Source organism: Struthio camelus, chromosome 4, assembly GCF_040807025.1.
Source record: "Struthio camelus isolate bStrCam1 chromosome 4, bStrCam1.hap1, whole genome shotgun sequence".
Lineage (NCBI taxonomy): Eukaryota > Metazoa > Chordata > Aves > Struthioniformes > Struthionidae > Struthio > Struthio camelus.
The window spans coordinates 28,686,107-28,758,195 of NC_090945.1; the positions used below are offsets into that span (position 1 = coordinate 28,686,107).

Here is a 72,089-nt window from a genome sequence, read left to right on the forward strand (position 1 = left end):
GTGACTAAATAAGTAGGATCAAAAATGACAATTCCTCCCCCATCCCAAGATTTCCATGAGGACCTGTAGTATATTGAAACTCAAATTTTCAAATGCAGGTAAAATCTATGATTGTGCCAAAGAAGATTTTCTTTTTTTGGAAGAAAGAACCTTCTAAACTCCAGTGGAAACCACCTATTCCCAGGCATACTTCATCAAATGTAAAGTTATTTTTAAAAGCTAAGTTAATCAGTAGTGCATATTTATAATGTTTATAGTGCATGTGTTAAGGAAACCTGATATATTTTACTGTTATGAAGAGCTGAAAATCAGTGAGTGAAATGTGAAGTCTTATAATCCTGCAAGGCTATTTATGAATGAATGGGGTGCTGGTTCATGGACAGGTAATTCTGGGGAAATGTGCTCTTGCTTGCGCTCTCTCTCGCGCTCACTCACACACACACACACACACTATAAAGGGGATTAACTTCCTAAATTAGGCATATGGTATGCATAATATTTAAAAAGGTGCCAGATTTGTGTAATAGAATTGCTTTCAGAAAACTTGAGCAGCATAGGAGTTGAATGCAAAGATTCTTATGGTTCACGTCTGAAGTCCCAGAGAGAGCAGAAAAGTAGTTTAAGGAATTCACATGGCATTTTGAAGGGGCCTTACTTCCAATAAAAATGCCCATTAATCAGAATTTATTAGTTCTGTGAGATCTTGTTTCTGCAAGTTGAAGACTTTTTTGGGCTGTTGTCTAATTCCATAACTGCAATTTATTTGGATTGTACAGATGCTCAGCACCTTATTAGTTTTGGTCCTTGCAGGCAATGAAGAGCAGAGTTGTCATTGTGCATTTGCTAACTGTGACACTTTGGAAACAGTTCTTGTCACTATTTCCTTAAGCAGTTTGATGCTTGCTTTGTTAAACTGCGTACACTTTTCAGTCAGGCGTTCTCCTGGCTGCATCAAAGGTGCTGAGTAACTACATTAACCTTGGTGTGTTTTGGCAATAGAAGGGAAAATAAACATCAATAAATGTCTCCCACAGCACTGATAAACTCCAAGGGCATAAAGTGAGGCAGTTGTGAGTTCTGGGGGATAATTTGGTCAAGTATATCTTTCTCTTCAAACTACCTGTTGGCACTTCAATATTAGCTAAGTATATCTTAAATCAGTTCTCGTTGAACAGCTTGTACTGCTTGGGATGATATGGGGTTGTTAACAGATTCAGAAATGTGTGTGTGTTTACTGTTATCTCTGAATCTTATTAGAGGGCTCAAAATCGCTCTTTATTTTGCTGTATTTGACATAACTATTAACTGTCCAAACAGTGTTTGCTTTTAGAAAGCTGGGCTTTGTTGGAGCATTTGGACCATCCAATTTCCTGCAACGCCAGATTATTTTTTACCTTGTTGGTTGTCATAGGGTAAGTCTTGAAGGCTTCACAACATGAGTCGGGTAGAGGTAAGCTTTTAGATGTTTAAACGTTCACTTGAACTATATAATGGTGGTGTCTGATGCCCAGAACTTGATGCCTCCTTCACTCCTCCCTGTAAATTTTCTGTGCTCTTAAGCAGAGTGTGTTGAAGGGACTATCTCCAGGGAGGCTTCCCAGAGAGACCTGAGCTTGCTCTGTCGTGACCACTGTAAACACTAGTTGTTCGGTACTGAGGCAGAGCATCAGCCCTGCTCAAAATCATGCTGTAATTTGCTTGGAGATGGGCAAGTCATGGTCAGGTGACTTTGATCTGATAACCAACACTGCCTCCTGCCTGCAGAATAAATTAAGAATATACATGAAAGCCCCTGGACTGCGTAACAGAAGGATGACAGAGCAGTTGCATGGGCGCAGAAGTCAGTCAAAACAATGTTGTAATGATCTGATCCTGCTCCTTGTGGTGTTTTCCTTTTCTCTTCCCTCCTGCTATTACTGGCACACATGCAGCACTCCTTAGGGAGAGTGAGCAGATCCATCACCTACTTACATATAAACAATATTAGAATCTCTGATGAATGAGGTAAGTTGATTTTAAGACTTGAAGTTAAATATGTAATTCAACTGTTTCCTGCTGTGCAAATATCTTATTGATACCAAAACTAGCTAGTATTTTCCACAACGTTTGCAAGAATGTTAATTATCTTTCCTGTTTTCGATTAAGTGGTGAGAAGAAACCTCTAACTGGAAGGCCAAATATAGCAAAATTCCTTTTATCTTTACCGGAACCAAGTTCTCATCCATCCTTAAGAGCCTTTGATTTCCTAGTCTTTGATTTCCCCCGCCCTGTCCCCTCTCTCCCTCCCCAAGATGTTGGAGCTCTGAATGGGTCTATTAAGGGCCTGTACTTGATTTCAGTCTTTGACATCAGTGGTGAGTTTGCTTCCCAAAGACCATAAAGTATGTATCTAACAGGGAAGGAGAAAAGAAATTTAATCTATTTGAGGTTCAGTATATTGGTGTTATTAGCCATCAATCTTAATATCTTAACTCCATTTTTTTGCACAAATTTAATAATATGAATACTTTACAGTCTCTTGGAAGAGACTGTGAAAGACAAAACCAATTACAGAAATGTCAGAATTTCCATAGGAAGGTAACCTTCCTTTTAGCAGTGGCAGAGGAACAAAACAAACTGATAGTGATTAAAGTGTCAGGATATAATTGCGTTTTCTTCCAAATAAACCATCAACTCCCAATAAATAATTAAAGCAAGCCATGTTCCTCAGGATGCAACAGTTCAGTAGCTGTAATTAAAAGTGCTAAGAGCCATTATTGGATTTTTTATGATAAATTTTTTCTTATTGTCAGATTGTTATATTTTATTACCTCGCTTTTTTTTTTTTTAAGGCTTACTGGGAAAACATAACTTGTATGAGACTGTAATGATATATGCTCCATGATGATTTCACAAGTGACCTTTAAATGGTCTCTGTTCTAGAGAGAAACATGTGAATCTAGACTTAAGAATGACGACTAAATTTGTCAAGGCCTTAGCAATGTCCAAAGAGCCATAAGATGGCCACCTAGCACTTTGGCATATGTACAGAAGGGTCTGTTTCTCCATTTTTCTTCATACTATCTTTAGCTGATTGCTTAGTATTTAGTGATTTAATAAGACATTTAGTATTAATAAAGAATGTAAAAATCCAGAAAACCTCAGGAGCATAATATAGCCATGAGAGCAGACTGTGGCCTGCTCATTAGTGATGATGAAGCATAAACCAGATGGAATTCAAGGACATTTTGTAGGATTATCAGTTAGGTTGCACTATTCTTAAACTTCAAGCTGTGTTTATTTGTGGATCTTACAATGCCATTCTTGCATTCACTTTCAGGAGAGAATTGCAGCTTTAAAAAGGTAAACATTTATTTTTTAATAATTTTTTTCATTGTGATTTAAATTTTCTTTTCTCCTGTGTAGTGTTTCTTTTCTGATTTGTACTTTGGTTGTTCAGTCTCACCTCTAGATAATACAGGTTATTCCAGAAATGCTTATTTTTCTCTATAAATTGAAGTTTAAACATTAATCTTAAATTTTCATTTTGCATCATAAAGTCATTTGAGCTGATTAAATCACTTAAGGCACAAATTAAGTGAAAAGTGAACAAAATCTTCTGTAAAACAAATAGCAAGAATTGTGGTCTGTTGGTCTCTTAAATCCATTTTTAATATCGGATATATTTTGGCCAGTGAATAGAGCCTAATTTTGGTTAAGTCAGAAATTTACTGCCAACACTTTGTTGCATTTCAAGGCCTAAATCATTTATGAACAATGTCAAAATGTATGTTAGGTAGGGTGTATAGTACTATCCAGTCTTTGACAGTTCAGGGCTTGTGAAGAAATGGAGTTTTGGACACTTGGAGAATTTAAGATCCAAATGTGAGAAAAGTTCAAAAGACTGTTCAAAATCATAGTTTTGAATTTTAGCCTCAGAATTCCAGCTAATTCTATAAGTGCGCCTTTGAAAATGGAGGTGCTTAAACCCAAAAGAAGATATCACCAGAACAGAATGAGCTGCAGATTCATAGCAAGCATTAGAGTCAGAATGAAAATAAACTTTTAATACTTTGGGAACATTTAGGTCAAGTAGGAAAAAAATCCGTTAAGGTGCAAGTTGAATCTTTTTACTATTATCGTGAATCCAGAACAATTTTACCTGTTTCGTCAGGAAGATTTGGATTGGTTTGCTGAATGTAATTCTATAGATAATGCAAATATTAAAGAGCAGTTGCCCTGAGAAACTAATAATTATATGTCCATATTTATAAAGGTGTATAAGAACTTTTGTTCTTCTGGCCTCAAGCTATCTTTGTCAGGGTATAAATACGCAATCAATAGGTTCCTGTGCCTGTGGTGTAGTGGTCCTGTATAAATCAAGCACTCCTTTAATTCCAGGTCCACACTTAGCAGCATTTGTAATACTAGCAAATGAGGCTAGTGTAGTCAAAACTACTCTGTAAGTGAAGACGCTTACCTTCCATTACCAAGCCCAAACTGATAACATGTGCATACTCAAGATTGTGCTTTAACATCATATGCTTACCTCTTTTCACACTAGTGGGATAAATTGATTGCTTCTCTTGGAAACTCTTCTAATTTCATTTAGTTTTAGGGAAGCAAAGCAGGTGCAGATGATCATTACAGGCATGTGATACAGATGACCATTCTACTTTTATTTTCCATTTTGAATGTAACAGCATAGTAACATCTGCTGTTCTGAGCATTGCAGGTCTGTTCTTTTTAGGGTACAGGTTTGAGCATTGATGATTTGCTGAAATAGAAAATTTTTCATGCTGTTAGTTGATGAGCAGCTATTTAATATCTAACACTATCTTGAAAGGCCATACTGAAGACTTGTCTTACATAGCTGAGCTGTCGTTTTGCTCTCTGGGGTTGATCTTGTACATAAAAGAAATAAACCAGAATTTGATAGTTTGGAATTTATATTTTCATTTTTCATAAGTCCACAGCTCTGTATGCTTTTATAAGGCCTGGTCCGCAGTTTGTTCGTTCCAGTAATTTTTGGAATAGGCACAAAACATCCTGTTCAGGTCTACAAAGATGGATGAGTGTCTGTGATCATTACATAAAATGTTTTTGCACATCTTCAATACTGCTGGTAGAAATTACATGGATCAACATGATTTGATCATTCAGCAACATTAACCTGCTTTCCCTTATACTGATCTCACCTTGATCAAATCCCCACTGTGTAGCAGGCCATACAAGTGGAAACGCCTTGCAGCATGCCCTCCAGGTCTGCTCATGAAGTCCAATTCCCATGAAGAACAGAGAACAGCGTGCTTCAGAACTGAGATCTTCTCCAGAAGATTTAATTTATCCCATATTTGGGCTTTAGGGAAAAACTCAAGAAGCAGCTGAAATAAGCTGTTAAGTAATACAAGCGCATTGCTGATGTTTTTAATTCACTTATATTAAAAAATATTTAAAAAACGCAGCAACCTGTAGCTTGGGATGCTATTGCAGTTGTCCCATAATAGCATGTGTATTGTAGACCACTTACTAAGTGCTTATCCGTCTTCACTTGCTGCATAAATATGTATCTCCCCTCCTCCAATAATTCATCTTCCTGACAACCTTTCTCATTTTTCTCTTGCCTTTCTTCTGCCCACCCTTTCTTCATTTTTTCCTCCTATTGGATCTCACTTTTTTGTCTGCCTTTATTTCCCTCCCTGTCTTCCACAGCCTCTTGCTTTCATTTCTCCAGGAGGGCAGTCCTCATTGCACAGTTCACCACTGTCATTCTCCCATAATGATTAGGAAACTCGCCAGCACGACTGTAATGTTTTCTTTTTCCTCTATAAAAATCAATTTCCTTTTTGGATTTTTGATCTATATCTACATGTCAAGATAGTTGTATCACTAGACTAAATAAAATGTCTTTATCAAGAAGTAGGACATGTCATTTAATTGAGGGGTGGGGGGAAAGAAGTATGTGCATAGTGGCATTGGGGAAAATACGTTGCTATACCCTTTTTATTTTCTGACAGTCTTTTCAGATTTAGTAGATGTTGTTATAGGAAATGATTTGGCCTGTCCTGACATACAAGAGGCCAATAATTTATATTTTGTTCAGTTATGGTTGGAAGGTGTGAACTTCAAAAAAAAAAAAATTGATATTTAAAATCTGATTATTGAGAAAGACTGACCCAAAGATCAACTGAAAGATCAGAATTCTTACAGATAGGGTTGCAAATATTTAAAAAAAAATAGTTAACCTGCATAGAAGGTCAGAGATGCGTTGGAGTTGGAGTTTTTTGTTGCAACAAACTGCTAATATTCAGAAGAAGTAACTACATAAAATATACCCAAATGGTGAAATATAAATTCATGTCAAATAAGTCATCTGCTCTGCAATTGCTCTGTTTAGTTTTTAATATATCAACATTTTATAATCACCAAAAAAACAAATTCTAATTAACTGTATATGGACTTTAATTGTTATGGCTGGTCTTGGTTATTTGCAAGCTGTTTGGATTCCCCTAAGTTTTACTTGGAAACCATTTTAGATCAAGGCATTGAAAAAGACACTTGTTCATTCCAAGCCTTTTTTGTGTTTGAATTACTATAAATGCCTACTTGTACTTTTCATGGTGACACTTACTTATCCCCACAGTTAACATTATCAGATAAACAGGAACATTTACACTATGAATAAAGTCAGCAGACCTCAGACTGCTAATTGGTTATAGGTAACAAATGAGAAAATAGCAAAGCTGCTTTGTTTTAGAAATACGTTTTACACCCATTCTGTATGAGTGCAAATGATAATACAGTGTGAAACAGAGAGGAGAATTCAGGTCTGCATGGAATCAGAACGATAGACAAGTGTGTAACCACAATGAGAGGCAAAACTTAACGTAAGTCAGTTCAAAATCTAGTCAAAAGTGTTTTTTTTGTTTTGTTTTTGTCCTCGCTATTTCTTGACAGAAGCTCATCCTTCTATTCTGGAGTTTCAATCAAGATGCATATTTTTAGGAAACCAGGAATAGCACTTACAAAAATATATTTACATTTGTTAGCTCTGTCTACAAGATTTGATGTTAAGTATAATAAACAATCTTTTTTTGCCTCAGAATTGAAAAGGATTCAAGTTATGACATCCTGTGAATATTGAATATCCCAGCTTTAGAGTTAGTGTGATTATTCAAGGAGTCACTCCTGAAACGGTTATTTGTTAATGTTTGTTTACAGTATCCCCTAAGTCTTCAGATGATGACATGTACTTGAAGGTTCAGAACTGTACTGATTAAGCAGAAATTGATGAGAGAAATAAATATATTTCTAAGTCTGAAAGGTTCCTAGAATTTCGGATGTATTTAACAACCTGAAGGGAAAAGCCCTCAGGAGTAAGGAATGTTTAAAGGGAGCAGGTAATTGACTTTCCACAACTCTCCCCCCCCCCCCCCCCCCCAATATAGTAATAGCCAGGTGGTACTGTGTCAGATTTTAGGTTTGGTTAGGCTTTGAGAAAACTGAAATATGCTGTTGCTTAACCTGAAGGTAATGGAGATTTGAGTTAATCGGGATTTTGTGTTGATTGAACAAGTCCTCTTGGTGGCAAATCTGATGCAAGCTTGTGATTAAAGTGAAAGAGAGGATTGAACTTTGTCTATCGTCTATTCAGAAGGGGTAAAACCGTTGCCCATGGGAAGTTTTACATTTGATCTGGGAATAAGAGCCTGAGCTATTTTATGTTTTAGTAAAGCCATTTGCCCTTGAAACAGAAGGGCAAAAAGATTGACAATATCGGATCATAGAAACACTTAATGGGATAACTATGGTTCAATTCCTTGAGTTTTGGATAGGAGGAAGTCACCTACCGGTACTAAAATGTGAGTAAGAGGTCCAGAGATAAGCAGCAGAAACGTTTTTCAGCTTAATTGTCTCAACAAGCTGAAAAGATTAGGTGGCAAATTTGTGACGCCTCATATTGATGTTATCTTTTTTACTGGCAGACCTATAGTTTTGGGATATATTAGCGTTTCTATATTAGTAGGAATCTCTTGAGTCTGCTTTTTACGACTCTGTAAGATAGTATGCCATTACTTACACGAGCGGGCCAAATTCTTGAGAGTATCTTGGTTTTGATGCTGTCTCCAGGAGCAGAACACGTGTCCTCTTATTCACTACTTGAAAAGAAACAGGCACAAGGGTATAGTAATCCAAAGACTTTGTGCGCTGAATGGTGGGCTGCCTAAATGTGAGGTGAGTCTGGTCTTAAATTCTGTGCCCTTTGGGAGCTTGCTGGGCATTTGAATTAAGTTTGCAAGGGAAAGGACACTATCCACGCAGTCTGAAAGCTGAATTCTGTTTCCTGAGTAGGGTTTGCCTGATTAATATGTTTTTGAAAGAATGCAGTGCTACTTATGACTCTAACATCCACTCATACAGTAGCCAGAGGTTAGACTAGTCAGAAGAAGTCTTACTTTTCCAGCCTGAAAGGTTTCAAGCTGTTTACTTCATCCAGGGTTAGCCCAGAGTGTCTCCCTATACAGCAAAAAACGTAGGAGTCGGTTGATCTGAAAATAAACCAGCGGAAGGAGCAAGGCATTTGCCTCTACAATTAGAAATAAAAACAAGCTGGGCAGCTAACTTGTTCTCATTTTCACAGGTTAAGGATGTATGCACGTGAATTAGATTTTGAATGTGTGGTAACTGCGTCTGTCCTAACAGCCATGTGTGTAAACAGATTAACCAAAGTGATTAACGTAGGGAAAACAAGAAAGGCTACTCTTGGACTGCGAAATCACACGTTTCTTAGCTGTGTGAGCAAATATGGTCCATTATTTTCTGAACTGTCTTGAAATTCGTGAACGTAACAAACAGCAAAAATAAAGTGGATTATCGTTTTCATCTTCTATGTGTGCTTCTCACCTTAGTAATCCTCTTCTCTCACTTATAATCTTTATGTGATTTCAGACACATGCAAAGACTTCCTAATATGTAGCTTTCTGTTATACTGTAACATTCTGAGGTTTGTGAGACCATTTCTGAAGATATGGGTGCATAGGAACTTTGAAGGCTTGTGCAGAATAAAAGGAGTTGCAATCCCATTACCAATGCTGATTTTTGAGTGATGAATCTTCTGAGCCCAACTGGCTCTTCTGCAGTCTGTGAATCCGATGTGTGAAATCTGTAGTTTTAAATTCTTACCCCTTTCTAGACCTGTGTGACTGCATAAGAAGTCTTTAGAATAGATTTCTTTAAATTTTGTGATCTGTGTCTAAATATTTTGCATTATTTGGTGCCAATTGATGGACACCTTCTAAATGAATATAGACTGTAGCATTACATGTTTGACCTGTTCATCTGACTGTACGTATTTTAAAATTTTTTCACTGAGGCTTAATATTAGAGCACTTTATGTAAATGTGTAATATTCTTGTGAGTTACTAACCATGGCCACAATGTCACTTTACAATGAGATTAAAAAAAAAAAAATCATTGCTCAAAGACAATTTAGCCAATCTTGAAAATTAGCTGCCAAGTCTTCAAGTCATACAGAATTACATTCTTCATACATTTCTTTTCACCTAGGTCATCTTTGAATCTCATTTCTCTCTTCCTTCCCACATATTTTTATCATCCTACAGAAGGTAGAAGCTGAGATTTTTATCTGTGCTCTTTCCTTTTTTCTTTTCCTCCATCTGACAATTATCACTCCTACTGATATGTTCTTTTACTGGCTTAATGGTTGTGTTTAAATTCAGGCTTTCAGCTGACTCCCGCTGAAATCACCTTAATCTTGACATCTTAAACAGAGCTTCTGTGGCTGCTCATAGGACTGTTTCATGCCTTTTGGTGGTGGCAAGTGGCTACTGATACCTAGACATTCCTTTTAGGATAAAGTAGTCACTAGAGGAGTAGGTAAGATGCTGGGAATGCACGTTGCTGAGGTCATACAGTTGTTGTGGTCAGGCGTAATTTAAGGCAAACCTCAAGAGACTTCTTTTCCAGCTTTAAATTGTGATTGTGCTCTACTTCCAAGCGCGGGTTGGCACAGCTGCACTAGTTCAGGGTTCCCAGAGCAGCAGCTGCAGCGTAAGGGCCTCTGGCTGTACAGGTCTGTCATCCACGCTGGTCCGTACCAAAATCCATGCTGATGAGAGCTCAGTCTTTTGTTGCCTGATAACTATATTAAATATAGTACGTCAGCTGTGGCAGTCACACCTTTGGCGCTGCCAGCGTACTCTAAATTGCACAAAATCAGCCAAAGATAGTTTAAAAATATTCATACCTTATATTCTGCCTCAGCAATTCTGTCTAAGATCCTGTATCTCAAGAAAGCACTTTCTTCCTGATCTAACTGTTCTCATTTTGTAGCCATCTGTCACTTTTTTTAAAAAAGTTACGCTTATGTGAGTAGGCTCAGACAGAGGTGCATTCACCCTGCCACCCCTCCCTGTCCATCTTCCTCCCTGCCCCCAAAAAGTGAGCAAGTTTTGATCCGAAGGTTGTGTTGCTGTGGCGTGTTAGTAAGCTCTGCTGAGAAGCCTTGAAATTTGTAGTGACCTGACTGGTGGACTAGGCTTAGACTGTAAGTGCTATACTCACCTGCGTAGGCATACATCTGTGTGCAAGTGCAAACACGTTTCCTGTGCACCAGGCAGTCACTGGATCATTACTCCCCAAAGGCTGAAAAACTTAACCAAGGGGGTGAAATAACTGTGCTTCAGCTTATTATTTGCACTATTATAGCACAGAAAAATGGTCTGAGTGTTGCATTTACACTAGCAAAAAACTTTAACCCCTTAAACACTGTTAATGCCAAGTGAATTGTGGAAAACGGACATCAGATAAATGAGAGATCTGTGAAGAGTTTTTTTCACTGTCTGCAGGAATAACATGTATGTTCTGGTTATCCTGAAATGGTTCTCTTATATACTCCTTTTCAGTATTTCCTGAATGGAAAGCTAGGAAGCACTGAAGCTAACAATATTCTTCTTGCCAATTATTTTGGCTGCCAACTCCAGCACAGATTCTTCAAATCGACATGGCCAATTAGTTGTGTTTCCTGTCCTGTTTCTGGATGTAAGTGATTTCCAACAGAGACCAACTTGCAGAGGTTCCTGCAGGATCAACCAATTACCAACATCCCATTGGCAAATGTGGTCGCAGTACTTAAAGAGCTGTTCTAAGCTGGAAGTCGTTCTCACCTGCTATTACATGTCTTAGTTTTATAGGTTTTGCACACTTCAGAGATACCAGAAACTGCAACAAGGAAAAGCAATGCTGTGATTGTGATTTAGAATATTGTTCTGGCAATGCGCCATCTTTTTTTGGCTTAATCATAGCACACTGGTAGGTCGTGTAAGCAGGGGCTGTATCCAGAATAAATTTGTTTCTTTCCATCATGTCTGGCCTGTTAAATTTAGACTGATAATAAATGTGCTTTGTGGATACAATCCCATAACGCTTACACAAGCAGCGACTACTTATTCTAATAATTCTACCCAAGTGACTACATGTTCTTCTTTGTCATTTGCTTGGTATTCTGAAATGGAGCTTGCTTTCATTCAGAGGAACTTGCTGTAAGTGATTCTTTGTTTATTCTTGCGATCTGATCAATGTGTACAAGTATCTGAAGGGGGAGTGTCAAGAGGATGAGGCCAGCCTCTTCTCCGTGGTGCCCAGCAACAGGACAAGAGGCAACGGACAGAAACTGAACCACAGGAAGTTCCATCTGAACCTGAGAAAAAACTTCTTCACTGTGAGGGTGACAGAGCACTGGCACAGGTTGCCCAGAGAGGTAGTGGAGTCTCCTTTGCTGGAGATATTCAAAAGCCGTCTGGATGTGATCCTGGGCAATATGCTCTAGGTGACCCTGCTTGAGCAGGGAGATTGGACTGGATGATCTCCAGAGGTCCCTTCCAACCTCAACCGTTCTGTGATTCTGTGATCTATTCTTTATCGTCAGTCTTTTATATTTCAGAACAGTACAAAGGGTCTCAGCATAAAAAGGGATCACGCCTACAATAATGATTTGCTAGCATGAAGATACTGTAGAAAATCTTTCAGAAGCAGAACATTATGATTCCAGAGGACTAGGATCAAGTAAGGTAGTTAATAGTCTTAAAGGCCGCAGCATCTTTAGGTTCAGAAGCAAAGAAAAATTGGCTGAACTAAGCAGCAATAGAAAGTGTATGTTCAATATGTTCAACTTTCAGCTACTGCTGATCAAGAGTTTAGAATTTTTTACATGATATTGTAGAAGAATATAAATTTTCTTATATTGATGCATGAAATATTTTTTTTTCTGAAATATGTTCAGGTGCAAATGTTGCTATCTCTGTTTTTTTTTTCCCATCTGTACAGAGTTGTCCAAATTTTATTAAAAGAGTTAAAAACCTTAAAAATTGTTTCACTACTTTGGTTCATTTTTCTTGTTTTTCCTTGTTAAACTAGTCACTTGGAGAACTCCTCTCAACATATTAGCTACTGTCCAGCACAATATTTACTTAAAACACATTGAAGTTAGAGATGCGTATGCTGTTTAATTGAATTAATGTGATCCAAGTTTTAATAAAAAGTAAAAGGAATGTTTATCTCTTCTGAGGCTATTGTTGCCATTAGCCATATTGGATGATTAAAGTATCCAAGTCAATACTGTTTAGTTAATCTTAGTAATAAGTTCAGTGGTCTGGAAGCCATATCTTGTTTTATTTTTTAGCTCAGTGCATGTTTGTATGTATGTAGAATACTGACTGAACATATAGCAGCTTCTGGCATTTTGAAAATTATTGTTAATTAACTTTTCTGCTCAGATTCCTGCAAGCTCAACTGTAGTTGATGAGTTATCCTGCTGAAACCAATAAATCCTGAAGCTATTTCATAAACATAGTTATTTAACCTAAATTAGATTCTCCATCAGTGGAGACAAATCAATTCTTTAATGCCATATTATTGTGAATGTTAATAACGTTGCTTTGCATTTAGAAAGACCTCAGTATTTATACATGCATCTGCAGTTCTGAGAGTGAAAGAGTCGGAGATGGAATGGAAAACCCCGATGCATGTGGATCTGCAGAATTGGAGGTGTGAACTGACCTGATCCTGCAATTATAGAATAGTGTCTGGCATAGCGCCAATATTCTACATCAGTCTTTTAATATTTGGCAAAATAACTAAAGCACTTACCGATCTCACTTTTTAAATCTGTGTGCTACTTATATTGAGTAATGTGTTTGTAAATCTGGGTACTATTTATATTGAATATTGTTTGAGCTGAGAACAGAATTTCTCAGTTCGATATGACTTATTAGAGTTATTTACAGGGGATTGTAATAATAGCATTGAACATATTTCCTCAAAAGGACACGAAGAATACTTACCTGTTGTAGAATTTAATTGAATGCTTAATTTATTCTTCAGAAAGCTCTCTGTTCTCTCCAGAGAAAATGCTAGTTGAAGTTTTAAAAGTATTTTTGTTCTCTCAGAGAACAAATAGCCACATTGTGGTCATTCAGACTGGAACAGCTACTCTCCCTTTTCAAGTCTGAACCATGCTGCTTTTCCTGTAAGGATAAAGAAAAAAGGGGTTCCTGACCACTTCACAGTATTTACCGCTCAAGGATGTCATTCTGAGTAGTGAAGTTTCTGTTCTTAGGAAGGGAGGACTGAAAGCTGTACTTTGACTATTGCATGCTTAGCAGCTTTGACAACGCAGTCTGGCACAAAAATTTGAAGACGTGAATTCTAAAGCCAGCTCTGGGGAACATATTCTGATGTACAGCTGACATGGTATTGCGTCAAGACTTGACAGTGATCTCAAAGCATATGCCTATTCAAATTCGCAGAGCAGAATGGTAGGTGGGAAGAGTTTTGGGCTTTCTCAGAAATCTTGCAGAGGAATCACTGAGACTTCTGCTGTATCCTCTAAATTTGGAGTGACTGAGAATTCTCACTTTGTGCTACTATTTATAATTTGGTTTTGGTGAGGGCCAACTACATGTCAATGGATTTTTTCATAAGTTTAAAAGATATTTGTAAATGCTTCTTTTTGTTTAGCTGTTTTAAGTATAGAAGTGTACTAAATTTATATTCATTTAGTAGTATAGAATTGTGAAGGTCAAAATATAAACAGAAGCTGAATCTGAGGTCTGAAACTTTTAATTTGATGAAATCTTAACGAAAATGGCTCTCTTTGCGTGAGCAGAACTGATAGCTATTTGATATAACTGTAGTATTTGAGTCCTAAGTAAACAAACTTCTTATATACATTACTGGTAAAGTAAGTGGTCTGAAAGGCAGTTTGAAGATGACTGTTAGCAGTATGTCACCACTGGAGAAAGTGTTTTATGTCCAAAATCCTAGTGAGAGATGACAAGACTGATTTTTAGGAGTTTTCAGTAAAATGTAAAATCTCATGCAGTATTTGTCTTTCACTCTCCTTCAGCTTCTTTCATTCATTGCAAACATGTTTGTGTGAGACGCATCATACAAGGGGCAATAAGCTTATCACGGCAATAAATTATTTTTTGCTGATGGGCTGTTGTGGAAATCTTTTCGTAAGTGGATGTTGTTTCGTTCGTGAGTTGGCCAAGTTCTTAAATTCTGTCTGTTCCATTGGAGCCTCCTTGTTTTAGAGGGTTGTCTGAGTTGTGTTAAGTGTGGTTACCACAACACTTTGTAAAGTGAAAACTAGCTGCAGTTGGAGTGGGCTGGTTAGGCTGCAGAAGACTTATTGCTTGCTTGTTTCTGGTGAAGACCTGGTCTGTGTCTCAAGACTTTTCTGAATTTTAAGTGAACGAGTGAAAGGCAAGGTAGTAGAAAATGCGATGTTGGAGACGTGAATTAATGTGCCACATACTGATGAAAAGTCTCTCATAACAGCACATTGAATAACGATATAAGAATTATCCTGACCTTTGTGTGCTATCATCAGCTAGGTAGTTACTTCTAGACAACAAGTATTATTAAATACAGCTAGGTTTGCTTTATTTATAAGAAATATGTTCTACCTGAGACTTGCGTTTTTGTTTGCTAAGCTATCTCAAAGTGATTTAAAAATATTGCTTGGTTGTCGTTCTCCTAAAGAAGCGTTAGTAGTGTTCTGTACGTCTGTGTGCTCATAGACCAACAGGCTGCGTTAAATTTTCCAGGGAGACTTTATAGTTGGAAAGTACAAACTCTTAAGGTTGAGACCTGCACTCTGCCAGAGGTCTTATCAAGCCTAACTGCTGCTATGTGATAGCCATTCCCTGAGGCAGGGAATGTCTCAGTAGAAGTACATAATGTCAAAGCCTTTCCTCAGTTCTGGGTTATGAGACGGAGGTTTACAATCAAATAATTTTAAGAAAAATGGTGTTTAAGCAAGAGATTTCCCTGAAGCTTTTCTTTCATCTATTCAGGATCAAATGATAATAGATAGAAACAGTATTTATAATTTCAAATAACATAGTTATTGTAGAATTTCTGTAGACTTCTGTGAAATAGTAAATCAATAGAGCTTTTATATCATGGTGTGACTCCTCGTGGCCCTTCTTCTAGGTGTTATTTACGTCTGCATAAAGTGAATTTTTATGCACCGTTGAAATTATATTGATGATGTTTTTATTCTGTCCTTACATAGGTATAAATAACACATAAGAGCAAGGCAGCTGAGCATGGTGTCCCTGACGTACTCCAGCAATTGTACAAAGCACTGTTTATTCCTTTGCTGATGCTGCCTGGTGTTCATGGTGAGCCTTCCTTCCCTAGTTTCTCTTAGGTTTGCATGTGACCTGCAGGCTGTACCTGCAGGTATGTTTGGAGTGCCTTTGAGATCAGACTGCAGGAGCAGAATGTTTCTTTCTGTGGTTTTGCAGTCTGCATAGGTATGTAGTTTTCTTGCAGGGCACTTTATTACTATGTTTATTTTACTAAACAAGGGAAAAAGAATCTAACCACCTTTTATCTTTAACAGCCATGTGAAGGAAACTCGTGCCATTGAAACGTTTACTAAAGTCTGTTTAAGTGAGATGTTATATCATTGTATTTTTAGTTTTTTTGCATATTGCTGTATGAAATAATTCCAAAATCAAAATCTAGAAAAGAAATTAACCCAAAGCAATCATGTATGCCACAGTATTATTTAATTCAGGTGTTGCTAATGTCTTTAACTTTTATATTTTGATAATAAAATTAAATAACTTTACATAAAAGCAATTTGAAAGCTCTACTACGAATTTTTATTTCTATGGAGACTGGAAATTACTCTGAAGTTCTTTGAACATGTAAAATAACTTCCCTTCAGATAAAAAAGTTCAGAAATTAAACATACAAATTCACCTATGTTCTGTAACTATTGCTTTAATTAATGTTTATCATTTGCAAGCGTAAATTTCAGTTATAATAAAGATAACTTCTTCTACAGCTGTGATGCCTAGGAGAACCTGTGCCTTGGTAAGTATGAAAATAATGGAAAACTCAGTGACAGAAGTTTAACTTGGAGGCTATGCCACTCAGGAAGGTGCAGGGACTTAGAAAAATTGATCTCTCTTTGATTTATCATGGAAAGATTTCTTTGTGGATACCATATGCTAAGCAATTTAAAAAGTCTGATGTGTTTTATTTACAAGGCTTGCAGAGCTGAGTGGAGGTGGTGGAATTACTTGCTGAGATGAACTTGTCTAAAATTTAGTCCTTTTCAATCTGTAAGGTATTTCTGGACAGATTGCGATTGTTTTTAAAATTAGTTTATTATTAGGAATTATTCAATACAGACTTTGCAATGGAAACTTGAGGAATTAGCTGCTTAACTCCCATTTAGTTCAGTGAGATTTGGGCACGCTAGTACTTCAGTATCTATTAAAATTTCAGCCTTTATGAATGCTTTGAGTAGTCATGGTTTAGCATCTGATAGCATAAGTATCTTGTGCTCACGTTGCTTCTCTTGGTAGGATGTGATACATACGACTAGTTTCATATGAGTTTATAGTAATATCTAAGGAGAGGAGAATTTTGCTTCTTTCAGAATTTAAAATAGAACATCTTGCTTAAAGGGTACCCTGTACAAAGTGTCAGGTTCTTTTTGGACCTAAGTTGTCAAAGAAGTTTGTATATTTCAAGAAGATGATAACCTAATCTGATTTTTTTTTTTTTATTTTTAGTTTCTCTCCAGGAGAAGTCCTTTCTGTTGAGGGTTTTGAATGATGCAGAATTTTAGGCTGATCCATTTGGTCTTGTATGGCTCATATCTGCCAATTGTAACAGCAAGCAAAAGACGTTCTCTCATTTCCACTTCTCTCCCTTGAACGCATAACTCTCTCTTTTTCTGAGAAGCTGAGGAAGTTGAGAATGACCCATGTAATGAGGTTTGAAAGTAATGATTTTCTATTCAAAAATCACCTGCTCTACAGAGTATTTTTTCTTCCCAAGCTCTTCCTTGTACCTTGTAGTAGTGTGTATGGATATTTCCAAGCCTGTAAATAGTAAAGCATTTAATGGTTTTCTAAATGTGTTGACTGTGTTCATCTGCTTCTATAAATGTGTGACGTACCATCGGTCAGACTTCATAGTCCTTAGCTGCCTGCGCTTTTCAGCTCTTCTCTGCATGTGGCTTGCCACACTGTCACATCAGGGTAAAGGAACATGCAGGGCACCCATTATCTGCAAGCAAAGATGACAGCTCAAGGAGGAAGGGATCCTTATACACGATGTTTTATTTATTTTAGGTGATGATTGGTTTGTTTCAGAACAGTTGCAGCTTCTCTAATCCAAGCGGTGAATGGATGAGTTCTGAGTTATCTGCATGTTCTGAACTCTTTTGTGGCTGTATAGTCCTGTATAGAATAGCTCACGATCCTGGTCCTGTACCTAGCATATAACTGTGTAGGAGCTATATCAGAGTAGAAAATTTGTTGAGTATGAGTGAAAGATTATGTGATCAGCTATCATACAGATAAAATGAATGTATTAAATTTTAATAGCTTTCCTTTCCAGCACGCCTAGTTAATTTCTTATAGTTACCAAACAAAATGAATGTTAGCTGTTCGCACTTAATACTTCTGTTTTGTGTAAGCGATGGTTTCAATGGGAATGATGTGAAAGATTTTACAGATTATGTTCATTTCATCTCTTCTATTCTCTTTCTGTTTTTTCTTCTCAAGGAGAGACACAAGGGAAAGCTTACTTGAGTAAGCCATTTAGAAAACCCCCAAGACCCTATCCAAGAACTTTTGTGCGTTCCCCAGGCACTACTTTCTGCGCTCTATGAAGCAGAATGCTGCATATCACATTCATTCAAAGTGAAAACAATTTCCTAAAATGCCTTCAGAAACTTAGTTTGCGAAGCAGCTTCCCACGTTTTCACGTGCCAAGTTTTCACCTCCCAAGTTTTCATGTGTGTTTTTTAAGAGAAAATACTGATCATCAACATAACTTTATGCACAGTTTTGTACAGTTTTGGAATAATTTAAATTATGTTACTACGTATATATTTGGCCTAGAAGATGAATTTGGAAAACAGATGCAGTATTACTTATTGCAGTATAGTGTGAGACACCATATAGTCAAACTTTGGCTGGCTATTTCTGTCACAGACTACAGTATGAACTGTGTAATACTTCATAGTTGAAAACTTTATTTTTTGTTATGACAATGTTTTCATGTTGCCTGTCTCAAATAGGAGAATTGAAACGGTCATACTTCATCCATGAACTAGATGATTAAGTCATAAGTAATAAGTGTAATCACTTATGGTGTTGGTATGTTCAAGTTCAGTTTCTCCAAACTGAAGAAAGACAGTGACCAACAGTGATTTAAAGCGAGACTTGCAGTGTCTGAGCTACTTTAACTGGTTTCTCACTTATTGTAGGTCTGAAGGAAATAGCTAGGTTGCTTAACTTGTAGTTTTCTTTAGGATGACTCTCATTTGTTTTGTCAAAAGTACCATATGACAGATTTAAAGCAGTCTCTGGGAATCTTTTTGTCAACTGAATAGTATTTTCTGGTGGTGTTCTCTGGGATAACAGACTATAAAGAGAAAAATGGCTCAAGGGAACTGAAGTGAGGTGTATGTGGCTGTACACTATAAATACTTACTACAACTAAATACAAACTAGTCCTTTTAGGAGCCGTAAATGTTTTAGTATAGGTGTGTGTATTGTTACTTTCTGAAGCTGGAGTGGCTGGTGACCACAGACATCTGTGTCCTGGTAAGTGAGATTCCAGTTGTCTGTCACGTAGCTGTGGGTTGAGCCTCGAGTGTCTGCCGCCAGTATTGGCGGAGCCTGGCTTTTAGCTTTTTCTTTCACCGCTGATGTTTCACCTTGCTGAGCATTGTGAAAGGGGTCCTTGCAGAGGAGCTTTAGTGTGACATGAAGAAGTGTTTTGGCTTTCAGGACTTAAGGTGTACTAATTTAAGATATTATTGCAGGGACATCTTCATTAAGTTAGTAATTCTAGTGAAGAGAAAGCTATGAATGTATGATAAGGAATAATAAAATATAAAATGTTTTTATGGTGCAGCTCAACATTTAGGAGGCAGATGAAAAAGATAAGTGTGGTATCATCATACACTGTTAAAGGAAATATGTGTTAATTTGTGCCTTCAATTGGGGTTAATGAAGATAAATATTACCAATGAATTAGAGTTTGGTGATTGCTTTTGCAGAAAAATACCAGGTAATTTAAGTGTGATGTAAAATCATACCAAAAGAAGGCAAATGTTCTAAAATAAAAAATATAGCTGGAAGAAGAAATCGGTCATGCTCATCATTTGCAGGCACACACAGTACTAAGTATTCCCACAGAATTTACCATACTACTGCACAGGAAAAATGTGGGACGGGGCACACAGTTGTTATTCATGGTATAGCTTCATTAAAGGCTCCTATACTCAGTTGTTGTGCTTGTCCTCACTGTTAATATAAGAATCTAGCCAGGGAAATGGCTGGTTATCTGTTTGTTCGTATGCAGCTGAAGTGGAGGCCATCTCTGGAAAGTCCTTCAATACAAATCCTCAAATTTGCTAACTAGCACAGATATTAGAAACACAGCCTTATCTTCACTTACTGTTAACCTCAGAAACATTTTCTGGTTTCCTTAAGTATTTCCAGTTACTTTTTTTTCCTCATATACTTCCCATTGTTACGCATTTGGTTATTTCCAGTTCCTGGGTTTAGCATCATAGCTATTTTAATAGTGCCCTTTTGTGCATGCTGTAAAGTACCAATTTTTGTCCTAATGCAGCTGTCAATAACATGGGGCTCCACTGAGTCACTGTCCCATTTTCTTTTCCTTTAACACTTTTTATAAATTTGTATGCTTTTCATGTACTATATAATCCATTCCCTTGCTGTTATCCTTTACCTCAGAGCAGCGGACCTTTTTCCTTTGCTGATTTCTCTAAGATGGCCCTTCATTCAGGCTTCTCTTTTATGTTCTTTTTCTGTCTGTTTTCTGTGATTTCTCTTCCTGGGCTTAACAGTTAAAGTATTCAATGGATGGGTTGATGAAAAGTTAAACTCTGTGGCAAGTGAAGATAAAATATGGTCTGCCAACCATATGGCAAATCTCAGCACAAGTCTGAGCGCACACGTTCTCCCACTGTGAAGACTATTAGTTATTTTAATAACAAAGATGTTTAGGTTAATTCATTCCAAATTACAGGATGGGAATACTGAACTGACTGAAACAAAGTTAATGCAATGTAAATTGCTACATGTATATCATTAACTTGACATCTATCTATTGCCTTCCTAGATTTCAATATTTATTAAGTGTCCAATTTCTTAAGCAGGAATAAAAATTAGAAACAATAACCCAAGTAAGTTATTTCCCAATAAATAGGAATGTCTTCTCTGATTAAAGAATAGTAATTGGCTGTTGTATGTTAACGGTGTGGCCCAGAGCAATTTTATAATAACCTTCTAAGTGCTTGAGAAAACCCCCCCCAACACTTTATTACTTTCAACAAATGCAGTTACTGCTTTTCTTAATTCATTTTAGTGAGCTGTCAATAAATTTCACTCCATTAGATGCAGAATTTAATTAGCTAGGGTCATGATTTACGTGATTTCTGACTTGCTTGCTGTATACAATTTCTAGTAAATGTTGCCCTTGGCAAAATGAACATAATTTATAGCCAGTGGTGAGCAATTATTTTTCATTTTGGTGACACTAAATGTCACAAAAGTGCTGTCTGTTTTAAGGTTACGAATACACTGCTCTCTTGCCAGAGCCTGCAAATGTAATACAGCAACATGGCATTTGGGGTCCTTAAGTATGAAGGACACCCTGTAAAGCCAAAGTGTTTTGTTATCTTAAAGAACAGAAGGTGTCATCTTGCCAAGTATGACATTTGTACTGGGCTTAGAGTTGGGAACAGGGGAGCCTTTTTCTCTGCCAAGGTCCGCAAGACTGCAGTTGCTGAGTGGTTTTGAGGTGCTTTGACTGATGGATGGTTATCCTGCTCTCAGGCTTAACCAGGTGTAATCTGCTCTTTGACACAAAATGGTCTTTATGTTTTCTAGGGAAGTTGCTGGAGTATAATAAGGAACTGAGGGATAGGGGCAATTACCGAGTTTCACAAAAGGAAAAAGCAAGGGAGCGCATGCTTTGCTTTAGGCTTTTTCACTTGACCACCCTCCCTGCGTGGCCCTTTTCATCCTGTGGTGTCTCTGATCAAGATCTGTTTCTTGTCCCTCACCATCTCATTGTCAGTCTACGCACTGGATGCATGGTGATTCTGCCTGTCCTTTCCCCAACGTGGAAACGCTGTTCTGTGAGGTGCTGGTTGCACCCGTGTGGGGTAATTCACCCCTTGGAGCAGTGCAGTCTTCCAAGCATGCTTCCAGACTTGTGTTAGCAAATGTAGCACAGTCCTGTGCTGTGCAGAGGCTGAGGTGGACCATCTATTCCTGATGCAGACTTCTGCCAGGTGTAATGTCTCTGTACTGTTTGCCCTTGCACGAGGTAAGTGTGCCGATGCTTGCCCAGAGTTTAAGGGACTGATCTTTCAGTGAGAGAGGTACAAACTCAGCCTATGGAAAGCCTGGTAATAGCAAAGGGAAGGTGAGGGTAGCTGCAGAAATCTGTCACTACATACCTCTTTACAGGTTTGGCATCCACCTGGGATTTGCCAAATTGACACATGTACCCATTCAGCAGTCACTCACTGCAAGAACTGGATGATTTTGATCCCAGGTGGCACTTGGGAAAAAAGGTCAGTTTAGACAGTAGTGAAAATACGCTGCTACAGATCTCTTTAGTTAAAGGTGAATGGTCTGCGGTTTTCCTCCAGCATTTAATAAAAAATATATTGTTCCAAATGGCTTCAGGTCTACTAGCAGTGCAAGTAAAATGCCATATTAAATCTAATTCAGGGTTAAAACTTACACTAAATGAAAATTAGAGATTTTAATTTGTAGCTCTAAAAAGTTTCTCCATAAGCTTGCTAAGTCATGCAATATTTTATTCCTGGAGAGTCCCAATCACTGAAGTTTTCCACAGTACCAGTTTTGAAATATGCTGAAGTGCTGATAACGTTATGTTCAAGTAATGCAGATTTGGCAGTGTTAGCCTAATCTGAGCCAGGGCTTTGGGTAATCTTGTATTGAGATGTGTGAAGAATCCTCCACACTCATGCTTATCCACTTTGATTGCAGAGCTATATACATTACACCTTTTATGCTTTGGTTATATAGTTTAATACTTACTGTTAGCACAAAAACATCATTATTAATGTAAGTAATATATAACATATGTTTATTAGTATGAAAGAAGAAGCGTTAATGAGAATAAGCTTTAGAAAGCATAGTACATGCGAGAGGAATGAGAAGGAGGGAAAAAAATCGAATTGTCTGCTTGTTGACCCTAAGCACAATCATTTTCTTACAATGGTGTCACTGAGTGCCAGTTATACTAAATTCTTGTTCAGCCCTGAACCGATTTAGAATTAAGCCAGTGGGGAGACCATCACAGAACATGAGGATTAGCTACTAGTGCCCCAAGAAGGGGGCAAAGTGGACGGCATGGTGGAAAATGCAAATGTTGCTTTTCCTGATGCTGGCCTTCCAGAAACCACTCTCCTTGTTTGTGGAACCAATGTAGCATTGTACCTGGACATTGTTCCCCAAGAAACTTCCCTGAAGTTCAAAGTCCTCAACCATAAGAGTAAGCTCTTGCTGAAAAGACAGACAGAACAGTCCCAGCTGCTGGGCAGGATTTTGAGGAGTCCATTGTAGTCAAATATAAAACTATCTAAAAGTGAAGTGAAATATTTATGTTACAGATAAATATGAATAAAACTGTAAATATAGTAGCTTTATAAAATAAAATCAATATGACTAAAAGAAAAGATTTCGCAAAAGTTGTAGAAAATTGTGGAAAATATATTTAAGGCTTAGAGGATTTTCAGAAAGTGTAGAGAAGGAGAGCCTGTTAAATATTAAAATAAGAGTCGCCTTTCTACAATTGAAAAAAATTGCCGTGCTCATCATAGACAGAGTTCTTTATCTTTACCATCTTTCTTACTCTCAGTTCAGGTAAACTTGGTAATCCAGTTTTAAGATTGGAACAGAAAGAAAAGAATTGTGAACAGAAGGAAAAGAATGCAAAAAAAAAAAAAAAAAGGCAAGAGAACTTTCTGGTCTTGCTGTAGGAGAACATATGGCACCAGTGTTTCAGGACGTGTTGCAAACTGCACTTGAAACAGAAGATATAAAATAGAGATGGGCTTTTCCTTTTGAACACATCAAGAGTAGCAGCACATTATAAAGAAGAAAAAGGAAAGGATTAAATCTTTGAGAAATTGAATTTAGTGGAAGAGAGTCTGAAAAATTTAGTTTTCCTTCAATACAGGTAGTGAGAGACTGCACCAAAGTATAGATTGCCAATCTGTTAAAACTGAAAAGCAAAACGATCCAGAAGACAAGGGAAAGAAAAATGGGTAGAAAAATAATGAGATTAAAGTTATTTAAGAAGATTTTCATGACTCTGATTAGTAACATGCAGGGAAGAAAAAGTGAAAGGGGAGTCATCGTGAGAGAAAAATAATATTTCCCAGGATTATTATTGTTAAAAGTGAGGTAGGAAGGACATACTCTGAAGCTGACAGAAAGGAATAGTTAGAAACTGAGGATAGGAGAAAAGCGTATGTGTATGGGGGAGAAGTGACATGAAAAGTGATGCGGGGGAGAGACCTGAAATACAGTTTTGCAGAGTCCCTTGAGCACCCAATCTCTGGGAGACTGCAGAAGGGCCCCCTGGCTTTGTAGGGACAGCAAGAAGCGAGGACCTGGCAGGAGGTGGCCCATTGAGCAGAGGACATAGCACTAGACAGGGCTGAGATGAGCTGCTGCCTTTTGGGAGAAAGCTGAAAAGGCTAAGAAGTACAAAACCAGGACACGCTTGGGATTTTAGGTGATAGGATATGGGAGTATGGCAACTAAGTAAAGCCCCCAGGGACTGAATTGTGTTTTGTGACTATCAATTTACTCGTTATCACTTTACCACAGCTAAAGAAACCTTCTGGGATATTGGCAGCGTGTAATTGTAGGCAATTTTATTAGTGAAGCATCCTATCTTAAAAAAAAAAATCAAAAAAACCTCAAAAAAGCTGCGGAAGACTTGTCCCATAGGCCCTTTCAGTCCTGGAATTAAAACATATAAATAAATACTTTTTTTTTTTCCTTTTTTTTAGTGAAGCTAGAGGTAAATTGAAACACTGGAAAATGATAAAGCACAACAAATTACAATATTCATCTGAAAAGTGATATGTTATGTACAAAAGTGTATTGCATGTGATTATGTGTGTGAATTTATATATACATGTAAAATTTACATATGTATTTGTGTAAATATTAAATGCATAAAATAGAGTTTATATTCTGAATATAAATATATAAAGTTACAGAAAGATATTAGGACAGACGCAATCCTAGCTAGAAATTTTAAGAAAAAAAATATTCCTTGTATGGAATTTCTGGCAAGACAGCTAATAATTAATTCATGCGAGGTAACAGATAATTTTGAACAATTTTTATTGAGTTATGTGCCTTAGAGAAAGCCAAACGGTGATTAAAATACTTATGCTATCTCAAGTTTGTCTATTCTCCCATAGAAATAGGTGAAAAAAATTCATAGGCCCATTACAAAGGGGTAAGTGTGTGCTTGTGAAGAAGAATCTTAAGACGAGTAAGGTAGCAGGTCTAGATGTCCCTGAGTGTTCATTTTACAGAACTCTAAAAGGAATTTGGACTGCTGCATTAATATACTTATTTGTTATGATCATTCAAGAAAGAGAATGGTCAAAGTAAGGATATTTATAATAGGAAAGAAGGGGAGAGATTGACTAATTGCTCGTAGATCTGTTTCGCTAATCAGTGTTCATGGGATGATTTTTGCCAGCGCGCTAGCAGATAGACTGGGAAGTATGTTAGATACCTGCACCGGGATCAGCTGAAGTTACTGTAGGCAGACTATTTGCAGATACTGTTATGAGAACTCTTGAGGTACTGTATAATAGGCATAAAACTCTTACAGTTATTTTACTGTTTTTTGATGCAGGTAGGATCTTTGATTTGAATAGGATAGGGATATATTGACAGTGTATTAGGCAAAAAAAATAGCTTTAGAAATGCAATTGACAAGAATTAATAAAAAGTGCAAATATGAAACCTATAAAACACTAAGCTTTTTCCTTAAAATAAATGCAACTTTATTATTGAAAGGTATGGGTAGGAAAATGAACAAAGAAAGAGCTGAAGAGAAGCATGAGAGAAAAGCTGGAGCAATGAAGAGAGATGGAAAATGACTTATTTAAAAAAAACTTACCAGTTACGGATCTGGTGAGTTCTGTCTCTAGCTAGATATGAACACATACCATCAAATATTTTATATATGGGTAAGACTAAAAGATATGAAGATCTTGTAGTCTGGAAGATAATCAGAATAAAAACTCTTGTGCTGAATAAAAATAACCCATTCACTTTGCTGTTTTGTCTTTTACAACAGTTTTAAAGAACATGAGCGTTCTTTAGTGTTCTTGAGCGTTCTCTCCCTCAAGACCTGGTGGTGTTTTTTTGTTATTAGCTGATATACTACTTGTTACTCAAATTTGGAAAGAAGCATCGCTTCCATCTGCCTATATATGCTGTGAATGTGATTAAAATATGAGACATCTGTTGATGGGGAAACTAACCTGTTGTTCAGAATGCTTGAAAAGAGGCAAAAGAAGAATGGCTAATCAGAACTATGGATTTAGTTTATTTGGCAAAGACTGAAGTTCACTCATTCCTAGCCATGTATTTTGTTTAGATAATTTTGTTTGATCGTTTTGTTTAGATAATTTTGTTTGGGGCTTTTTAGGTTTATTTTTTCTTTCTTTTACTACATTCTTAGCAAGTGACTTTTTTGCTTCATAAGCATTGTTACACAGTATTTCGTGTGTAAAACTCATAACTTTCATTACCTAATTCTAGTCTGTTTGGTTATGCTGGATTTTAGATGGCCAGATGTAGTTTGAAAAGCAAGATCCACAAACTTCACTCCCTCTGCCCTTAGAGGTGTACCTCTTTTTAAGTAAGGTAAGTAACTTTGTCATGTACTATGCTCTGGTTGCATCATGGTTATTAAAGGGTGGAGCGTAAACTACATCATAGATTTTGGTTGTATCTGTGGCATGTTCTTGACAAGCCGCTTCAAAAGTATTAAGACTTGTAATTTTCAAAGTCCTTTCATGGCACAAACTTGCTTATGATACTTCTGTGAGGAAATCAGGTGAACGTTACACAAACTTTAAAGGTAAAGATATTAGGTGGATTGAATGTGTGCAGAGGTGGGGTCTCAGATGGAATTAGTTTCCATTTCCTAATCCAGTAGACCATAACTCATCTAATCAGCTTGCTTTGTATTTACCTTTTCATTTTAGGAGAGCAGATGCTTTCTTTAATGTAGGTGTATCATTGCAGTCACTAAAGGAGTTAGAACATCTGATTCTCCTTTACACTTATAAAAGACATATGCGGATTTCTGTGTTTTTACAAGTAGCAAATATGAGCAACTGGTATTAATTTGGTATATCAGGTGTGCCCTGCCTGCCTACTGCATTGTAAGCTTGTATACAAAAAATGTGAACTGTAAAATAGAAAGACAGTAAACCACAGAACGCTGGCATCCTTAGAGTGAAGAAAGATCCTATGGAGAAATTAAAATACAAAATATCTCTAAAGAATATTTTCAAATCACTTTTTGTTTTTTAGTGGAAGATGGGTGAGCTGAGGCAGATGTCAAGAAAAGTGTATTTTACACCTCAAAAGCTGTCACAGCAGAAGCGCTAGCCTGTGGTTCAATGATGGAATATGAAGATAGCAGATGGCATCAGAATGGATATCTGTCAGAACAGGGCCGAAGAAGAAGTCTTCAAATAAGTAACAGTTTTGACTGTGTAGGCTTCAGAAGTGAACCAGGGAAAGGCAAAATCAATATGCTGTGTTATAGACAGTAAAAAATGCTCAGTGAGTTTAGCCTCAGCCTTAAAAGATCAGTCAGAAAACACACAGGTTAGCATACTACTTGCAAGCCAAAGAAAAGGGCTGGTTGAAAACACATATTAAAGAAGGAATTTCAACAGATTTGTCCTTTTCCTTGTGAATATAAATGTTACTGCCACAAGGATGTTGAAGATGAATTAGCATAGAAATGGAAGTATTTTTGTATCATGCCTAGCTCATTGCTTTCCACAGAAAAGATGTGAAAAGAGCAGCCTTAGGATTCTTCATGTGGCTCTCTGCTTCTGAATGGGCCTCTCAAGTAAGTAGAGGCAAAGATTAGAAAGAGGTTCCTAAACTGAACCAGAAATAACTTTTTTTTTCCCTAAGGTAAAGAGCAAAACATTTTTGGTGTTTTATTTCCTCCAGTGGCAAATTCATCCTGATGATTTCCAGATCTGAGGCTGAACTACTGGGAATGTGGTTGGACTTAGTGAATCCTTCATGCTCTCAAACTTGCTTTATAATGTTAAAATGATTATAGCTCTTATTATAAACAATTATAATGGTATTAATATCAGAAAGGGTTACACAATAAATCCAATGTTGGAGACCCTAAAACTTGTGGCTTGCTGTGTTTTGATTCTATGCAATGTCAGTGGTTCTTTAAGTTGAAAAGCCATTCAAAATTGTGTGAAAAGCTGCAGTAAGAAAATTAGATATAATCATGAATGAAACAGCAAGGAAACGTATAGCCAAAATGCGTAAGACATGAATTATGCCTATGGTCAGTGCAAGGTAAAGCTTACCAAAATATGTCACTAACCAAGATTTCATTCCTTGCTTAGTATCCTTGGAAAGACAAAGCAGTTGTTTTTCAGTTACGTTCTCTATTTATTTCCATGGGAATATCTAGTCTTGAGCTTTTGGGAGATATGCTGTATAAGTTATCCCCTAGAATTCATAATTTAATTTTTCCCCCAATTTATAGCTATCCTTTATCCTTCAACAGACCTTTCAGAATAAATTTTACATCTGACAAGACAATAAAACCAACAATAATGAAATTTTTTAACTTTTAAGTGCAACATCATGCAAAGGTCAATATATTTGTCAATGTAAATCTTGAATGTACAGGCAGTGATTTAGTTTCCCAATTGTTATAGGTTATAGTTCTTTATTATGCTAATAAGACTTGATAAGTAGCATCTATTATGTTATGAATGCCATAAAATTAAAAATGGCTTGTACTAATAAATAGGACAAGGTTATTTTAAAGTTCGTCATTTAACTTCTCTTTCTTTTTTTCCTCTCTTCTATTTTGATTATGTATGGGCAAGTATAATTATTCTAAGTCTTGCTTAATTGTTCATGTATATATCTTTTTTTGAAAGCTTCAACAAAGTGCTACTTAATACATTTTTTAAAAAAGAACTGGTAGTTAAAATATTCCAGAAAAGGTATTCTTTCTTTCACTGCAGTAGCAGTTTTTTTCTAATTCTATGATCTTGAAATATTGGATGGCATTAAGAATATGTAAAGCTGATGCACGCAGGTTTTACCTTGGGAAGTGTGGAGTCCATTATGGCAGTGCTAAGCGTGGATGGTGTCCTTGCAAGCACCAAGTCCAGCACCACAGCGTGCTGGAGCAGGAGGTACACACCAGTACAGGAAGTGATCGGGTTTTCTACCAGGTAAAAAGCAGTAGGGCCACCACTGAGTGGATGCAATCTCAGAAATTAAGTAGTTGTAGTGTTTTAGTACTAAGTTAATAGGTAGGGAATGTCTCATCTCTACAGTAATTCAGAAATATATGAACCAAAAATTGGTAATAAGTAACCTTTTGAATAAACAGTAGCTTTACATCAGCAAAAGTTTCAACTGTAGTCTGAAAACAGTCATTTAGACCAATAAAATAATCTCCCTTGTCTCCAGCAAAAGCATACTGGCCAAATCTCCCAGCCCAAACTCCAGTAATAAATACATAGTTCTTGTAAGTCACTCTTCATTAGTGACCACAAATAGCTTTGTCTTGGAGGTCAGTGTCCTGCATTTCCTGGGTACCAGACCAGTGCTTCTGTCCCTGCAGAGCTGTACCTGGTGGTCTGCTGTCCCTTAAGACTGCTACCTCTGCTCCAGTTCGTGCATCTAGCCATAAGGTGCACAGAGAATCTGCATTGGCACAATCCCTGGGGAAATAATATTGTAAACGTGAAAGAGAGGATAACTGGCAATTTTGCCAAGTCTTCTGTTTTATCATGGATTTTGTGAGTTATTGTTACTGCCTTTTCTGAAGGCTTCAGCTAGTGTTTTTTTTTTTTTTTTCTCTCATCTAAGACTCTCTCCCCCTTCCTCTGGTAAGGAGTGAGCATTCATATTTGTGAAGAAAGCTTGGTAGCACAAACCCTTAAAAATCTACTTTCAGGAGACAAGAATTAATTGCTTTGCTAATGTTATGACTTGGAGAGTCTGATGTAATTTTTAAACTTTTTACTGGAAATGTTTTGCATGCCTCAAGGGAACAAGGAAGAGGGAGAATGTGGTTGAGCAGAGCTTTATGTCCAGTTCTCCAGTGCTGTCTTTCACAGCAGCCGCAAGGTGCATATGACTGTCACCCAGCAGCTATGGCTGAAGGAATGGTAGCCAGCTCACTATTGCCATCTCTCCCTTCTACTTTTGAGTGCAGTTAGATATATTGACAAATCAGAGCTAAAAGGTTCAATTTCAAAGGAGTATTAGCTGTGAAATTCACTTTTAGTTGTTGGAGGAGAAAAAGTTGATGCTGATCCCAAGAGGTATGGGGCAAGAGGTATAAGAGGCAAGATTAAGGGCAAGACCAGTTGCTTAATCTAAAAATTAGTAACCCCAAAAAAAAAAAGGATTCAGGAGTGACAGGAGGTCCAGTCAGGAACGATTAATCTGTTAGATACGCTTTCATATGGAGATGGTTGGTCTGATCATGTGTGTGTTTTTTTTAAACATTATTGTCATGTTTCTGTGTGGATTTATTTTATGAATTAGGGATATAAGGATTAAAAAAAAAAAAAAACTAAACAGAGCACTTCTAAGCCCTTGTAAAATGGTGTGTATACATTGTGTGCTAAACTTGGATCTAGTACGTTAGGATTTCACCAGGACAGATAGATGCTTTGTTTGTATAAAGCATTCCTGCTGTGCTCATGCACCGTGGTGGTGAACTGCTGCCAGAAGAAACTGAGTAACTGCAATGCTTTCTTGTATATCACTTTCTTTTTTTAGTTTCAGTTCTGTTTAAGCTCATTGTAAGAATTTTATCACAGCAGTATACAACTTCTTTGTCAGAGTTTGTAATTTCTGATATACTGATATTTCTGATCTTTAAAGGTTTCAGTGTTCCAATACACAGGTTTCAAAGGCCTGTCGTTAGACTCAGCAAAGAATGAAGCCATCTCTAAGCTAGGCAACATTTCCCATGCCTAGAGCCTATGCTGGAAGAAAATCTACTTTAATGATTTTGGTAAATACAAGCATAACTTTTCAATCTGAATTATGTGATTTCAAATTTCCTTTCAAAATTGTTATTCCTAAATGATGCTATTCTTCTATGATTATTCAACAGTTACTTTTAAATACCTTATTAGAGTCTGTAAATGCAGCACAGCAGTTAGATAGCTGCAGCATGCGTTAAGATGTGTCTGTTTTTCATTAAAAATAATTCAAGTAGATATCGCACAGTAAGAATTATTCTCTGCAAGGATGAGAGAAATTGAAAATACTCAATTTATTTATACCGAAGTGGTCCTCTAGGATGGCAGACTTAATTGCCAAGAGATATAGATAAGTGAAAACTCGGAAGATAAGGATAGGCGTTCACATGATAACTGAAAAATTCCTTAAGCAGGAGTGTTAGGAATCCCATCCTGTCTGTGACACTGACATCCCACCCTATCTGTACAGTTCAGTGTACTAATTATCAACCTGGAAAGGATGTTGAATAGTTTGGTGACTTGTAGCTAAGGTGCAGAAAGTTTTCACAATACGTATAAAATTAACATGAAAAAACCTTCACTGCGTATACCATGGTGTATACTATTATTATGCAATGAAGGAATTGGTGAACTGACTGGAGGCAACGTGAAAAAGTTCTGTCAAATCATGAATCATGTGAACAGGTTGAGTAGTGAACAAGTATTTTTCTCTCAGTGTGTATATCAGCTGTGGAATTCATTGTTGTGATATTTGTGGGTGCTGGTAGTTAAAAGCTGTTTGAAAAGGGCGTGGACAGATTGGTAAAGATAGGTCTTTCGGTAGCTTTTAAATATGATGATCTTGAAACTGCAGGTTGCTGATAGTGGAGAGGTTATTCTGAGGAAAAGATCGTTCTGTATTTTTCTTGTTCTTATATTTTCTTTTCTAAGTTAATGTGATTGGTTACTTTAGGAGACCAAATAATGGTCTTGGTGGATCTTCTGTTGATTCAGGCTGGCAGAATTTATGACTGTGGGCATGATATTAAGTTTCCCTTTCTTTCTGGCAGTGTTTAGTTCTTAGTTAGCATTTAGTCCATTGAGATGTATAGGCGTACAGTAAATGCCTGTATATATGATTTATACATACATGCACACGCACACACTCTCTAACTATATGGTTGTACTGTACGTTCAGAGGGACTTCAACAGGCTGGAAAAATGGTCCAACAAGAACCTCATGAAGTTCAACAAAGGCAAGCGTAGCATCCTGCACCAAGGAAGGAATAGCCCATGCACCAGTAACTGGCCAGAAAGCAAGTCAGCAGAAAAGGACCTGGAGGACATTAAGCTGACTGTGAGCCAGCAATGTGTCCTTGTGGCAGAGAAGGCCACCAGTGGCCCAGGCTGCAGTAGGAAGAGCATTGCCAGCAGCTCGAGGAAGGTGATCCTTCCCCTCTACTCAGCACTGGTGAGACCACATCCGGGGTGCTGTGTCCAACTCTGAGCTCTCCACTACAAGAGAGTCGTGGACATACTGGAGGGAGTCCAGTGGAGGGCCACAAAGATGATTAAGGGACAGGAGTGCCGGACATATGAGGAGAGGCTGAGAGAGCTGGGACTGTTCAGACTGGAGGGAAGATGACTCAGAGGGATCTTATCAATGTGTATAAACACATGATGGGAGGGGGTAAAGGAGATGGAGCCAGACTCTTCTCAGCAGTATCGAGTGACAGGACTGGAGGCAATAGGCCTAAACTGAATACAGAAGTTTGCATTTAAATGTAAGGAAAAGCTTTTTACAGTACGGGAACAGCTTGTGCAGAGAGTTGTGGAGTCTGCACCCTTAGAGATACTCAAAACCTGGCTGGACACAGCCCTGAGCAACCTGCTATAGTTGACCCAGCTTTCAGCAGGGCATTGGACTGGATGATCTCCAGAGGCACCTTCCAACCTTAACTATTCTGTGATTCACCAGATTTTAATGGTATTGCAAAATTATAGACGTGTAGAAGTCTAATTATGTAGGTGTCCCTGCCCAGGATAAGTGTGTATGTATTAAACAACCACAGTTTTCTATTTTGTAAATAAAAAGACCAACTTTGTGTAGTCTTAAGTTTTGTGGCAAATATTAGGAACATCTTTATTTACTTGCATCTTTCAGTTACATGTTGCAGACACATTGTAACTGGGACAAAATACTGACACCCAAGAGACTGTCTATTGAATCTTAAGAATTGAAAACCAGATTTAAAAATAAGTCACATACACACATGCTCACACTCTCTCAAGCTCACAGAAACCCTCACCTCTTGTAGCTGAGGATACCTTGTCACCTCTACTTTGAACTGCTTCCTTCTGGGAAAATGAAATCATTGCTGTGATCTGCACCAGAAGTCTGCAACGCGTGCTGGCAAACTCCCTCTCGTAGCACTGCTCTTGGTATGGAGATTGTTTAACTGTTTGGGGCAGTATATTTACTGATCTTTTTAATTAGCATTATGGTAAAGCTTTATTCCGTAGTGCTTGTAGACCACCAAGGACCATTATGTTTGCCATGGAGAAAAATAATCGTGTAAAAGCATTTCTCTAATTTGCTGGTAAAGAGAAGTAAGTTTTGCTACCAGAAGCATTATCTGTAATATCCAGTAATAATACTGTGCCGATAGGAGCAGCATTAATATTTTTGAAGGCCATAATTATATAACACGTTGCCCTCATCAACCCTGGACGATTTGTTTATTATTTGTATTAGTTAAGGACTTCATGCCTGACTTTGCAGAGGCTTGTAAGATGTGTTATTCTACGTGTCTCTGCTGGTAGAAGAATACGTACGCAGTAGGAAAAAGCGTAAGCGCCTTCTGATAGAAAATGCTGCTGTAGACATTCATTTATTCTGAGAAGGGGTGTGATCTGTGAGATGGGAAAAGGTGGGAAAGGACAGCGTGGCCTCTGCCTTTTTATAATCCTTCTATGGATCTTTCCAGAGAAGGTCCGTACTGTTCTTGCACTGAGGGGAGAAAAAGGGTCACAAAAGTGTCTGTCTCACTTCTGGGTGCGTGGATTAATTTAATGCCTGCCTAAATTTAATCTAAACGTGGAGGCAGTGACGGGGGTGGGGGGGGTAAGATATAAGATTTAAAAAAAAAAAAAAAAAACTCTCTGGGGTGCTTAAGAGTAACCTTTCCTGATTGTATCTAGTAGGTTTTTTTAAAGTGTATGTTAACATGTGTAATCGAGCCTTTTTTGTTTTGTAGATTGTTCAGAAATGTGCTGTAGAGGTTTGTTTTGAATATTTTTATGAACATATTTCAGTTCTAAAAACTATGCTTGAGAATCATTTGCTTCACTGTCATCCAGACAAGGCTACAGCTGTTAGATCTTTTCTGTGCTAATGCTCTCTACCAGTCTCTTATGTATACACCAAATGAGAGAAATCTTCAGTCCAAGCCTTTTGGCTATGAAAATCCTAAAAGAGAATAGCATAGTTCCCTTCCTTCTGTCCATTTTTTTTCCTCACTTATATGTTATCCTGCAGGAGATTTGTAATAAACAGTCTAAATGAAAGTGCTTTAATTAAAAACTACAGGTAAGATTGTTAGCTGATATATTTAAATTAGTGCTGCTCTATATTTTATATTGGGCAGTAATTTGCCTGTACCTTTTTAAGGATAGAGAGAAAATCAGAGTTCAAAATGGAGTGTTTTATATATCTGGTACAATATGGAAGTGTTTCGATATCAGTGAAGTATTTGAGCATCATCTTTGATATATAGAAATCTGTTCATGTTTCCTTGCACGTTTGCATTCTCCTGTAGGAAAGGATAGTAAATGCTCTTTAGTTTAGCAAGCCAGGTCAGGCTGCTGCTAGTGATAAAGAAGCTCTTTAAAGCCTGGACACTTGGTACATCTGGTTTGGGGGCTAGAACTTTCTGCTGCTTTTTCAGTCGTATCACGCTATCGGTCTCACTTCAGCATTGTTCTTTAGAAAGATAAAATTTATCTTTCACTTTTGTGGTTAGAACGATTGAAATGCAGTGTTAGTGTTTGACTATTGCGGCTGCTAGCCCTGTGAATTTTTAAGATGTTAAACAGAAGGGCACAAATAACACCAAGTCAAAACTTGGTTTCTGCCATGTAGAATATTCACAAATAACATTCCCCCTATTTGCTCAGTCCTGATCCAGCTTTTCTCCCCATTGCATTACTATTACCATTTCAAAGGAGAAAAGAACAGAGAGAATTTACAATATGCGTTTCTTTTTCACTTTCTCTCTAATAAAATGCAAACAACTTTGTTTTCCACAAGGCTTTTGCTGACTTGCTTTTAATCAAACAAATACCATACCCATCAATTATTGTTCAATTTAATTATTAATTGATTTATTGAGAAATAGTTCTCGATGATTCACAGAGATGTCCCTTGAGCTGTCCAACGCAGTTATAAATACAGAAGGGTGTGAGAAAGTAGTACTTCAAAAGTTCCTGGTTGATGTTAATGTGAAAGAACTCGCCATGGGTTATTTGCATTAACTAATGATGACCTGAGATCAAAGACAGAGCCCCCTGGAAATTGAAATTCCAAGGTAGCCTAATTCTGAGATGCCTGCCAAAATCTTCCAGAAATGAAATCTAAACTAATATAATGGGCTATCAAAACTGTCAAGCTGGCTCAGCAGAATGAGTGATGTCTTTAAGTCAGATTGTTTTCATCCATGAAACTAGAATATTTCCGTCCAAATGGCCTCAAGCGACTTTTGTATCCAATTATCAAAAACAAGCTTAACAAAAGCTGTCAAGTGGTGAATTGTGTTTTGGAATCATGTTGCAAAGCAATACAGTGATTGCCCTTAAAGAGAACTTTGTGCCTAGATTAATAAACATTTCTCCTACTTAGTGCTTCCAAAGCAGTAATTAATATCAAAAGAAAGTAATTCTATTTTTAGCTCTCACATACTCTAAAAGTTTAAATGGTACTTTTTTCCATAGGTCTTCAACAATACTGTAAAGCGTGCAAGCACAAAAGGTGAGGATTTAACATTACGTGAAGCCTGACAGCCTGTAAGTGCTCACAAAGCTGCTCTTGTAGAAAATCACTGATTATGTAAAATTAATTAGTATAATTCTCATCAGTGATTCTCTCTCAGTAATAGTTTAACTGGAATTAATAATCAGCTACTCTTTGTATTTTTTAATGTATGCCACTGACTTTACTGTGTGCATTAAAAATAGAGCTGAAAGAGTTCTTGGGAAGCCTTGCTGCAAGCTCTTATCTCTTTAAAAATAAAATAAAGGCAAGACAAGCTTATGAGAAGAAATATAATTAAAGTTACAGATGAAATTAAAGAGGGTGGAAGAAATGAGGACAGCAAGGATTTCTCTCTTCTCTCCCCTTTAGAATCTAAAGCACTAGGGGTAATGAAACTGGAGAGTGGAGGAAAAAAACCCAAACCACTTTCTTTTTAGTTCATAGCAAACTGCCTTTAAAGTGTTCAGTTCAACTGAAATTACCATTTCCCAGGTCTTCTTGAGCTCTACTGAGACTAGGTCTTTCTGTTTTTCCAATTTTAACAAAGAGTAGATTAAACATAGAAATAAGAAGCTAGGAAAATGTGGTAAACATGAATTTCTGTTACAGGTACTGTCGTTCAGGGCTTACAGTCTATTTCAGTCTATTAATGAGTTTCATGATAACTTGCTGTTTTTCTTGCTGCAATTAACAGGCTTTAGAAAAATCTGTTTTCATTTTGAGGAAAAAAAATGAGATTTTGAGCTTTCAAGAAGGAGAAAGATGGAAGCAGAAAATGTAAATGGTTATGTCCTCATCTCAGAAACCAGAGGCTGAAAGCAAAAATCTTGGATGTGTTGTCTTAGAATGATCTCCTGTGAGTGTCACAACTTTTAGGTGATGTTAACTCAATGTTGTTTAATGTCCAGACTGTTTGAAGAAAACGAATTGAAAAAAACCTAACCTAAGTTTTACTAACTAATTGAAAAAATAGAGAATTTTTTTTCATAAAGGGGCATACTCAGAATACAAGATAAATTTTTGTCAGTATAAACATTCTTTTTTTACCATTTTTTTGTTAAAATAGTGAATAGTGTTAATTTTTACTGTGAAATTATGAGCCTTGTAAATGCTATCAAAACAGTAGTACAAAGCATTTGTAAGTATTTAGAAAGATATTTTCTCAATTGGACAGTAATACTCTGAAAAAACATTATGAGTGAACCTTGGGCTTCATGGGGAACTGTGATACTGGTGAAGCTTAATATGGGTATTGAGATCCCCCTGCAGTGTAACATTGAGGCTATATAAGGTGTGTACCACACCAGAAGAAATGTAGTTATCTTGAAAATGTTATGGAGCAAATTCTGACTAGTGTGCATCACTTGATAGGTGTGTGTAAGTGTCTTGGATTTATATTGCTGAAGGAGAGATCAGAGAAGTCCTAAATATTTATTACAAATTGTAGCAAGGCATTTGGCTGTAATGCTTGTGAAGCACTCAAGGGTCTGGTTGGAAAAGAGGCTTTTATTCACGTTATGGCACACAGTATTTCATGCTTTTATTAACTGCTGGAGCTCCCACCTTAAGCCTGGCTCAGGCTTCTGGAGCAGAACTAGTGTCAAACTGCATTTGCTGATACTTATAAATGTCTAAAGAATATATCCGATGTCAGTAGTTTAGAACTTGGCTTATCCAATTTTATTTGCCATACTGGATTGCATATCTCATATTTACAACTGGCAATAATTTTGGTTTTAGTAGCTCCACTGCTTCTCCAATGGTTTTCAGCAATGCATGTTTTATAGTACCATTTACATCACATGGATAAATCATACCTTCAGTCATGGATTAAGCTAGTCTAAAGGGTGCTTAACCTTTTCAAAAATTTCTAGTTTGCCTTTATCTTTTAGATCAATTTTTATTTCACTTATTAGAACAAACAAACGAGAACATCTTTTGGAAGACATTTCCTAGGATATCTCCGTCTGTCACCTTTATATAAATTGTGAGTTGGATCACTAAGAAACGTTTCATTGCAACAGCTATCATCAGGAGAAATTATTTTGATTAAATGAATTATTTTAGCAAATCATATGAACAAAATATTAAAAATTTGCTTTGTTGCAGCAAAGAAATATAAACAGAAAACACTGACAAAAAAAGAAGATGCTTAAAACAGTTTTAAGTGGCAACAGCCCTCACCTGTTAAAATAGCAAAAATTGCAGAAATGGAACATATTAAATTGCTCTCCTCTACTGAGATGTCATGAAGAAATATAGTTGTAGTAAAAATAAAGCAGATGAAATTAAAGTCTAAAACTAGATTTTCATGAGCATCTACAGTGGAAAATTGTAAGATTTCAGAATGTCTATTTTGTTTGCTTTAGAATGAAATTAGACGTCAGAGTTAAAAATATTTCCTATGAACAATATCTACCTTTTTTATTTTTAATTTCTTTCTCTCTATATCAAATCTATTTTAAATAGTATGGCAACAAAGTAGCTTCCCAAGTCTGAAGTAGTGTTTTCTATCTGCAAAGATTCAAAATAACTGAATGAGTGCTTGTTTAAAATAAATCATAATATTTTGTCCTTTTATGTTACCTATATGAAAACATTTTCTTTTGTGTAGGAAAAGAATACAAATTTTTTTTTTTGAGAAAAACAAGTTGGATTACAGGAGTTATGTCAAAAATTTGCAGTGTTGCCAGTAATGGTTAATTAAATAATCAGTCTGAAACCATTATATTTATAGATAACCATTCCCACTGTCTCTCTTTAAATGCCTGGGCGCAGTTCCCAAGTTTGGAGGTGGACCTTCACTGATGAGGAAAGGTTGCCTTGGGAGGAAGGGACAGCGAGGTTGATGTAGGGCACAGATCACAGCAAAAGCCTAGCTGACGTATTTGAAGCTAAGCACAGTGAATATTGTCCTGTTCCAACAGGAAAACTTTTAGGGAACTGCTCTGGCTCTTCTCTAAGTATGTCTGTCCTCTGCGTATGTAGGTGTTTAAAGAACGAATCTGTTGCTTCCATGGCATATCCAGTTAAATGTTTTCTCCTGTTCTCAGTTACACGTTAGCTAAGAAGTATATTTATTTCTAGGAAATGTTTGAACCCACCTCTTGGGTCAACAGAGAGTAAATTTAGCGGAGATCTATGAAACGTTACATACTGCAGGTATGCTGTCTCTTAGTACTTCATGCTGCTTCACATCAGTAGGTACTCAATAGATGTGGTGTTTGAAGAATATGGGAAAGCAGTCAATAATCTACTATAGCTGCTTATTTTCAATGTCTTGCTCCTTAATGAATTCCTCCAGGCCCTAGCTCGGCTGGCAAGACATAAGCCTGGGAGTCAACTTTTTCACCTAATTTGATCTGATCTGTTGATATATAAGAACATGTTTTACTATATTCTGAGTAATTGCCCTTGAACAAAAAATACATGCTGTAAAAAGTTCAAATGTTTTTGAGCAATATGTAGATCGCTTCTAAGAAGAGCAGATAGTTTTGTTAAGCGTTCAGCTTCTGCAGGTTCTCCACGTTTTAACCTAAACTTCAAAGCAACGATGGTTGAGCTGACACTTTCAGTGACTCAAGTTTTCTTATAAGCACATAAGCAGTAGGTGAAAGGTAGAGATACATTAATCATTTCTGACTCTAAAAAAAAGCTCACAGTGAAAACGAAAGGTGAATACTTTGCAACTAGTGCCCTTAGTGATTGTTTTGACTTATTGTACTCCAAATGCTCAGTATTTTTAATTAAAATAAAATCTTTCCTAGGACACTTTGGGTGTTTCCTGAAAAGTGAATTCTTTTATTTCATTGTTTTCTTAACACTTTGAGTTGAAAACCTTTAGAGCAGGGGCTCCTGTTTTGTTTTGTTTTGTTTCGTCTTTTTTCACTGTAATTTTGCAGCATGAAGCATAATGGAGAATCCTGCTCCTTGTTCAGGGCTTTCTATGTGCAAATAAATAATGACAGCTTTAATAACAATTACATAGTTCTGGAGCAGATCTGGAACACACAGATCTGAAAACTGAGTGAAGATGAAGCACCTTCTTTTAAGGGACCTGTCACATTGAAAAAGAATGAAGAAAAAAAAAAAACTTTGCCAGCAGCACTAACAGGAATACTCATATGAACTTTTGCAAAGATTATTCTGCAAATGTCATTCTAAGCAGACGTACCTCTATGAACAGTAACCTGACATTTATAACTATACTAAATAATGCAACAAAAGAATTTGAAGGTTCATGTGAACCCTTCCACATGCAGACTTTGCAGTTTCTTAAATAATTTACCATGTTTAGAAGCCATCTCAGTGAATCAGATTTTTGAAACACAAAGCAAATATTAACTGTTGATATATATGAGAATTTTGAGTTTGTGTCAAGCAAAATGATGAAAATCCTGTGCGACATGTGATTTTGCAAAACAGCGAGGCAAAATGTACTTTTCCATTTCTACCAGTACAAACTAAAGCACTTGTTCTAATTTTTGCAAGGTAAGATATGCCTGCTCAAATGCATCTTTTTACACAGAGTTGAAACATCCTTGTAATATTTCAACAACAGGAGAGGAATAAGTGACTGATTCTGTACGGTCTTGTACTAGTGGCCACGTATTTCATTATATCAGCATAAAATATCCTACTTATTGTGAGTAGAATCCATAAATAATGAAAATGGTTACTAATTGCATTTTAATTAATGGTTATGTTGTCAATAGCTTTATCCTTAGTAAGTTTGCTATATTGTGTTCTTAGATTACGAGACCATTGCCAATTTGCCTTAATCTGATTAAAAAATAATAAGATATCTACAATGAGCTGTCTCAATATAGGTAATATCTATCTAGCTTTAATTTCTCAATATCATTTTCTTTAATACTTGGTTTTGAAATAATGTGTGAGTGTATGTGTAGACATATAAGTGCATGCATGTTTGCTACTGAGATTTTTGCTTTACAAAAATGTTCAGCTAATTGTTAAGAGCTGCTGGTCAAAAAATTACCCAGATGGAAATGTTTCCTGAAAGAACAAGACTTTTCAGCCAGGGCTTGGTATTAGGCAAAGGCCTTAGGCACAGTCTTTATCTGAGAAAGAAGTTACCCCAAAATATTCATGTGTTTTAAAAAGAATTGGGAACTAAGAAGAATGGAAAATGCTTTTTCTGAGGGGCAAGGATGGATATCATCATAACATAAAATATGGATTCATTATTTGTTGAATCAAGTTCTTTTTGAGGTAAAGTAGTTTACGATAAATTCCACTTGCCCTGACCAGAGTGCCAACAGCTAATCGCTAACTCAGCTAATCTAAATGGCTGTAAAAATGTGTAGGCATGTGGACAGTTTTGTATTATTCAGGCTGCTGCTTGCACTGCTCTGCAGGTTGCTAATGGAGGCATCCAGCCCTCTTAAAAAAACAAAACAAACAAAAACCTCCTCCTCCCCAAACTGAATCTTCCCCCCAACAAACATAAAAAAAAAACAAACAAAAAAGACCCCCCCCCCCCAAAAAAAAAAAAACTCTCCAGAAAACCTATACCTGACTCATTTCTAAGTCAAGGCAACGGTTTTAAAGCAAACAAGTTAGATTATTCCCACATTACACATCCCATTTAAAAGTATTCTAGGTCATAAAATGGGCTTTCAGAAGCTGCTTAAAATTTTGGTATTAGAAGTTGCTTTCTTCTTAAGCACCCTAAACTCTTCCGACTTTCAGAATGTCACATTGGCTGGCAAATATGTTAGTTTTAATTACTCTTGTAGTAGTATTGCTCCTAAATTAAGTAAACCTTGGCTGTCCCTAGTACTTGAGATGGTCCCAACTGTCTTGAAATGTGTACAAGCTATATGCATCTTTATATCAACCCTTAAATAATAAATTCTCGCTTCATTTGGTAATTAGCAGTGTTGCTGTTGTGAAATATAGCAAGTTATGTTGCCTCTAGCTATTAACTTAAGGAACCGTTTAAAGATATAGAAACTCTTGATATATATTACTTAAGCATCATAAGAAAACTAACTCTTTGTTCAGCCTCCCAAAGATAGGAACCATTTTTCAGTAACAAGAGGCCTATCTTCTTTCAGTAATTAAGGAAGTTTAAAGTTTGTCTTTGAGAATTAATTCCTTAGGGAAGACTGTTAGGGGGATTGGTTGACTCACGCCTAAGGAAGTGCTATATATCCTTACTAGAAATGCGCTCATTTTTATTAAATCTATTAATCTATTAAGTTTCAATAGGACTATTTCAGAACTATTGCCTTTTACTCAATTTGTGTAGAAAGGTCTTGGAAACTTTCACAGGAGCCGGAAGTGCAGAATATTCCAAGTGCGTTAAAGGGACTGCTTATTCGGGTGTAAAATTATGTGGGTATTGATTCAATGTAAAGATAAAAACAACTTCAAATTCTTTATATATTTATATATATGGCGCACAGCTTGCAACAGCCCTTTATAAACCATTACTATAGACATGCTATATTGGATACAGAAATTACATATCGCTGGAAGTGAAAGTTAAACTTAGTATTTCTGTTTTGAGGTAGCAACCTTATTAGATGAAAAGGAGGTTTCTTTAAGAAAGTGTAAAGATCATTAAACTGCTGAATTTTAAAAAATACATAATGTTATTATCTTTGTTTGAACTGGTATGGCTGCCCTTTACACTATTTCAAGTAAAATATTAAAGCAGGAAGCAGTTAATGGAGCTGTGCAACACTGATTTTCAAGCTGTTATTCAATTACAGCTTAGAAAGTCGGGAAACCTACCACCAGAGCCCCAAATAGTCTGTCAGGTGGAAATTTAGGCAGAACAGTTAAAGTCTCCAACAATTTGTCCTATTCCAGAGCTGCAGTTTGAAAACATATCTAAAGTAGTCGTGCATTTCTGTCTTTTTTTTTTTTTTCTTGTGGCAATAGTGAAGTTGTTACTGGTCTTGCTGTGTCTCATGGTATCACAATATACAGACTGATATTGTTACGGATTGAGAAGTTAAATACAAGAGGGGATTATACATCATGTTATTTTCCTTAGTCTTGTGCTATAGGATTCATGGTGATAAATCTGAGAAATGCAAAACTGTTAACTCTAACAGTTGTTAAAAAAAAAAAAAAAAAAACTTATATGTGGATTAGACTCCTGTTAAAGCATTACTGTTATTGCATATTCTTATTTGCTTAGCACATATGATAGAGAGGAGTGATGCGCAGAGTTCAAACCCTGTTTTCAAACTGTTTAAATTAACACAGCTTTATTAGCGTCAGTAGAGCTAGGACAGTCTACTTTTGTGGGAAATCTGCCTTGGTTAACAGGGGCTCGTGGTGGTCTGTTTGGTACAATAACAGCTGTTTCATTTTTGAGTGAGGATTCCTCAGCTGATATTTAAATGGCATTCGTATGATATTAGCATCTCTTTCTTTACAGTAGTATATCGTCAGGGTAGAGATTATGAAATTCTTCATGTTAACTGTGGTTTACCTCAGAGATTATATTCTTGATCAGCAGTTCTCATGGGCCGTGACTGTGGTATCCTTCCTGCAGTTACAGGAAAATAGCTACAGGACATACAAAATAAAAAAAATGTTGAAAGTAAGGAAAAGAACCAGCTTATGAGCTCACCATACTGATCAAACAGTTGTGTGTGGGACACCAGCAGCTGGATGAGATGTGGTCCACGCTCGTAAATTCTGAACTGCTCTTTAATGGTTCTTAACTCGTGTTTCACTCATGATAACTTTTTAAAGGAAAATGATTAGGGTTAGGGTTACTTTTCTACTCGAAGTTTTATCAATATGCATAGAAGAGAGAAGAATTTTTTGAATGTTTATTTTGATTTCTTTTTTTATTAAGTAGTGGAATATAGTGGAATATATTAGAGCAAAAACCCAGGCAACTGTCCTTCCTGGGGGATACTACAGTATGACTGCTAATAAGTGTTTCTCTTAAATGTTGGAAAGGTTCTTAATAGTTCTTTGAAAGTTTCTCAGTATCCCTGGTGAAAATATAACTATTTTTCCCTTCCCAATTATATTTATCTCAGACCCTTGTCGTCTTGATAGATAGTTATTATAATTGCAGTATTAATGCATGTATGCTAAGGCTTACTGTCAAGGATTAAAACCTAGTTGTGCAAAGATCTCCCTCCTCATATTTCAGGGATTTGTGGGATGAGACCATCTAGCTTGCACAGATTTGTTCTCTAAATGAACTGTTCTCAAAATTAAACAAACTTAAACCATAATCAAATTTTCAGGTGCAAAAAACAAAACAGTAATTTATTTAAATCTGAAACATAGAGTGGTGAAGACTTCTGGAGCTAACAACTGAATTTGGGTCCCTTTCTGCAAAGCAAAGTTACTAGGAAACAAAAACAGAATATAAAATTTAGTTTGAAGATTAACAGTTAAAGTGTTCCAAACTATTTTGTTGTAGTGTGCTATGTTGGGTAAATACAAGAGATATTAATCCATCGTGACCATTTTATTTAAAAAGAAAAGTTATGTCTGTGAACATCCTGTCCTTCAGTGAGAAAAGGACTGCAGAATAACTCTTGATAATAGGTGAAAGTTAGGTAAGAAAACTCCCCTTCAAATTACTCTTTTCCCTTAGTCAGCCTGTTCTTTCAGAAAAAGATGAACTTGAAATTTCTTTGTCTTAACTAGTGAATTTAAGTTTTCTTAAAATGAAAGCTGTGAGTGACTGAAACAGGTTATATCAGGATTGAAAGCGTTCTGTTCACTGTAGAAGATGTAGGACAGCACAGTGACCTCCTGAAATTTCTTGGTTTATTTTTTATGGAATTAATTTTCTTGAGGATTTGTTCAGAGACTGCTGAAGGCTATGTTAGATTCTCAGAGTATATGCCTGATAGCTGTACTCACGCAAGATGGGCAAACAAAAAATAAATAAATAATAACACGACTATCAGTTTGTGAAATGTCAGTTTTAATTTCTTGATTGGTTCACCAATCTCTGCTTTCCCAAGACAGGATAGGAAGGGAAAAAGCAACAGTTATTTTTGACATGCCCCTAGGTGATTATATTCTTCTTCATCAGACAAGAATGTGTATGCTTGACTGCACAATTCAGAAATTAAAAGCTGCTGCACTTATTTGAAAGGCATGTTTTCTTTTGGGGTTTATGCCACCATTTAGAATAATTTTTTGTCTCATTTCAGCTGTGGTCCTCTCTTGGGGAATCAAAATGTTGGGATTTCTTTGGCCATGGTGATGAAGATGTGGCTGATCAAAAATGAAGTACCACATTTTATCTATGCACAACTGAAAGAACCTGCCAATAGACTTTTAATTAAAAGTTTATTGTAATGTAGTAATATGGAAGACATCCTACTTAGCACTTTCCTGTAGCACCTTTTTTAATCTGTAGGCTGTGAAGTATTTTGCACGGAAAGTCAAATATAGTGCCTATGGTAAATGTCATATCCAACTTTCTGAGGCAGTCAGTGCTTTTACCAGGAGCAGCACGCAGGTCAAAAGCTCCTGCTGGGCTTGTTGGCCTGTCGGAGCATACGGGGCCAAAGCGACTCCGTGTTTCAGCTGGGAGCGCAGTGTTGCGTGCCAAATAGTTGTCCCACCTCACGTCTGTCATGGAATACCACCTTGTGCGTGCTGTAGGGAGCTGCTTGGCACTAGAGTGAGATGAGGTGCTGGGACTTGAGACTTTACTCACCGCCCCGTGGAAGACTGCAACAAGAACCCCCTCTTACAGAAGGAAAGGAGGACTCTGACTTTTTTTTTTTTTTTTTTTCCTTTTCTGGATTTCCTTCCAATCCCAAGCAAAAAGCCCTAAAGTTTGGTTGCCTTGAAGTTTGTATTGACAAGACGCTGGAAGGCTAGCTGGGGAGCTGCTGCGTGCTTCTGAATCGTCTTTATGGTGCTTAGCCTCTCCCCTGCACACACTTATAGTGGATATAAGTAACTAGTTCTTATGTGATGTAGAGGTGGCCCACTCACTTTTGCTGGGGGCAAATGAGGGCTAAATTTGTCAAACATGGATGCCTAACATTAGATCCAAATTAAAAATTTAAATTTAAGTTTAAATCAAAGTTTCCTTATTTTCAGGGGGACTGGAGAGTCCAGCTTCGGCAGCTGTACAATTTGTGGGTACCTATCTGATTTGAAAATCATGCTGCTGTGGTTAAAGTGCTGAATATGCATCTCAGCAGCTAATCTTAAGCACTTATATATGAAAATTCTGGTGGTGGCTGTCTGTGCAGTAAATGTTTTCTATTCTTCGTTTTGCATTTGCAGAGCTCTGTTAATTAGCCATTTATCAAAAGAAACCATGATAATAAACTCTTCCAGTTCAGACATGTGATACATAATTCCTACTTTTTAGCTGGCTCATTTATTTCCCCTTCATGATATTGACCAAATTCACATCAGATATTATTTCTGGATTGCTCTTCCATTCCGAAATTGATAGAAGGGGTTTAGTTTAGTGATTATTCACTTTAAGGTGTTTATTTTTTCACTTAAAGAAAAGTAATTTGATCTTCTTTGTAGCTCACTAGCTTCCTAATCTCCAAAGCCATGTTATCACTAGCTTAAAACAAACTGATTCATTGGCTGACAGGGAAAAGTTTTTCTCATTTGTGTGGAAATGTATCCTTTGCCAGGAAAGAGCCCCTTTTTGCCAACTTTTTTTTTTTTTTTTTTTTTACTAACGTTCTATTCCACTCAAATGTTAAAATATTTGTTTAAGTAGCATTATGCATGGAAATAGCTTACTACTGCTTTCCCCATATTAAAATGCTATATGTGCAGAACTGTTTGGAGTGAATGCTTATGAATATATGTTCAAAGCTGCATATTCAGTATCAAATTTGAAGTCAGCCTAAATATATGTAGAATAATGCTTTCTACCTTTTACTAGTTCATGGTGTTGTCATTTATCTGCCTCACTGCATACCGAGTTTTGTAAATAAGATAATTTTGCAGCAGTCTGCAGCCAAATCTTAACAGCTGGCTTTCTGTTGTGCTTAGATTTAGATGTGAGCTTTTGATGCAGCCCTTCTTCTAGAATGCCCTTTATCCCTAGGAGAAAGGGAGAGGCAATTGCTGTGCATATTTTAGATGTAATGTGTTTTGGGGCTTTTACTGGCATCAAAGTCTCTTGATAACAGCTGAGCAAGTGAGGAGGAGGAGAAAGCTTAATATTAAGTTCAGTAGATAAAGCTACAGATAACCTTTAGAAAGGAGCACCTGAGTAACATGTAAAATAATGTATTTAATCTAAACAGATTACCTTTTATTTTCGCTCTCAGTGAAATGAACCAGTTTATGATTTTAAGCCTTATGAGAGATATGACTGTTCAGCAGGGGTGAGAAATAGTTTCATCGCCTACCGGTAGTAAATTGATTTTTACTCAGTGTAAGGTGATATGTAATATTTCTTTAAATCTATAGTAAGAAGCAAAACACATCCCCTCATGCTGCACAAAAATCAATTTACCAGACCAGAAGGAAACAGAGTGGAAATAAAGCAGTTCTGGAGATGGTGCTTGGTACTAACTGTAATAAGGTTTCTTCTTCAGTGTTAGAAGAAATTAGCCTTTTTGCAGTAGTTTTCATTGTTGATACGTGACTCTCTAGATCTTTTTGGTACAGTGGGATTCATAATACAAAACAGTCATAATACCGTTTGCTTTATTTTTTCCTCTTTTTAAATCTTTAGCTGATGATTTTACTTTTTGTAGGCATGACTTTGCAAGCATATGTGAATACCTAGATAGTATGAAGTTAGGTTGTAGGAACGGGGCAAGGCATCCCTTAACCTCAAGTGGTCTTTTTGCTGGAGTTTTGACCTCAGAGATGAGTATTGTGCTCAGTTTCTCGTGTAGTAAGACAACACCAACAGCGTGACCTGTATGTCCTTTACTACTGGCTACCAAATTGAAGTGTGTCATGATGGCAGGCTTTTGCCAAGACAGTAAAGGTAGCAAAAGGTATAGCCTAACTGCAGTGTAGAGGTGGAATTGCGTTTGGTGTAAACCCGGCCACACCTGCCTGGCCAGCGCTGCAAAGGGAGTGTAATTGTGACAGTGAGACCCTTGACCATAGGTTAGATACCTTCCATCTCAGATAAACCATATCTAAACCAGTTTTTGGTGCTAGCTTTAACCTAGTGGGTTAAGCCTGGCTCAGATATGGCAACATGAGCTGTAGACAGTTTTGAACTGCAGTGTAGACGTAGCCATATCATATTGGTATTAGTGCAAGCTGAGCAAGCCTGGCAGCATTGCTACAGACTTGGCAAGCCAGTTTTGAGCCTTATGTCGTGGTAACTTCTCACTATTAAATCAGGGTCTGCTGGGATTAAAACTAGGTTTGTTTTTGCCTGCTAGATTGCTGTCTCAAAGATATACAGTGTTTCTGGGAGCCTGAAAGGACCTTATCCAGTATCAAGGGAACAAAAACAGATGATTAAGTTTTTGCTTTTTAAGTCCTTGTTAAAGAGATGGCTGTACCTTAGAACATGCAACTTGAGGTCTCAGTACTGGTGGGCTCACAGTTCTTTCAAGGCACATTTTTGTGTGGCAAATCGCCACAGAGACCCTGAGTGAAGGTGGCAATAACATTCCACTGGGCATTGAATATAATTTGCAGATAAGGGACTGATCTGTTAAAACAACCAGTTGAACTTGGGGCTGGCTCTGGCTCTGAAGGCGTGCAATTAAACCATAGAAGCTTACAAGATGCGCCAGGAGGAAAATATGCAGAGAAGAGTGATAGGAAAAGAAAAGGAATAGCATTTTGTGTGAGAAGCAGAAAGGATGTGGAAAAAAAATTCGGAGCACAAGGAGGAAAACAAATATATCTTTACCTCTACGAACGTGCTTATTCATGCTCTCCAGAATCTGCATAGCATCTATTGAAGTCAGGGAGGAAGTTACCTGGAGAGATAGTGGAGCACTGACATTTGCACCTCTGTGCTCGCACAGTCTGTGCTGATAAACTGATCCAGTTCCTACCAGTTTTCTGGACTTTATTGTTGGCTGCAAGCGCTAGGTATTGTTCACAGCAGCATTTTAGTAAACAATAATGACGCTAGCAAAGTAAATCTTCCCTCCCCTTAGTACATATGGGTAGAAAATGATTTTTTCCTCAAATAGCCATTGGATTGTTCTTCAGTCTACCAAAATGAATAACATGACATGGGAGATTTAGCGCAATGCTGGAAATTACCAATGTGTACTCAAGAGACTCTTTAAATGGATGAACAGCAAGAAAGGCTAATATAATGCCTCCATCTCAGCCAACTGTATTTCAATTGGCCGTACAGTTCTGTTCGTTCCTTGTCTGAGCACTGCTTGATCATAACTGAATTTTATTCTCATAATGAATCCATGTTGCAAGTATTATTCTCGTAGTAGTGGAACCTGAGGCAAGCTTTGGTTAGACAACTTGTTTGAGATCATTGGAGAAGTTCTAGAAATGAGACAAGAATTATTGCCAATATTCTTTGAGTCCCATTTTAGTACCCTGTTACTCCATAAGTCTTGGCCAGTAGGCACAATCTACTCTAAACGCTTTGGAGAAAGATGTACAGGCCCTCCAGAGGAAGGGATTCAATATCAGTCTGAAGTAGTGCCCCAGTGTGGAACTATTTCAGGCTAAAATTTCCTTGCGGGGAGCGATTTGGGACAATTTTGAGGGTTCTACATATTAGTATGTGTTACTGCTGAACTGTTCTTTTGTGCACAGAGCTCCCTGTCTAGACTGATTATTCCTGAGGAATACATGACCTGCAGAAGGCATATAGCTGCCTCGGTTGCAGATAGATACCCGCAGGGCACCAACATTTGCCTCTGTTTGGGGAAAGAGAGTGCTGCTCTTCCTGATAGAAATTCTAGAGCATAACTCATAGTTTTCTGGACCTAGGGCCAATATCTAGGAGGAAAGTAGAGAGAACTGTCCAGGTCAGGACAGTTGTGTCTACTCCCAAGATGTAGGACAAGAGCTGCTGTAAAGCTGCTTATGAATGCAGCTTTTGCCCATCCTGATCACTGGTATTGCTTTGAGGTGTTTTGTGGGCACTTTAGTCCCCTGTGGTTGAAGCAGCAGCAAAAGGCAAGCCTGCCCAGCACACTGTGGGGCAGGCTGTAGGGTTTGTGTTTGTTTAGACTTATTTAGAGTGGGTTACAGAGTGCATCTGTGGGGCTCTGGAGGTCTGTTTTCAAGGTGAGTTGGAGGGATAGCTTGTGCATTTTTGCGCACTCCTGCCAAGATGTGGTATAGCACTGAAAAGCTAAAAAGAATTTGCACTTCTTGGTGTGGTACTGTGGAACCTACTGCTGTCACGATTACCACATACAGCATAGAAGGGGAGTTTTGCTTTTTTAAGTTGTTTTTAAATTTCACCCAGCTTTACCTGATGTCAACATAACCAAAAAATCGGTGAGGATGTGTATGCTATATCTGTACAATAAACTTAAAGCCCATCATCTCTGAAACACTTTATACTTTAAACATACTAGCTTTGTGTGGTGGACCTTTTACTTGCTTCCTTAATTATATTTCTTTTTTTTTTGTTTTGTTCTTGTTTTTTTAAGATTTTAGGGTTTTCTTTTTTCTTTTAAAGAAATATCAGATCAACCCTAATCATATCACAGGATGGGGTATCGCTGCACATTATACAAATCGATTTCATGCAGACTTTTTTGGAATGATTTTGCGTGCATGTGTGAGCACACCTGTAGCCTTCCAGGTTGTGATTTGTCCATGTTCTGTGTGAGCTGCAGAGCATGCCTTTTTGACAACTTGGTCAGGTAGATTGCTACATCTCTGAAATCAAAGCAAAACTATCTTGAGAGAAAAATGTTACGTTTATTCTTTCCAACAAGAAGTTGTTATGGATAGCCTTTGGGGAGACATTCAGAGAACTTCACAGAATAACAGAACATTATTTACATTTGATAGTTTCACTACTATAATGGACTGTTTTCTCTGCTGCTGGATTTAGGCCACCCGAGCTACCAAAGCAGTACCATTTAAAATGATTGTATGGTGAGCAAAGTGTCTGTGGCCACACCGTTCTGCCACTCATTGTTACAAATTAAAGCCTTTGTGTGGAATTTAAACCTACCTTTTTGCCTTATGCATGCCTAGCAATATTCCAGTCCCATTGAAAATCTAACCTATAACGCTGGGATTACAGAATGATCTGTCTTCTTGGGCACTGCTTTGTTGTTCACAGCTACCAGGTTTCACTGCACTGAGATTTAGTGTGTTAAGCACTTGTCTTACTGAATGTTTTTACGTTGGAAAGCAGGTGGGGTGTGTGGAAAATCTGGATGTGTGTGTTTACACATGCATTTGTAAAAATATGGTCAGCGGGCTGAACAATTTACAGTGTCACTGGAACATCAAGAGTTTAGAAGGCTCATTATGGTAGTGGGACAGCTGCTGTGCTTGAATTTTTACCCGTCTGATATTGTATTCAAGATGTAATTTTTTTGCTGACAAAAAGTGAGTTGTTTTATTGACTAGATTTATGTAAAACCTGTACAGATTCTAGATTTATATGCTGATTTCTGTGTTAAGCTTTCCTGCTGAAAGTGGAATCTAGCCTGTACAAAACCTATGATGGAGAACTTAATTGTCACAACTTGGCATTAAAATAACATACTTACAGAAAAACATGACTAAACGATGCTCTGGTTGTAATTACTATTAAAAAGGTAATAAAGAACTGCAGTGCTCATTTTTAATAAACTGGAGTTTGCTGAAATGAGTACAGCTTGGTATTGAACTGCTGTGTTCTTTATTTATGGTGTGTTATAACAATAGATGAATATTGCATGTACACAAATATTGACAATTTTTAAATGGTGCACTTTATATGCGTAGTATTATATGCGTAGTATTATATGCGTAGTATTATATGCATATAATAATATCATCCGAGTCTAAGCTATTCTTGCATTTGTGCTTCCATTAATGACTCTTGTCTACAAGTAGGCCTTGGTGTACAGCCTCCTTATGGCTTATTCCTGTCTTTGCCTCTCCCTCCCTCCCTCCCTCTCTCCCACTTCTGGCTGGGGATCTTCCAATGAATGATTTCCTGGTGCCATCATCACACTTGGAGGATCTCTCTCTGAGAAGGTGTCTACCCCACCCTATGTTGGCAGCTGTCACTTGTGCTCATGCCAGCTTTGGAGCTGGACGTGGAGAGGATCACAGACAGGAAAGTTTTGGGTTTGTTGGTTGTGGGCCAGCTCAGATTGCAATCTCTGTATTTGTTATGCAGAGCACCAGGAGTCAGGGCTTTATAGGCTGGTGATCAGTGCTGTGAGAACATGACTGGTGCTTTTTGGGCTGTAAAGCATAGACTGACTTGTGTGGGTCTCAGCCAGTTCAGGGATCTTTGTGCTGTTCACCTTTGAGCTGCTGCATAGACATGACCTAATCAGGTTCTCTGAGAAGATATACTTTGAATCTTGGCAGAGTCCAGTTCACAGTGCGTTTCTGTACTTATAAAGCTAGTAGTTCATCCTAGGGTAAATATACATACATACATACATGTGTGTGTCTGTGTGTGTATATATATATATTTATAATAATTTACATTTTAATATGTAAATATTAATATGCTAATATTTTACAAATTTGATTACATATGTACAATCTTATACTGGGCACTTACGTAGAATTGTGAAGTCTGTCACTTGCATTTAATGTCCTTCATTGTCTTTCAGAATTATTTTTAACATTTAGTTATTATCTCTCACGTTATGTACCATACTGAATTAGCTGTCTAGAGCTGGAAGATACCAACAGGAGTGATGTCTTTTAATTTGTAAGAATCTTGAGTGCATACTAGGAAATATTTCTAAAAATTTCTCAGCCTGATTTATAGACTTAGCCTCTGTCTTCTCTCTGAAATGTGTCTGATTATCTAGTCTCCTGTTCATCCTCATTTGAGTAAAGCTCTTCTTTATTCTTCTTCATCCATCTTCCCTTTGAAACCCAGCCTTTGCATACCAAAGAACAAAGTCATGTTTTTGATTGACAGCTGTAATTAAAAAAAAAATCACTTTTGAGGGAGTCATTTATAATTGCTGAGAGTATATGCTTTCTTAAGATTCAGCACCCTTTCTCACTAATGTTCCAACATTTCTTAAGAGGTTTACCTCGTCAGACGCTGTTAAAATGTAAATAAAATGAATAAAATGGATTTGAAGCCACAGGGTGCCTTTAATAGCTTTTTGTTTTAGATTTGGAGCAAATATGAACTTTATCTAAACTGCAGATTTCTTTGAGATTGCAGAAAATGACAGTTATATTCCTATGCAGTTCACTACAGCTTTGTCTGGCTTTAATTTTTGGAGTCAAGGGGCAACAAGTGATACCTACGGATTTTGTATTAAGAAGATATTCATAAATTATGGATGAAGTGAGACAGTTAATGGTGTTTAAAGACGACATTCTTCTAGATAAATATTAATAGGTAAAAACCTGAAGGAATTCTGAATAAAAACTTTTTGGGATAGGGCAGCTGAACAAAGTTTACATGATTTAATAAATAATGCTATTGATACCGAAATGATTGATTATTAAAGCATGCATTTCTGTGGGCCAGATTGTGCCTGATCATTATACAGAGAAATGATGGCTCATAGCACAACTCCTTAACTGTTTAGTCAGTCTTCTGAGCCCCTTTCCAAGGGGGTTGTCCTTCCCCAGGCAGCCCGGATGCAACCTTTGGGTCGTTAACTTGAGCTACCTGCTCCAACCTTTCTGTCCGAGACAAAGTAGATTAACCTAGAATAGGATTGGCCAGCAAGGCACTAAACCCAGGCAAATATGGATTGCTGGTACCCTAGTTGTTACAGTTACAGCTATCTTCTCCTGAAGACGGGCTCATTGTCATTTCACCCCCAAAAGATTGCAGAAATCTGTTTATGTTTCACAGATGACACGAACAATAAAGCATTGGATTTTTTTCAGCTTGATTTTCATATCAAGGAATAGCACAATACAAATATTTCCATTGAAATAGATATTCAAACTGGTAAGCAAGAGTAGACTGGCACAAACAGTGGGGAGCAGGTGGGAGCGTAGAATGAGCGTGCAAGATGACAGCGCATGTCAAGAGAAGAGAATGAATTCCTTAGCTTCCCAAACCCAAATACAGAAGTAATTTATGGATTTAAGTTGTGCAGGTCTAATTGGAGCTGGCTTTCATTTGTTTCCCTTTTCTGTTCCTTTTTTTTTTTTCTGTATTATGTGGATTTTTTTTTTTTCCCTATTGTGAAAGAGCTAACAATTCTGCCTGCCTCTCCAGCACAAATTGAAGCTTTGCCTCCTGGCTTTAAGTACGTATGTTTTGCACAATAGGCAAGTATACTCATTTCACAGAGGGTAATAGGGAGAGGCCTGTTCTCTCATGATTCTTTTTTAGGTGTTTTATTGTATTGCCATAGCTTTCTAGAGGATAAGGTAGGTATCTCTGCACTACTGGATAAAGGTTTAATGAACAAGACATTGCTGAGTTTACCCATTATTTCTAAACCTGAGTAAAAGAAGCGTAACTGATCATTTTAGCAGAATTCTGGTTTTGTGAGTTCTCAAAGATTATTTGTTTCAGATAATTTATTTCTACTTACATCAGCTAATTCTCTTTTTTGTTTGCGGTGAATCAAGCACAGTATGCTAGAGATCTGATATGCAGAGGCTGAAACAGTAATTACAGAGTCACTGTGTGGAGCCTTGTGAGATGATGCCCTTACTGTGAAGCATTCTGCTTTGTCAATAAGCTTACATCAATACTTGGCAGGTCATTTCAGCAGTGTTAATGTTTCAGAATGTAAAATAGACAAAGTCACTAATATCAGATTGGAGCTGCTTCGCATTTGCAATTGACAAATCCTATTTTGAAAGCATGCATGAACATGAAGATCAAACTTAGCTTTTAACATTTACATTTTTTTCCAATGGGGAAGTGTCTGATCCACTTCTAATTTACCTGTTGTTGATTTCCTGAATCTTTCCTAATCCCTTGCAGCTGAGATGTCCTCACCATTGGAGAAGCAATTAACAAAATCCCTGACTGGAGCGTATGAAGCATCTGTTAGAGAAGTATAAAAGGTTAACCGAAATCCCAGCACACAGAGATGTCAGACTAAAACAAATCAGCGTGGAGAATTACCTGGAGGCACCACAAGGTTAAGGTGGAGCATATGTATGGTATAAAGGTTGTTTATGACTAGCAGAATTAATTTTTCAGGATGGGAAGGTCAGATAGAAATGAAGACTGTCCATGATGAACAGATTTAACTCCAGATTTAAGCTGGCAAATGCCGAGCTGGACTTTTTTGGTGGGGGTGGAAACGGATGTCCAAACTGAAAGCAGTTAGGAAAGATTTATAATTACAGATGTGCTACTAAATGCCCTCTCTGGAAGGATGTATGCTTATCAACCAGTTATTTTTTTAAGCTACATGTGCTTCCAGCTACATTTTGTATTGGGTTCAGCAGATTGATCAAGTTGATTCTCAAGAAAGCTGTTTCCTCTTTCCCTACCTGACAGCGTAAGCTGTTTTAACCTTTAAAAATGGAGTCCTTCAGCCTGCCTCACAGCAGAGACATTAGATGCCCGTTAATACAAGATCATGTTGCGAGTGCATGTTTATATTCTAATTTGCAAATGTGAACATTAGGTTTTTTTTTTTTTAATTGAGTGCCTTAAAATAATGAAGTGCATACATGTCTGATAATTGTAAGCTGACAGAAATGTTTGTAGTGAGTCGTCTTATGTTATAAACGGGCGTTGTTCTTTTACTCCCACTGTTGGTTAATGGGTATATGTTGCCACGTACTCATTTCCAGCTCTTTTCTAGGGTAAAGTTTAATTCCAGGGCTTGTGGGTACTCTCCAAATGATGTGCACTGGTGTGTGATTTTGCCCAAAACCCGTTCTAAGACCGTTCTACGTTGTACTTAACATTTGCGTGTTCCATTTTCAAAGTGTGTTGTAAACACTGATGGATTAGCCTACGTATGCTAGCACTGTTGGAGCTGGCATAGCGGAAATGCAAATATGCTGGAAGGAATTAAAAAAAAAAAAAATTGAAGATTGAAGGGGCCAATTAGTGGCAAAAGATTAAATGGTCTGATTGTACCCTCTACAGGCAAAATTCAATGGAAGAGTATTTGTTTGGTTTTGGAGGGAGTGAGGGACAGCAGCCAAAAAAGCCTGGAGAAGGTAACTAAAGGGATGTGATAACCATCTATAGTGCTTAAACAGAGAAGAAATGTGGAGGGTAGTTTGGGATAATATAATGAAAACGGAAAGATAAAATTAACTCTAGAAAGGAAGATGAATAGGCAAAAACAGTCTCTGATGATGAAATTCATTAAAATGTGGAATGCAGCACCCAGAAAACTTACAGAGAATCCGTTACTGGGTTAATTTAAAGTGTAACTAAACCAAGCAGTAAAAGGTGTAAAGCAGGCATTTGGAAAGAATAGAGTAATGGTCCGCTGGTGGTGGTGTTGTCCCTGATTTGTGTTGTGTGTATATGGTAAAGCTTGGAAAGGGAAGATCTTGCTCATGGAACTGTTGCCTGGCATATGAAATATTTGACTTAAAATTGCCCCAAAGGTGGAAATATAAGGTTATATCCTCATCCTAACCCAGTTAATCTGTATTTTGCTCACATTGTGAGGTACTTAATGGGCAATGAGTCTGATTTCCAGTGAGAACCCATTTCCATTTGGGTGTACGTCCACAGAGAGCGGCATACCCAGACACCTCCCATCTTTTCCTGCTAGATACTTGGACAGCAGGATTGATATACTCAGACCTGTTTTTTGCAATGCATTTTGCGTTGGCAAATCTTACTGCTTATATTTGAAGTTCATTTTGCTTGGGAACTTAGTATACTTTAATTTTAATTGTTAGTATTACTCTGCCTTTCACGCATAGGATTGCAGGTATTCCACGCTTATATAAGTGAGAAGTCTAGCTATTATATTTCCTAATTTTTTTGTGTATTTCTTTATTACCAGTCATCTAGAAAGAATTTATTTGACTTCAATGTATTATTAATTTTTTTCTTTATTCACCAGCAATCATAGTAAAAAGTGCTTTTCATGACCTTGATTATGTAAGCTGAGATGTTTACTTTCGTTAGTCTATGCTGTGTTTAGTTCGCTATATAAAGCTTTGATAAGCGCTAGGATTTTTCAGACTTTTGCACTTTGTTTTATGTACTGCCTGTAGATAGCCCTTCTAACACAAAATGCAAATTCCCTTTTTCTTGAAGCAACAAAAGGAATGTCAGCATCAATAATTGACTAACTGGTTATTAGATTTGCATACCAATTTGTGTTTGGGTGTTTAGATTATTTCATTCCTTCTACCTTCTTCTTCCTGAAGGTTAACACTCTGGTTAGACAACCTTGTTTGCCACTGCTAATATGTCCCATGGTTGATTGAGTCACCTTATCAACATTTCTGATTTGTTTTTTTTTCCATTTTCTTTAGAGTATACTTGCGTTTTAAAAAAATGAGCAATGGGGAAAAAATCAAGAATAATGCAAAATATGTATTTCTTTCTTTTCTGTGCTGGGTAGAAATATACTATTTGCCTTGTGTCACTGTTGTTTCTTTGAGGATCCATAATTCAGATTTTCAGTCCGCGACTTCTGCCACTACTCTTTGAGCTCTCACCTTTTTTTTATCTGAATACCACAAGTTTCCCGCATACACAAATTGTCACATGCTAGACAAAACAGTATATTTTTGAAAAGAGATTTGGTTTTGATTTTTGAAAACAGTTTTCTCTAAAAACTGCTTGCCATGGCTCAGCCCAGGAAGGTGAAGGATTCCGGTTTTAATGCTCTGTTATTTTGTAATTGATTGCATTTCATTTTCTTTTTATTTTCATTTTCTACAGATAAAATTTCTACCTCTTCTTCCTAAGAACACCTTAGCACATGCTGCCTAAACTCTTCTCTTTACATGGCCCTTAACGGCAGTTTAAAAAATAATTGCTAATTTTACAGAGTTTTGGCAATGTCATTTTGAAAAAAAAAATTGCATTTTTGCAGCATTTGATCCAAGTCAAAATGTTGAATTTGCCAAGCGTGAAGCCGGGGGGTGATCTTCGAAAAGAAATACACTCAACTGATTTTAAATGTGACTGGACTGTGTCTAAGCAACTTAACTGAAAATTCATGCTTTGATAATTTTTTTTTCCCCTAAGCTTAGCTGATCACTGGTTATTTTTCTTAATGACCTTTTTTTTAAAAAATAAGCTCATTCACTAGTATATTACTGAATTGCTGGTTTTCTGTTTTCTGCTTGTTTTTTTGTTTTTTGTTACGTTTTAAAAAAGTTTTTAAAGTTGGAATCTTATATCCATATCAAAAGTACTGAGTGTTAAGCACCTCTGTGGAACAGGGGATGTAGTTACTTCTTATAATCCTGGCCTCAAACCTCGTGTTCCAAATAATGTCAGAACTCCTAGCTTAGTATTTCATTACCTTTCTGTTTACGTTTAGTGCCATGCTATGAACCTCTGTTATAAATAGTAGTCTGACAAAGAAAGTGTCAAGAAGTAAAATACAGTAAGAATTAGAACTGACATTGTCTCCCATCAATGCGGAGACTGTCAGAACTTGTACAAGCCAGTCCTAACTATCCACAGCAGGCAATCTGGTGCCAGCCTGCTGTTAAATAGCCAGCGTTTAACAAGAAATAGCATGTAGATGTTCTGTGAGGTTTAAAATATTGTGTTAAGCATCATTAAAACTGAGTCTCCTTAGAGCCTTTTCTAAAAAAGTCCTTTCTCTCTCTGAAATAAAACATTTCTCTCTGACTGTTTCAATTAAGGCTCTAACAATACAAACAAAATGCCTCTTAATTTAGTACCTCACTGGAGAAACCACTGTTACTGTCGAGTTGCAAAGGCAGGTGGAAAAAATAAACTATCTCTACAAATCCCCTCTCTAACCAGTAAATAAGAAGCTTCAGATGGCTCTATTTTCTTGGTTTCCTCAAGTCCATCATCCTTGTTAAGTTTTATGTCTGTAAATATTTCAATGCCTGTGATTCAGTATGTGTCAGCTGCCTTCCCCTTTATGTAACTCGTTGGCACCAGCGTTTAGGATTCACAGAAGCCGACATGCTGAGCAAGTTTCTGCCTAAGCTGATTGATTATAAGAGATGTTCAATGGCAAACTGATGGCGTGAGGTAGTTCTTCATTTGTGTATAGTGTGTATACACACATATGCGTACACGTCTGGGCAGTGTACCAGGATCCTCGTTGTATTTGGGGTGAATCAGTTCCTTCCTTAGCAGCGTTTGCCTCTGTTCTTGAGACGCATTCTGGTAGCACAACGTCTGTGCCAGTGTGGAGTCCCACTGACTTCCTTTTGATCTGTGAAGGCTTGAAGCCTCCGTTAAATATAGTGGACAAAATGAACTTGCCCAGTTACATTCTGGGAACTGTCAGGGATTAGTTATCAGACACAAAGGGGAATTAAATCTGTGTGTTAAAAATTTAGGAGCACTCATATAAAACCTCAACAAGTGAGAAGTCTGAAGAGCTTCTTAATTCTCTTGGTCTCCTGAAATACTGTGAGAAAGTCCTAAAAACGACAATAAAATTTTTGATAAAACATGTACAACGTCAATAGACTTGATTTTTGTGTGACTAAAAGGAAGACCAAACTGAACATAAGCAGAGATGTTTTCTCATGCAGTAAATCAAAAATAAAAGCTGTGAGCAAGATAGTACCTATTATTGGCAGTGTTTTAAGTGCTTGCAGCATGGAGAAAGTTGTTATGCTCATCAAACTAGTTATTGGTTTTGACTATATCCACTGCAAATGAATGCTTTTTATAAGCCAGACAAGCCTAGTTACTACCGATGTGTTTGCAAGCTAGTTTTGAGCCTGTGGATTGTTCTATAGTTTACTTTATCTGTGCATTACTCATGCTTTATCCTGTTTTGTCTTTCTCATCTTTTAAAATAGAATATCCAAAAAGAGCCAGATTTTCACGTATGAACTCCCAAGGCTTCATACCTGATGTTTCTGTGAATTCCAGTCCAGCTATTGTAAGAAGAAAAATGAATAACAAGACTTTCAAATCAAATTAAATGCAAATTAATTCTTAGAGTTTGACCTTGCAGGCCAGGGACGGTGAGGTACGCTGAGCTTCCATAACCCTGTCTTTCTGCCTTTAAGGAGTGCCATCCTCCCTAACAGAGACATGATGCTTCTGAGAGAGCTCCTCTTTCTAGAGTCAGTGGGACACGCTGGCTTTGAAGGACCAGAATAAATTCTCTCCCAAGACAGTACTTGTTCTCACTGCATTGGTCCAGGGGTTCGTGGCTTAATGTCATAATCTAGGTCCTACTTCTTGTCCTTGTTTCTCTATTAGCAATATTATTGTATTCAGGGAGGAATGACGTGTAAAAATGTTAATACGTAATAGTGGGTCTTCTCAAAATAGGGTGTCAAAAGTGTCAAAAAATAAAAATATTTAGCATCTGATTCAGCATGACTTTATATGTGATATCTGGCATTTTTTCGTGGCCTAAGTGTAGTCAATGCCATCTTGGTAATATTAAGTGTGGTTGGAGTTGATAATTGTACTACATGTAGGTTTTGGTGACTCTATTTGTTTTCTTTGTTGTGAAAACAATAAAGATGTTAAAAGAATTTTTTAGGCTTCTTAAAATGCACATAATTTTCATTTTAAGGTAGCAAAGGTTTAATTATTGTTTCACTGAAGTCTTTGCCTGTGTCTGTTCAAATGCAAATAACGTTGTGGAGAGAATGAATAGCATCATATACCCACAACAGATTTCACTGCAGACTATAGCAACTGGTTTAGATCGTGTTATTAAAAGCTGAAAATGTATTGATTTCTCATAGTCTCAGAAGGGCAATGCATTTTCCCTTGTTCTAAGTAAAAATAAACCAATAAGTGGCTGCATTAACGAGGCTATTACTGGGTAGCAGCAGTATGTTTCTTAATGTCTCAGGCCTCAGTCATGCAATCACTTACTTACTCATATGTTTTACTCTAGGCAAGTTCACAGGCCCATTATACTCGATTGGGTCATTTGTCTCAGAAATGAATTCACTGAAATCAGGTAACACATTCACTCCTAAGTGAATGTGAATTTGCTGTGCATAAAGTAAGCCTAACCTGGAGGAAGATGTTTGAAACTGTTGCAAGTAGTGCAAATTACTATACAGTGCCTTACTTCCAGTGATTTCTGTATGCTGTGTCTTCATTATTAAGAAGATTTATATATCATCTTTTACAGCAGGATAAGTAATGTATGTTAACGCTGCAAAATCACAGCAGAGGTAGGTGTCTGTAGCTTCTTGTGTTAGTTACCTAGTCTTAGCCTTTTATTTCACTCCTTCCGGCCCTCATTCCCTCTATATGTGACCTTGTCTAGTTTTCCTAGTGGAAAAACTATAGCATCATGTCTCCTCTGGGATTTTATAATGGGACATGGCAACATTTCTTTGGCGCTGCAGATAAGTCATGAAATGCCTCTCGCACAACTGGAGTCAATTGCAAAGAATCCTTTTATGTGTTTATTTAAGTTTAATTTAAAGCCACTCAATTCATGTAAAGGAGTCTCAAAATATGTACGGAAATAATCTATTTCCACTTCTAAGACACTCCAGGAAGCTATAGAAATATAAAGTGGCTTTTTTGCCACTTTCAGTTTTTGCTTATATCAGTAGGTACTGTGGCAGAGGTAATAAGAGTTACATATGGAGATTGCAACTCCATTTATTCCTTTATATCTCACTTGGAGGTACACTCCAAATGACCTGGCGGGATTGTATCAGGATATTCTAATGCTTTTTGATTTATTAGGAGCTTCTGGGTAAGTGCGAAGGCCAGGCTGCCATCTACATCTGCAGGTCTACCAAGGGATCCTGACTAGATAGTCCGCCCCGTAATCAGGCGTTAGAGAACTGAGATAGAGCTATCTGCATGAGACACGCTCTTTACTGTTTAAGGCTGCGACCAGACGAGCTATTGACTTACAAGGATTTTTGTTTGACTTTCTAACCTATCAGTGTTACTAGAACTCTCCCACTGTGCAAGAATTGGACTTTAAATCCCAAATCAGACCTCTGGATGCCAGATGGCGCTTTGCCCGTTTTATTACATGAGGAAAAAATCACCTTTAGATGCTAAAGCTGTCAGAAAAAGCAGTGCTTCCCAGCATGAGTGTCAGCTGTGGAGGCAAACAGAGACTTGTACTCCCTGCGCAAAGGTCCTGAACATAAGAAATGTGTGTGTGTTGTGTGTAGGGGCAACAGGAAGGATATGACCTTCTTCCTTCAGATGCAGAAAGAAAAGGCATGGAAAGGAGAGAGGAAAAGAGTTTATCATATTGAGTATTACCTTAGCTGGTCCCAGCTGAGAGATCTCTGTGGCTCCAGGGCTCTCCCTTCATCTCCAGAGCCACCAACATTACACCTCCACTAATGAAGTGAGCGTTCTGTTTTAAGCAGGCCTGTGTCTGAAATGACAGGGTACAAGAATAACTGTTTATGCTTCAGAGACATGAACAGCAGCAGTACAGGTACGCTGAGCATTTGATTGTCCGTGTAATCAGCAATTAAGGCACAACTTAATTCTTGCACATCAGAGAGATATAAATTAGAATGGTGTCAGTCCTAGATGTCCGCTTATTACTGAACTTCCACCATCCTTACAATAGGAGTAAAAGCCTCCTGGATTAATATGACACCATCAGCTGGGCTTCTGAAATGTCTGTGTTCGTTAGTGAGGCTAAGCCCTGCTACGCATGTCATTGCCAAACAAACCAGCTGAAGATGCAGCTCTTATTTTTCTAGACCCTGAAGGACGGTGATAGATGACTAGGAGAGAGCATGTCTTGCATTACTCCAGCTCTCTGTCCTGCGAAATGTAGTCTGAGCTTACAGTTAGCAATGCAAAAGTGACACTGCTGACCTCTACTTTTTGAATTCTTTCAGATTATTCAAAGTCCTAAATTTACAACATATCATGCTGATGGTCAGACTGTTCATACCTAAAATGCCTCAAAATAGAACTAGACCTTAATCACTAGAAAAAAAGCCAGGGAGCTGAAGACGTATGTCTTTAATTAAAGACTTTCAAAATGAATAGAAGATGTTTCAGGTTGACAGACAAAACCTATTTTAACTCTCATGTATTTAGTTCATGTTAGGTCAGTCAGTTAGGAATGCCAGAGATTAGAAAGCTAAAAGAGATTTGATAGGAAAAATATGCTTTTAATGGGGTTACTTCCATGTAGTAAGATCATAGTTTAACAGATGATAATTAGAAAAGTAGCATCTTTTACTTAATATATCTAAGGCCCTAATTCCTCAAACTGGTCCACATAAGTGGACTTTTGTGTGCCATTGCAGTTAAGAGCTATGTGCAGATTCAATGTTCTGCATATACTCTTGGAATAAAATTCCAGATTTTGAAGGTATAGATCACTTTTACTGAACATCTAGTATTTTAACCTCAGATCTAGAGTAAAGGATAAAAGAGGATTTCTCAAAGGATGGAAAAATGTTGTTGTAATCAATGTGAGGGAGAGCTGCAAAAATTTTGGTACTTTGAATTCTTCTGTTAAGTTCCTCCAGCTCCTTTATAAATTATTGCCATAAGTAATGCATATATCAATAAGAATAATATGTATGTGGATACTGCTGTAGAGGCTTTAGAAGATGATGTTAAAACTCCATTATGTCTTTCCTGGAAAATGTAGAATAAAATAAAAAACAGTATAACAAAACTAATGTGGTACATAGGAGCTAGAGTGACAGCAAACTAATGGATTGTACAGAAATGGATAATATTAGTTAATTAGCAGATTGATTTCATTACCAGGTTTGCAGAACAGCTGCAAAAAGATTAAATGTTCCGTTTGCAGGGATTATATCTTCCATGTGGAGTTTGACAATAATAATCAAGGGGGTTTATGGTGAATGTTAAATGGTGACAGCTCTAGGTCAAAACTTTAAATAGGACAATCAAATCCTCCTTAGATGTTCTCTTTAGATATCCATGTATTTGTAACTGAGGACATTGGCAAAAGTGCCCCTTCTCTGCTATCTCTGCCAGATGTTCAGCAAAAAGCAGGCTCCTTTTCATGCATTGCTGCTGTGGCTAAAAAGCCTTGACAGAAGGTGCCTTGCTAGTCCCTTACCAATATAGCAGTTGATGATCCTATCCAGTCAAAAATCTTCCTGACTTGAATTGTTTTCTATATAAATCTATTTTACTTTTATGGAAACAAAATGTCAGTCTGTTCAGGTCATCCTGACTGAGTTTATGTTAGTTTTTTGTTGGTTTAGATCAGGAATGTGTTAGTGAAGGGAATCCCTCAGTTGACCCCACTCACTGTGCTTTGCTTTGTGTTATGGAGCAGTCTCAGAGCACGGGAACTGGATTCCTTTTGGATGAAAATAAACTGGAAGATGCACACTGGGAGTGATCTAACGTGCTCTAGCCATTAATAGGCATTCAGTACACAGGACCAGATTGGAGCTAGTCTGAAAAAACAAAGCGAAATAAAACTTTTCTTGGGTTCCCCAGCACTTATCTTGCTCTTTAGATTTAGTTTTTCTGGGTTGTACTATTTGCCAGCGTAGATATAGACACTGGTGACTAAAAGGAGTCACTAGGTGTGTCAGCTCCTCAGAGCTGATTTCTGTGTCAGGTTTTGTGAACTGGAGTTTCTGGCATGATCTGGGCATGCAGAAGTTGACTATATGTACTGACGGAAAGACTTGTTTGGGTAGCGGAAATCTGAGGAAAAAAATCTGCACCTTGGTCTCCCATCACAGCTCTGTGCCAACTATTAGCCCTGAGACTTCAGTTTTCCAGCCTGCGCAAGCTTCTTCAACCAAAACCCTTTCCCAGCAATATCCATGCTGAAACTTTGTTGTAAATGTGTAAAACATTGGAGGAGATAGTTTAATATAAAAGATGATAGGAGACCACAGCTGCAGGCAAATGGAAGGAGAAGCTGCACTCATGGTATTTGGCAGCTGTTGCAAAGGATGGGTAATAGAAAGGCCCTGTGTATGAAACTAGCATGAAACTTTTCATTTCCTTGCTTTCAAGGCTTTGTGTCAAATGAGGTGTATGTAAAAACAGTTTCACAATGACCTTTTTTTATTTATTCACTTGCTATACTTTAGAGTGAAGGAACTGTGAATGTACCAATATGATTTCTTGTGCTGCTCTGTAAAAGCGTAGTTCTTGATGGAGAAGATTACATCAGGCAAATAGCAGCACTTTTCTGGCAGATAAAATATTATAAATCAGTGTCTCGCACATTTTCTTTCATTGCAGGAAAAAATCTGATGGGAAAATGTAGTCTCTGACAGAAAATAATTATCTTAATGCAAAATGGTAAGTAATTGATTACATGTTGCATAAAAATGTTGCAGTTTAATGTATAGTGATGTGAAATATATTTATGAAAGGAACTTTAACAGTATTTGAATCAATTCAGTATTTTTTTACTTATCTATCTTTGTATAAATAGGCCTTATTTTCTCTTAAATATATCAGTCATCAGCAACAAAACCAGGCAGATTACCATGGACGCATTTCAGTAACAGACCGGTTTGAAAAACTGGTTTTGAAAATGTGTCTTCAGATCATCTAAAAATAATTAAAAGTTTTATGAACATAAAATTTGAGGAAAGACCAAATTTCTCACAGAAAGACTATCTAAGTGACTATCTATCAAAAGAAAATGAGCTAAATTGGGAATAGAAATCAGAATCTTTCCAGGACTAGGTATGCATGTTCTCAAACCCACTCATTCCTGTGATAGAAGGACTTATCATTAAACTTTCCTTAGGACGTTCATCTTTTAGGAATGCATGGTTATGTAGCTTAAAGTCTGGAATAACTATGGTTTGCCTTTATAATACTTTTCTGAGTCTTTTTTTAGAACGTAATATTTTAGTTACATGATCATGGAACGCTAAATCTCAAAGGAAAAGCGTAAAAAAGCTGACATTACTTTCTTGAATTACTAATTGAAACAAATTGTCACCAAATGCTATGAATACAAGTGAAGCATTGTTGTCTTCCCTGGAAAGAGAAAATTATGGTCTTTTTTGTTTTAAAAAAATGCAGACATTTTCTTTTACAGCAATTAGTGATGATATATGGAGTGAAATTCTAAGTATTCATGACTAATCTGGATAGACAGGGCTGTCCCTTGCTAATCACAGTGAATATTGGCCTGTCCGTAAAGAGCAAGGAGTGATGATATCAAAGAGAACAGTCAGCTATTACCAGGGCAAACTCTTGGCCGTGAGCTTCTGCAGATGATAATATGAAAAGACAGAGATGAAATTAAAAGCAGTGTTAACTACCCCGGAGGCAGAAAAACACACAATTGTTTCTTTGCAGTTATTTATGCATTGTACTGCATTGAGACAATCTTTCTCGGTTTTATTATGTACATTTTAAATGAATAAAATAGTTTGGAATTATTTTATGTAGGAGCAGCTCTATCAAGTAAAGTGTGACTCTGACTCCAGCAACACAGAGAACCTTCTCTACGTTTTGTTTGTCTTAGTTTAGTTTTTGTTTTGCTGAGGTATGAATTTGGAGTCATTATGCCTTCCAGAGGAAGCGTTTGAACACAGGGATTTTTTTCTAGTTAGTCAGTAAAATCTCTCTTGTCTCTCTGCACTTCTCATTAGAACTTAACAAAAAATCCTCCCTGCAAAGGCGGATGGGAGCCCCCGGTAACGCCCAGTGCTTCTGTCGTGAGCTTCAGCCTCTCTCCTTTTCAGGGTGTTGCAAGCATGAGGGTCCGCACTGGGGAAGTGGAACAGGTGGGCTTCACGACATTGTCTCAGGTCTGCAGAAATGTTGCTGGTTAGACAGGATCGTATTTTCAGTCTGGTTTAACGAACTGTCTGTTTCTGTGACACACAAAACCCTCCGAAACTGGGGCAACAGTTGAGAACCTGCTCCTTATGGACATTATGGTGCTATGGACAGCATTAACGAAAAGAAAAAGTTCTTGACCTTTGCACAGATCTTCAGGGATCCGTTTTGGTTTAGGGAATTAATTGTCTTTTGTCACTGGGGGAAAATCTTTGCACATACAAATTCTTGGAGCTTATGTATATTGCAGTCCCTACTGTGACTGTAGCTTGTGCAGATGTGCTTAGCTTGCCTTGGAAAAAATAAATTGGAGGCTTTGCTGCTGCACAGACCAAACAGTCTAACCCTGTGCAGACAGGTTTTGCATCCTGTGCTGAATTTTGTATTAGCACAAGCACTTTGCTTAGCAGTACCTGAGTTAGCTTGTGAATGGCTGGTTCACGTATGTCTGTAGTATGATGACTGCAGTTTGGATGAATCTAAGGAGGAGCCTGTCTCCTAGAGGTGCACAAGTGACGACAGAGTCCTAGAAGGAGCTACCAAGGATAGGTAGAGGTGCATCTTAGGTTAGAAAGATGTAATAAGTTATTAATGTTCGTCTCTGTTAACAAGTAGCATCTCCAGTAAATCTTAAGCCACAAAATTCAAGAGAGAGTGCAAAGTTTAGTTTCAAGCCCTTTAGAAACATTTGCCATTTTTGGATCAGGTAGAGAGGTAGAAGAAGCCTGTAGAAAGTGGAGGTGTGCAATAAAAGAAAGACGAAGGGAGGACCTGATAGGAGGTCTAAAACTCTGCTGCCTCTAAGAGTCTCACTGTCTTTCAGTTAAATGCCTTTAAGACCTTATCTATTGCAAATGCCTTATTTCCATGTTTGTTTCACTGTGCACAAGGAAAATGAGATATTTCTTGGTTGTTTTTTTGTGTTTACCTCTACCATAAGCTCAGGAAAGTGGTGATATTTTCAAATTGTCTTCTGTTTCTTCGAGTTTTTTTTCTTAAATTGCCTTTGCTTGTCCAGCGTGTTAACTAGTGACTGTAAAATCACAATTAAAAGTTCTCTTCTTCCTCCCAATATTCTTTCTATAAAATAATGAAAAGCCTTCACTAACCTCGGTCCTTGGTATCTTATATGCTTTTATTAATTCTAAATGCCCAAACACTTGCATGCTTCAAAAAATGCGAAGGTCATTTTTTAAAAACAATGTACCGTTTCCTTTTGTAAATACTGAATTCTACTGTTGTGAAGAATTCCCTCAAGTGCCCCAAACAGCTCAACTTTGGCTTCCTTATTGGAATGCACATTAGGAAAAGTTGTGGGCAAAAGGCTGGTGAAATTATCAAGGGTTCGTGATGAATGAGTTGAGTCCCCTGGCTTGAATGCTGTTAGACTGCACATTGCTAGCACCATCTTCCCTTACATACCTTTAAGGAAAAGACGTTTCTGCTAAACGGTAGCTTGCTTGTAGTTTGGAAAGTGTGTTCTTAACGGTGGCTTCGACTTCCATGCTCTTTTGCTCATCTTACCATCCCTTAAACTAAACAGAATTAAGCACTACATGTTCTCTCTCTCTCTCTCATTGATCTGCAGCTCACAGAAAGAGGTATTTAAAAAAGGTTAAAGAGTAGCTATCACTGAAGCATGGTTACCTTCCAGTGAACTTGAAATAAGTTTGCCTTTTAGACAAGCTGTTAGAACTGTATTAGAATTGAGCTGCATTTTCATTCCTGCCATCCATTAGATACATAAAAGAAGGAATAGGTTTTTTGATTCTTTGGATTTAATTAAGACCAGCCAATTCATTACTGAATCTGGGATTTTTCTGTTAAAATACATACTTTCATTGTTGTAAGGAATGTGTGAAATTACTTTAAGTACTGTAATTATAATTTATGGATGTTTAATTAGGTCTTGTATGTACATTTCCAAAATACCTGAAAAATTAGAAGTGGTTAATTCTGACCTTAGAACCTTTTACATTAGCTTGTCTGCATGAGATTTATTTAGCCTTGGGCAAGCCTCTTAGCTGTTCTATACTTCAGCTTTTTTATCTGTAAAATGAGAATACTAAATGTCCTTAGACTCCAGGCCTCTATTGGTGTTGCAAGGAGTTATTATGATAAAGGTTATGATACTGTAGGAACGAGGGGAAGAGAGATAGAGAGGAGGAGGAGAAGATACAAGAATTTAGGCTACATCTTTCTAAGGCTATACTCCTTTTATCCTGAAAAAATATTTTACAATAAGTAAAGATTAAAATTGAGTCTGTCGGCTCCAGTAGGATCTTAGACGTGCAAGGGCTCAGGATTTTGTCCTCACATGCAGAACACTGTCACTTTTTTTTGATCCGTCTTTCTATGAAGCCATAAATTCACGCGACTTATCTGTGAACAGTAAAATAATAACGTGATCGGACAACCCCCTTTCTCTGGCAACGTTTTTGGAGAACAGTTGTTTTCTTAAATGAAGTTCATTAAAAGTGAATGGTTTGCCAGGAGTTGTCTTCCTCTGGCAAACATGAGCCATACACGTAGAAAGCCAGCAGCGCATCTCTAACCTCTTTGACCCTCACCAGTTACTAAACCAGTGTAGCTTCTTCAGGCTATCTTATCCTTTCATTTTGATTTAATCCTGTAATGTCACTGACATATGTCTACATATCATGTTACATGAAAGAAGGCATTTTTAGACAAAAAGATGTTTTGTTGTGGTTTAGAGACTGTGCCTATATGTTTTTCTGTATCGAGCGAACTCTCCAGGACTTTGCCACTACCTCATGTATTTGACTGGAATCTTTCTTATATCTGAGAACCAAATGAAGAACATCATACATTTTCTCATACTAGAAATTTTTGCTATGACCAGTCTCAAAGCTTTCATTTGTTTGTTTTAATTATTCAGAAAATGACGAAGAGTGTAGACATCACAAACCAAACTTTCAAAAGTGTGGCCTGGGGGCCTGAAACAAGCCTAAATTACAGTGTGGAGGGGAGATGAATTGCGTGTTGCTGCGTATTGCTCCTGTTTGTTGTCTCCCTTGAGAAAATGCAGAAGCTGCTCTGCCTCCTGCTAGATAGGGGCATAACCACATTAATTCTAGTCTGCTAGAGGAGATGTTGCAGCAGCACCGCTCATCCTTTATCAGACTGCCAATTGCAGGGACTGCATAGGGATGGAGCAAGCGCCTTATCTCCTTGGGGGAAGAATGGACGAAGAAGCTCCAATGAGGGAGGAAGCTGTGCGCCTACGAGCCTTATGTAGATAAGAGAAAAATCTGCATTCAGGTGGAGGCGTGAGGAGAGTTAGTCAGACCTGGTGGTGATTTTTGTTCCTTTCACTTGCCTTTCACACCTGATAACTCTGCTTAGGCATCTGCAGGGAAGGAGGTGGCCTCTGAGAAAGATGTAACTGGGGCAAGCAATTACAGACCTGGGCAATGAAAGTCTGCCGGTATGCAGTCAGCCCGAGCTGTTGGAGAGCAGTGAGGAGTGAGTGAATAAGTGCCCTTTCTGTTGTGCTTTCCCTCCCTACCCCCTCCTGTTCAGGTTGTACGAACATCAAGAGGGGAGAGCCTGAGAAAGGGAAAGCGTCCATGTTTCTGTCATTGAAAATCTGGTATAAGCCAATCAAAGAATAAAATAAATGCAAGAGCTGACTGAGCCTTCAGAAAAACTGCAGTGTTAAACGATGGACTGGCATACCTGCTTATTTTGGACTGTGAGTTTTTCATGTCCTAATTTAAAAAAAAAACAACCCAGTTTATATGATTTGACGGCAGAGATGACTTTACAGCTGTTATAAGATGGTAGCTATCACTTCATCTCAAATGCGGCACACAGAAGAGCTGGATATAAGTAGTGCTGCACCCAGCCAACAGTTTACAAAAGTAAGCATTCCAAAACATCAGTGCCTGGTTCCAGATTTTTTGCTAGACAGCTGGCTCCAATCAGAGTGGCAATTTGTTACCTATTAGTAAAGTCATCTTGCTGCTGGCTGTATTATAAACAGAGCTTGTCTGACTCTCTTTCAGAAATAACAGTTACTGCTAGCCCCTTTTACTGATAATATAATATATGGTGGTAATAGCTATATGTTGGTTGGAGATCAGCTCTTTGTGACATTTTTGATCCCTGCTCCTAATTGCAGCTATAAGAAAAAAGTTGATGCTGCACAGGAATTGGGGATAGTATCCCCCAAAGGGAATGGCATAAATGATTGGTAAAGAATAGGCTTTTCAGTCCTAAACTGCTGTGAGGTTGAAAGCACCGCAATATTTTTCTTATGTGAGCAGACAAGAGGGTTGTATATGCAGGCTACTTTCCAAACTGCCTGTCTGTTTTAGGGAGGCGGAAGCTGCAGCTTCATATTGATTCTGTGAAAGAAGCAAGGACAGAGATAGATAGTAAGTCTGTAGTGAGGGTTTGTCCACAGGCTTCCCCCCCCCCCCCCACAAATTTCCTTTCTCAGGGCAGTTCTATGAGCAAGTTCTATACGGTACTGAACTCTTGCCAGAATCAAGATCTCGTCTATATTATTGCAGTTGTCAGATGCGTGTGACTGACAAGGCACCTCGGTTTACACCTGAACTGCCTTGTGAAAGCATGCTGCACTTCTGTATACTGAGTCGATCCCTGCTTCGAGGGTCTAAGAATCTGTATAGACCAAGAGCAGGCAAGAAACAGGTTTTATTTTTTTTCCTTATTCTGAAGAATAACTTGATCCAGTGTGTGAAGTTTTCAAAAGCACTTCATAGATACGAAGTATTTCTCCTTTGCTCAGTAGTGTCCAGTTTGGCAAAAGCACAACTGCTACGGGTGGTTTGTGGAGTAGGCTCAGCTCCGTGGCATGCCTTGCAGTCCTGATCATCCAGTTTCCCGTTTGAAAAGGCATACTGGAGTGCACTGTGTAGCCTTTTGGGTTCCTTTCTGTTAGTCTTTCACAATGGAAGAATTTGGGACATGAGAGTAAGGGGGCACCTACCTGTTTATCAGAGCAGTTATTCACCTGGGGCATTTTCATGGATTCAGGACCTGGAAAATGTGCTTGGGCTGTAGGATGGAGTTGTAGCCTTCGGCACTTGAGATGGCATATGTGGTGGTATTTTGGTTCCTACATGTAAGAATAAGAGCTATAAAAACACTGACTAGCCTCTTAAATAAGTAGATCTAGGCTGCAAAGAGTGGGAAATGCTATCTTGACTCTGCCATGTTTTTGTCCTAAGTGCAGCCAGTGGTCTTAGAGTAAACTAGAATTCAAGGTGCCGTAC

General features: G+C 37.5%; 1 long non-coding RNA gene across 3 annotated transcripts; it reads left to right on the forward strand.

Moving 5' to 3' along the window:
* The first annotated feature begins 1,501 nt into the window (after positions 1 to 1,501).
* On the forward strand, positions 1,502 to 28,001 carry LOC104153415 (uncharacterized). 3 transcript variants are annotated; one of them, XR_011140935.1, is made up of 7 exons: positions 1,502 to 3,342; positions 10,905 to 13,044; positions 15,581 to 15,689; positions 16,364 to 16,392; positions 17,100 to 17,303; positions 26,440 to 26,519; positions 27,195 to 28,001. It is a non-coding gene; the product is annotated as an uncharacterized lncRNA (long non-coding RNA). The 3 variants fall into 3 exon arrangements; XR_011140936.1 differs by having other exon boundaries at positions 12,946 to 13,044; XR_696246.2 differs by lacking the exon at positions 10,905 to 13,044.
* The last annotated feature ends 44,088 nt before the right edge of the window (positions 28,002 to 72,089 follow it).